Consider the following 71,626-nt stretch of genomic DNA (forward strand, 5'->3'; position numbering starts at 1 on the left):
TGTCTAACTTTACATTTTTGCTGCTTTGTTCCTTTACTTCTGCTTGCTAAGTTTTTAATTAAACTCATTCATTCAAAACTTAAAAAAAGAGTTTCTTAATAATCAAAATGCCATGTTAGATGGCCAAAAGAATGACAATGATGATCAGTACCTCAAGTCTGTAGATGTCAAGGTAGAATGGGCACATGCTAAGAAAAGCTGGCAACAATTGAGTATGAACTGGCAGAGAAAGGGAGAGAGTTACAAGACCTTTTGAAAACTCTGGAGAGGCGGCAGAATGAGGGAATGATGGTGTCTAGGCACAGGCCCAGCATCACAGAGGAAACTTCTGCAGAATGGCTGAAGAAAATGTTTTGCACCCAAATAGGGAAAATGCAAACCCTTTCCCTGGAACCCTACATGCCAAACTCTACCACCAACATGCCTTTAATAATTCCTGGATTTCAGAGGTTCTATTAGAAAACTGCAGATTAAGAACTGAGCTAGACTGATTGATTTCTGAGAGAAATAAAATGCGGATATAATCTGAAACTTCAAAACAGCATTTTTTAAACTCCATGAAATGGATATTTTCATGTATGTAGTGGCATTTTAACAATTATGTCTTTCCTAAGGTTCAGGAAAGGGAAACATACACTGATACCAGCAACTGTCAGAAAAAAGATAACACTGTCAGCACAGCTTTTGAAAAATAAGGAACCACAACACATCCATATGTACACACTAACAATGGTCTTCAAAAGATATTACAAGACAAACATAAAGTAAGAAATTTCATGACCAGGAAGACAGAATTGCATAAGATACTATAAAATAACTAGGCACATAGAAATAGCAGAAAGTGTTTCAATAATAGAAGCACAGGAAAAATGTTACTGTCATGAAGAATAGATGACATTGATAATCAGGAAGGCAATCTAGTCATGTGCCTAACACTGTAAGCCAGAAAACAACAATGGAGTTGAGGAGTAGGGAAAAATAAAACAAACAAAATAATATACCAAGAAACACAAACAGAATTATTGAAATTGATAAAACATTTCTTAATAACATTATCTTAGCACAATTCAGTAATAAAAATAAAAATATTATTAGACTAGATTTAATAACTATATACAATTCTCTGTTCTATCCATGAAACATACCTAACTGGTACTGAGAGTACACCTAACATGTGTTGAGAGTCAAGTAATGGAATGAAATCTACCTAGACAATTGGCGTACAAGCACAGTTATACTCCTGTCTGGTACAATAGAATAATACAAAGCTAAATCAAAAAGATAAGTAAAGCAAAACAGAAAATCATTCAAAAAATGTATACTCAAATTTTGGGACTCAAATTTTATGAAAAAAGGCCAAGATACAATGGACATAGGATATCAGATATGCTCTGATAGAACAGAAGATGGTATTCTCAATATAACACACTTCATTTTAGATTCAAACTGAAGACCACCAGAGAAACATTAGAATTGAACTGCATGATAAACAACAGATGCAACATACATGGAAAATATATCTCATTTATCATGTACATATGTATATAAAATTAACCTAAGGCCCACCAAACTTCCAATTCTTGCAAATGAAACCTAGGATCGAATCGAGAGGAGTGTACACTATAACCACATCAGTTTCAATTTATGGATGAAAGGTTGGCCCCCTTTCATTCAAAATCTCTAGCTACAAATCAAAATGAAGTGCTTAAGCAGTAGAAATGCTATCTTCCTTTCCATCAGTTCAGAAGACACACCTAAACTCATAATAAAATCTGTGAAGGGATTAAGAATAGATGGGTCCTTTATGAGTATAAAAACAAATATATGGTACTGTCATAGGCATCTGCAGCCATGTTTGTAGCTTTTGCTGGAACACTCGACTAACATAACTGGTAACAAGAAAGACAAAGTCAACTGTTCATCTGCTTTCAATACTGGAGTTTGTCTTCATAGGAATAGATGTTTTTAGTTGCACAAAAACTGATTCTTTGTCACACTGTCTTCATTGAAAACATTAAAAAAATTCTGCAAACAGTGCACAGACAGATGATGGCTCACATGGTTCTACAAATGACTTGGGGACAAAGGAGCATCCCCACACAGAATGATGAGGGGAAACTGTGATAGTTTCTTGGCAAAAGTCTTTACTAAGGTAGAAAAAAAGGTTTGGAAGATTGAGTAGGTGAATGTCTGCAACAATATAGGATCCCACCTTATGGGGAATGTATAATGCATATTTTTCCTTGAAGAGAATGCTGAGAATGATGGGAAGGAGGTGAATAACCTTGGGTCAATGAGCAGCTGATCTGCACACAGTCGTCCCAGCATTAATGACTGCAGAAATGCCTGCTGCCTTCAGTACAAAATGGGAGAATGTACAAGAGATGCTTCTGGAGCATCTTGAGAGAACCACTAAAAGAGAGGTGTGGGAGTGAGCTCAAAAAACAGACATATATCCTCATCCCTGGCACTTCATTGCTGATCTAGAGATGAGGGGGCAGCAGAGGTGGTGGAGCACAAGAGAGTCTCAGATATTGGCAGTTCTGAACTAAACCATTTTTACTGTGTCTCTTAGTTGATAGACAAGTCAGTTTACAATGGTTTTTAAAAAGATAATCAAAGAAACTGGGTGGTGGTGGCACATACCTTTAATCCCAGCACTCAGAAGCCAGAGGCAGGTGGATCTCTGTGAATTCTAGGCCAGCCTAGTCTACAAGATCTAGTTACAGCATAGGCTCTAAAACTACAGCAAAACCATGTCCTGAAAAAACATAAAAAACAACAACAACAAAAAGACAAAAACAAATATGGGATTCTGAGTTAAATTTGAGTGACATAGTAAAACAAAATAAAATAAAAATAAAGACTATAAATAATTAAAAAGATCATTGCAATTATACTAAGTGGAAAACTTAGTTTAAACCAGAAAACTGCTTCCCAAATCTGAAATGAGAAAAAGGTATGTGCTCACTCTCTTCCTCTTACTCAATGAAATTATCAAATTTAAAAAACAGAATTAAAAGACAAGAAGCAAAAATAAAAGAGATATAAATAGTAAATGAAGAAATTTAGTTGCAATCTTTTATACATAACGTGTTCTTATAATTAAAAGACTCCCAAAAATCCACCAGAAAACTTTTAGAACTGAAAATACTTTCAGAAAAGAGTAGGATACATAGTCAACATGTAATAATCAATACCTTTTCTGTGTAATCATTATAAATTTACTAAGAAAGAAATCAAGGTAATTCCATTCACAACATCAAAAGAAAATACCTAGGAACCAGATTAAGCAAGAAAGTTAAAGATGCCTACAGTGGAGTCACTTGGAAAATGAATAAGAAATAAGAAATAAGTTGAAGAAGAAAGAGGACGGAAAGAATTCCTACACTCATTAATAGATCAAGTAATATAGGCTGTGGTACCAGTGTGATAGAAGAATGCAATCCACATCAATATTCCCAGAGACAATGCTGAAAGAATTGAAAACACAAATGAAAATAATTCACTAGCATCAACTGATGCATGTGTTTCACAATACTCCATGGTGCAAACGTTTAAGCATCTCCTGCTCTGAATTTTTTCATTGCATTGAAAGAATGAAGCACCGTCTGTATACCACTACAAGAAACTGACATGACATGCTTAACTTATGCTCTGTTGTGGAGGTTCTTCTCTGTCCGAGTAAGGCCTTGTGTGTGTCTGTAGTGTGGCTGCATATTAGGACAGGGGTGTGAGGAGCAAAACTGAGAATCATAAGAAGAGGAAAGAGGAAGAGATCACAAACCCACAGTTCTCCCCATGAGAATAGTGTTAGTGACCTCAAACCATCCCATTGTCCCTGTATTCTTAAACAGTTCACCACTGAAATAACAACCTGGAGACAAAGGCTTACCACATGGGCACTGTGGGAAAATTTATGTTGGAATATACTTCAGTGCTTGATTGGGAAACACTGAGCTTCACTCCATTCCTTAAATTAAAATGACACTATGTGAGGATATCTTCTTAAGCCTGAATTTTTCCCTTGGTCAGATATATCATAATGGAGCTGGAGAGATGGCTCAGTGGTTAAAAGCCCTGCCTAGTTTTGCAAAGGACATAGGTTTACTGTCTTCTCAACATTCATATGAGAGTTCATAACTACATGTCACACTAGTTTCAGGGTATGCAGTTTTTTTATTCTGGAATTCAAGAACAATAGGCACATACATGATTCACAGATAAACATGCAGAGAAAAGACATATATACATAAGCTTCAAATAAAAACATCCCTTTGAAAAGTTTAATTGTGAGAAATCACAGTGCGCCTACAACCAATGCTGTTTAGAGCAAGCAGAGTAGTGGTAGTGCACTGCCTCGAGGGAATTGCAAAATAAAAGTACCTGTTAATTCCACAGGACCCACCACAAAATCACCTGTAATACACTAAAATTCTCTCAGGGATTCTTTGCTAATCATAACTGCTATAGAAAGACATAAAAGTAGATGTCCTTTGAGCACCAATTTAAGGCTTTATGCACTGATTGGTATATTGAGGCATTAGCCACAGTGCCAATTGATCAGAACATCAGTAAAGGCAGCTTGTTAGTCCCCAAGAAGCAACCTCTCTACTCCAGGTCTCAGAGATGGGTCACCTGCTCTCCAACTCTGCCTACTGTTGCTTTGGGTTCCAGGGAGAGGGTACAGTGTTGGAAACATCTTTTAGAGCCCTTGTAGTTCTCCATTATTTAGTGTGCTGATGATCAAAATTATGACATTTAATTAGTGTTAAGTTTCCATTTTATTTTATGGCTTCTTGGAGTATAGCTCATGACTGCTTTTACCCATTCTACATACGTGATGGTTTTACAGTTGGATGCTCTCAGTGTATCTATGACATCAAGGTGTGTTTATCATTCCAGGCTCAGCTGGTGATGTTGTGCTGACCCAATTTTCCTCTTTGTTGCTTGTGTCTCTATGGCACAGGGTCACCATCTCCTGAATGTCCATCAAGAGTGTCATTTAATCTGGAGATAGTTACATGTACTGGTATCAACAGGAGTCAGAACATTACCCAAACTCTTTGTCTTTTTAGCATCTAATCTTGAAGCTAGTGTGCTTGCTGTGTTTGGAGGCGGTGGGTCTGGGACAGATTTCAACCTTTCCATCTATCACTTTGGAAGTACTGCTACTGCAAGCTATTACTGTCAGCAGACTAGGGAATTTCTTCCCACAGGGCTCAACAAAAACTTCCTGTCATTACTATGCACTGAGTATCAGTCATTGATCTGTTTTGTTACTCACTCATGTAAAACATGGGATTTTTAGAAAACTTTGTTGTAAAAATGGTGAAAGTGTAAAAAAGAGATTTCTTAAACTAATGTGTGTGTTTGTTCCACCATATATGCTTGACAAGTTTTCAAATTTCTTCCTTAATAAAGATCCATATGTTACTATCTTCAGTGCATGGTTTTATATTTAATAGATTGAATAGACAATTATTCAAAATTTATGGGATGTTTTATCAATTGTTTAAAATAAGTGTTTGAATATTGAAAATTGCTAGTTGTCTTGAAGACACAAATTGACATCCTCAACCTAATATCACCCTTAATCTTGTATTTGTTGGAGATTACAAAAGTCCCTCTTCAGTGGATTACAAACAGACCTCCTGAAGTTGATTTATTGTGAAGTTGTTTAATTTCGATGTTCCACAGATCCTTGAATTAGTTGAAGATTACCTATCTAGACAGAATACAATCTCTATGTATCTAAAGAACCTAATTGACCTAACTGTATGTACAACACATAAACTATTGATCTATACTAATTAATACCTGTATAACTTAAAGACTAAAACTTCATATCAGAATACTAAATAACCTGTAAACAAATATGCAACAAATGAGGACAATGACCTCAAAATGTAAACAATATATAAGTATCTTGATCAGAGGTAAAAATAATATATAATTAAATATGAAAATATATCCTAAAAGTTTTATCAATATACAAAATGTCCTACACAGAGATAATAACAAACATATATACAATCTGACGAAATAAATTTGTATAGGTGTACTAAGAAACAAAAGTAACCAATAGTTTGAACTTATATCAATATGCAAAAAGTATACCAATGTAAATTATCCATGAATAATAGCTCACAAGTATTCACTCTATTACCCACTATTACTATCCCCCAGTTTTTTAAAACAAACATAGTTTTCACCCCAACCCTCTATCTAATACAAGTAATATTCAACAACCCCTAAACAGTGTTCCTAACCCTATGGACAAACATTTTTAACACCAAAGATGTAGGATGTGACCTAGCCCACTGAAAAAGGTACTGAGCCATGTGACTAACATATACTAGAATAATGGGTTAATGTAAGTTGTAAGAGTTAACAAGAAGCCTGAGCTAATGGGACAATCAGATTATAACTTATGGAGACCTCTGTGTGATTTTCTTTGAAGCTTACTGGCTGTGGGATTTAGGCAGGACAGAAACCACAACAAGCAGGTCCTTGTGTTTCAAATGGTGCCCAAACGTGTTGATAACTGCAGCCACATAAAACCTGAGACAGCTTGGGAAGTAATTCTTGAAAAAAATAAAAGCACTACACATGGTTTCTTGCTAGCAGCAATTTTTCTGGTCTGCTTTGCTTGCTAGAAGCAAGCAAGCAACCTCATCTAAGAGAGGCTTCCAACTCAGTTTTAGCTATAAAGCCTTGTAGCTCTTTTAAGAGGTCCTGCCAAGAAAACTTAAATAGTGTTGATAAAAAGATGACTGTATGCTTTTCGGTTTTCAGCCTTGGCAGGAAAAAAGCTGTGCCATTTTAAAACAGTGGCTTTCTGGGCCAACCTGCCAGAGTGAACTCTGACTCTTTTAGACAATTGGTCCGAATATGATGCTTATGAATGTTGGGAACACACTGTTGTGGCTGGCTTGCTGGTAAGGACCTTGAAACACCATTGAGTTGTGGCAATAAACATGGCTCTGACTGGTACCTCCTCCATGAGGCTGAAATCTCAGAAAGCTAAGAAATGAGCTGGATCCAGCCATACTTTACACATAATACTGGGTTTGTCATTTCCTTCTTATATATGCTGTCAGAGTTCAACAACCTAAAGTACAGGTAGGTTCTGTGATTTCTATTATTGCTTCTGATTTTCATTCATACTTAAACATTTTTTTTCTTAGGATGGCAACATTTTCTGGTGCTGTGGTCTATTGGTTTCAATAAAATAAGTACTTGATATAGGTTTGCTGGAACTCCTTCTGGAGAGGATTTTATATGTTCACTATGTCAACAGGACCATTTTCACCTACTTTTTTTTATTCATTTTAATTAAAATTTCCACCTGCTCCCTGTTTCCCTTTTCCCTCCCCCTCCTCCCCCTCCCCTCCCCCTATTCCCACTCCTCTTCTCCTCCCCCCACTCCATTCCCCCTCCCTCTATATACTGAAGAGCAGTCCAAATTCCCTGCCATGCGGGAAGACCAAGGTCCTCCCACTTCTGTCTAGGTCCAGGAAGGTGAGCGTCCAAACAGGTTAAGCTCCCACAAAGCCAGTTCATGTATTAGGCTCGAAACCTAGTGCCATTGTCCTTGGCTTCTCATCAGCCTTCATTGTCCGCCTTGCTCAGAGAGTCCAGTTTCAACCAATGCTTATTCAGTCCCAGACCAGCTGGTCTTGGTGGGCTCCTAATAGATCAGTTCCACTGTCACAGTGGGTGGGTGCACCCCTCATGGTCCTGACTTCCTTGCTCATGTTCTCCCTCCTTCTGCTCCTCATTTGGACCTTAAGAGCTCAGACCGTTGCTCCAAATTGGGTCTCTGTCTCTATCTCGATCCATCGCCAGATGAAGGTTCTAAGGTGATATGCAAGATATTCATCAGTATAGGATAGGGTCATTTCAGGTTCCCTCCCCTCAGTTGCCCAAGGTACCAGCTGGGGACATCTCCCTGGACACCTGTGAGCCCCTCTAGAGGATTAAGGGAGGTAATGAGTCAAATGGACTTAACAGACATCTATAGAACATTCCACCCAAATAGGAAAGAATATACCTTCTTCTCTGCAGCTCATGGAACCTTCTCAAAAATAGACCACATACTTGGTAACAAAGCAAACTTACACAGTTACAAAAAAATATTAGTAACCTCCTGTGTCTTATCAGATCACCATGGATTAAAGTTAGAATTCAACAACAATGCTACCCCCAGAAAGTCTACGAACTCATGGAGCTGGACAGTCAACTACTGAACCACACCTGGATCAAGGAAGAAATTAAGAAAGAAATTAAAGTCTTTCTTGAATTCAATGAAAACGAAGACTCAACATACTCAAACCTATTGGACACTATGATGATAGCAGTGCTAAGAGGAAAGTTCATAGCATTAAGTGCCCACTTAAAGAAAAGGGAGAAAGCACGCATTGGAGACTTAATAGCCAGCCCACCTGAAAGCTCTAGAAAAAAAAGAAGCAGACTCACCTAGGAGAAGTAGAAGACTGGAAATAATCAAACTGAGGGCTGAAATCAACAAAATAGAAACACAGAAAACAATACAAAGAATCAATGAAACAAAAAGCTGGTTCTTGGAGAAAATCAACAAGATTGACAAACCCCTATCCAAACTAATCAAACGGCTGAGAGAATACGCAAATTAACAAGATCAGAAACGAAAAGGGAGACATAACCACAGACACAGAGGAAATTCAGAGAATCATTAGATCTTACTACAAAAGCCTGTATGCCACAAAATTGGAAAATGTAAAAGAAACGGACACTTTTTTAGATAAGTACCATATACCAAAGTTAAACCAGGACCAGGTGAACAATCTAAATAGACCTGTTAGTCGCGAAGAATTAGAAGTTGTTATAAAAAACCTCCCTACCAAAAAAAAAAAACCAGGTCCAGACGGCTTCAATGCAGAATTCTACCAGAACTTCCAAGAAGACCTAATACCTATACTCCTTAATGTATTTCACAACATTTTCACCTACTTTAAACATGGTTGACTTCTAGATTATTCTAGAATATGCATTTCTAAAATAAACACTCTTGACAGTGTTGTACTACAGCCATGACTACTTGAAGAAATTCAGTTCAATATATTTCCATATCTTCCCAAATTTAAAGTCTTGTTTCATTTTCCCGATGTTGTATGGAGGATATTTCTTTGATCTGCTGTGTTTACCATTGCTTTGATATGAAAGCTTCTCTCATCTCAAACTTAATTTTTCCCCATGATTTACAGAGTGAATTCTTGGCTGATCTTTGTTTATGTTTCATTTTGAGTCTGGAATCTGGAGCTCAATGTTCACTCAGCATGAATGACTTTACACATAAATGATAATAAACCCAATTAGCCTCAATTTTCTTTCTCATATCTTCTTTTCTTCACTCCACCGATCATTTCTTTGACCAAATGTTTTCTTACTCTAAGTTTCTTTGCTGTTGTAAATTTTTAAACATATTTTACCATTTTCCTAGTACCATTAAACTGAGATAGCTTTCCTAACACTTCTACAAAAGCAAACTGGTTTAAAATGTCTTGGATTTTACCACAAAGTAGTTATTAGAGTACCTATTAGATTTCTGTTGGAGAGGTATAAGCTGATGTCTTTCAGTGATCATTCATTCTGCCCATAGTGCTATTTTTGTCTGTTGATTGTCACTAGCCACTCACACACACTGCTCAGACATTTCCTTATGTATTTGCTGACTGCTTTGCATGGCCCCTCCAGGCCAGACCAGCTGTTCAAAATGTATAAACCAGACTTTTACAGTGTGATCTGAGCTGCTTCAGATAGGCAGGGGGAGCAAGATGGAGTCACAGACACAGGTTCTCATGTTCCTGCTGCTCTGGGTGTCTGGTGAGAAATTTAAAAGCAGTATAATCTTTTTTAGAGTCAATTATTTGTATATAAAAATTTAAAGTATGTGTTAGTATTTCTTATAATATTTTGTGAGATATACACTGACAAGGTGACACTGTAAGTTTATTACATGATAAACTTCAGCTGTTACTATATTTTGTGTTTGCATATTACAAATCTTCATGTTGTATTCCTTATTAAAGGTGCCTGTGCGGGTATTGTGATGACCCAGTCTCCATCCTTCATTGCTGTGTCATTAGGAGAGAAGGTCACCATCAGCTGCAAGTCCAGTCAGAGTCTTTTTGACAGTGAAGATGACAAAAACTACTTGTTCTGGTACCAGCAGAAACCAGGGCAGTCTCCTAAACTGCTAATCTCCTGGGCATCCAATCGGTACACTGGGGTCCCTGATCGTTTCACAGGCAGTGGATCTGAGACAGATTTCACTCTCACCATCAGTAGTGTCCAGGCTGAAGATTTGGCAGATTATTACTGTATGCAAGCTAATGAGGATCCTACCACAGTGCTTCAGCCTCCAACAAAAACTTCTGAGAATCTCAACAGCTGCCTGTACCACAGGCTGCCCTGCACCTGTAAACTTCTCCTTTCTGACTAGGAGACAGTGAGCTTGAAACTATGATTCAGTGTCTCTTCGTCTTTTGGTATGAAAATCCTTATGTGAAAATGCAGAGAAGAACTCAGTATTGTCTTTCTTTTCCTTCTGTAATAAAATACCACAAACTCTGCTACTTGGATATGAAAGACTTATCTTTCTATAGTTCAGTTCTGGTGTCCTTCATAAGACTCTTTGGAATGTAGTGATGACGACAAACTGTATTTTTTTTTTTTTTTTTTGGCAGCTGTGAGAAAGTATGTTTCCTACTTATCCAGATTCTAGAGTAGTTTCTTACTTCCTTACTGGTGTCTGTTTCTTCTGTTTTTTTCTTTTCATTTTTTACTAAATTTTAGTTGATTAAGCTTTTCTGTGTCAATGTGAATGTGCATTTGTGTGTTGTGTTTAAATGTTTGCATATTTCTAGGTGCACATGACATGGCCTAGTTGTGAAGTTTAGAGAACAACTTAGATTTGTTTGTCATTTTTTTTCATTCAAGTTCTGGGAATAAAACAGGTTTGACATCAGGATTTGTGTCAAGTTTCTTTGAAATGTGAACCATTATGCTGTCCATTAAAATCTTTTTTTAATTGATTTTTCTTGATCGCTACAGTTTTCTCTGCTTCCCACCCTGCCTCTTCCCTGCCCTTCAACCCTCCCCCAAGTTTCTTATGATCCAAATTTACTCAGAAGATCTTGTATTTTTCTATTTCCCATATAGATTAGATCCATGCATCAATCTAAATTCATTATAAACAGTTTTCTTAAGAGAAGTTTTTTCCAGTATATCATATATTTGACAATATGTGCTAAACTTCCCCATTTCTCATTACCTTTATTGCTGTATTTTCTTCTCCTGTCTACTTTATGCTTTTATCTCTGTCTCTCATACTTTTACACACCCATTCCCACTTATACCTTCATACACATACACTATCAAAATACTATGCACACAAAAAGGAAAGATCATCTCAATCATGAGAGCACAGACAAAATGTTAGTGGAAAGAGAAGAGTAGATGAATAATGATTACCAGGAAAAAGATATGAGTATTCCAGTGCTGCAAGTCAATAACTCCAATACATTTGAAGAGCAGGTGCAAAGGAAAAGAAACTAACAAAAATCTAGCACACCAAGAAACTGCAGAAAAGGATAGAAAGTAATAAGCATCTATTAATAATCATATGTGACCACAATTAAGCAAAAATGATACACATATTTTTGACCTAGGTTAAAAACTGTTTCCAACTGTCTGTTTTCCCCAGAAAACACATCTAACTGATAACAATATACATGTTCTGAGAGTCAAAATATGAAAGCAAATCTAGCAAGGAAACGGGGGCCCAAAACCAAGCTGGCACAGCTCTGTTGATATCTCTTACATTAGAATCTGAACAAATCTGAATCAAACAGATAAAACCAGTCATAAGGTAAATGATTCACTAATAACAATTGCAAATGCATACACATCAAACTTTGGGGCTCAAGTTTCATATAACAATGTGGATAGATATTGGGAGGCCCTCCTGGTTGAAGCTTTCAGTCTTCCATAGCCTGGCATTACTCTGTGAGCTTGGCAAAATGGAGACGTCCCTCCACCCCAACTACCTCCCTAGTGGAGGGCACCCTGTTCTCTGCCTGACCTAATTTGGAACTGTCTCTTGTCCCAAATGCCTGATTTATCTCTCGTATGACCATTAAAATAGATCTCTGCAAAAGATTTGCCTGTGTTGACCAAGGTTATTTGATATTGTGCTTGGACCTTTTTGATAGGACTGTTCTTCCACCTATGATAACTAAGACTTGTACTAGGTGCTTTATGATAGAATTGTGCTGTATAGTGCAAATTATGTGATGAGTCACGTAATTTCCCCTCTCTGTAAGCCAAAGAGGACTCCCAGAAACTACCACCCATAAGTCTATTTCTGTGGTGTTCACAGACAATCCAAAGTTCCAAAGTTTCAAGTCAATACTTCTGCCATTTTGTCATTTTGGACAGGTGATAAGGAAAAGGGGGACCCCATAGTTAGAATGGATATGGAAGTTCAGATTTATTTTGATAAAATAGCAGAGGGTAATTTCTGCACACTGTTCTCTTCCTTAGATTCAAACTAAAAACTACCAGGAAAATTTAAGCTATACTGAAGGAGAAATGAATAGCCACCATGACATCTAAAATAAATCCCATTAATTTATCTATCTATCATGTATACATCTGTATTATATATCTTTCATAGTATCACATCAACCTTCTATGAAAAAAAAACAGATTTCATTTTAAGCCACAATGTAAGTCTTAAATCAAATAAGAGAATCTAAACTGAAACTAGAATCACAGAAAAAAAATATAAGAACTAAATAATTAATTGGATATTTCACAGTAGCCTCTAAAATTATCATTGATTTATTGAAGAAATCAAAGAGAAAAACAGCCAATACCTAGAATCAAATGAAAATGAGAGCACAACTTCCCTGAATCTTTGGGTGGCAGCTATGTGATACTGAGAAGAAAGTTTATGGCTTTGAATGGCTACATTAAAAACCAGAAAGACCTCAAGTAAATGACCAAATTCAGAGATCTCAAATAAGCACTTATAGATGAGCCTCAATATCTAATGAAGTAATCAAATCAAACCAGAGTCAGTCAATCATAGGAGGTGATAAATATTAATACAGAAATTAATGATATGGAGATTAAAATAGCAATATGTAAAAGTATTCATTGAGTTTGTTTTTGAATAAACAGATGTACAACAGCATGCAAACTGACCTAGAGAAAAAGAAGATAACATAAATTAATAAAATCAGAGACAGAAGGCATAAGCTTATAACAGATGGAAATGAAATTCTGATGATCACTAAGTAGTGTATAGAAATCTTATACTTGTCCCCCAAACTGAAAAACATAGAATAGGTATGTTTTAACACACAAATTATATATTAAATAAAAAGTAACAACAACTTCAACAGAAACATAACAAACAACACTGTTGAAGTGGAAATAAAATGTCTATCAAAATTTTTCAAGCAGAACTTGGAAACATAATGGAAATCCATCATATAACTTTTTTAAAAACTGGAAACTGAAATAAATATTCTTAAACATCAAAATGCTAAGTTAGCAGACAAGAAGAATGACAAAGACGGTCAGAACCTCCAGTATATAGACTTCCAGGTAGAGAAGACAAATGCCAAAGCAAAGTTGGCGAGAATTGAGTAAAAACTGGCAGAAAAAGGGAGAGAGTTACAAGACATCTTGAAAACTCTGGAGAGCCTTCAAGGAGAGAAGAATGATGTTGTCTAGGCAGATTTCCCGAACCTGAGATGAGACTTCTGCCAAAAGCCTGAAACGAAGAATTGCACCCAAATAGGGGATGTGTAAACTTTTAACCAGGAAACATGCATGGCAAATTGTACCATAAACATTCCTTTAGTGGTTCCCATATTTGAAAGGTTCAAAGAGTAAACTGTAGAATGAGAAGTGAGCTAGACCGATTTGTATCATAGAAAAATAAACTGAGGATGGAATCTGAATCATCAATAGAGCAGCTTGAAAACTCCATTAAAAGGGTCAAAGATGGCACTGCTGGATACATTGGTATCCTCAACATATCTCATCACAGAGAAAATACATTAGAAAGTTCCTCTCCCAAAGTTGCCAAACTAAATCACAAATTCAAAACTGAAGAGGTACTTATAAAACATTTCCAAAGTCAAGTGAATGATTTTGGGGGTAAATAAGAAACTTTGTCTTTCTCAAGATTCAAAAGAAATCCTACAGAACAGTTTTTTTTTTTTTAATCTCTTTGGAGTATTTGAAAGAAGTCAATGAAGCCCATACACCAGGGATGAAACATTTCATGGGCTTATAGAGGATGAATAGGAAGATGGAAATAGAGCATTGAGAACAAGGAGTACAGAAACTAATACAGAAAACACACCCCGTAGTAGAAACTGAGCACAACGCGGAAGTTAAAAATTGAAGAAACTTGCACAGCTAAAGTAGCGGCAGCTACACAAATTCCACATAGTAACAGACTATGTACTAGATGTTGTGTGGGAGCTGCAGTGTTTTAGGTGTGCCAGTTGCACTTGTAGATGAAGTAATTGCATCAAGAGTTTTAGTTGGAACTTGGAATCGTGTGATCTTTTTGGATGTCAGATGAAAATGTGCCACTGTTGGAACAGCTTTTGAAAAATAAGGATTCATATACAGGGATATGGGAACACCACCAGTGAAACATGTCAGAATACACTGAGCCTACAGGACACTTAGTAAACCTTAGCAAGGATTACTCCAAAAGGGCTTTCTCCTAGGCTACAGAGGAAAAGAGAAGAATTCTTCTTTACTCACATTTGGTATATTAGTTGTACACATAACATTTTCTGTACAAGAGAAAATCAGTTCTTTCTTATGAAATGGGTGGAGGAATGTGGGCCTCCTAATGTGAACAATCTCAGAAACTATTAACTGAGCTTTAGACATCCTCAATAATTTAGATGACAGTTGTAATTCTTTACAGGGAAACAGCATGTTCTCTTGGGCTTTTTGGACCTAATATAAAGCGACAAGTAATGGTGTAGATTAATGTATCCCTTAATGTAGGCCAGGTCTAGTAAGTGGCAGTAATAATTTTAGGCAAGTCCAAAGTTATAAGTAATATAAGCTTTGTCATTTCTGTTGAAAAAGGGATATTAGGACCAACAAAAATAAATAAAAATAAGCATTCAATAGCTAGTTTATTTTATAATCAAAATTTTAAAAATAAATCTCAAAAAAGTGAGAAAGTGGTTCATCAATGCTGCAGCCTGTTTGTTTTCAAGCATCTCTGCCAGTCTGTCTTGTGCCCCCTTGCTGGAGAGGGAGCAGCCCAGGTAGGCACACTGGTGTCTGCACTGGGTGCTGCTACTCATGAATATAAAAGATGCAGGCGACATAAGGACACCTGGTTCCTCTTAGCACCAGGCAGCATGGTAAGAGCTACATAGTAAATTTTAATTTTTAGACATGTTAAAATGTAAAAAAAAAGTGTAAGTCTTTAGAATGTATTTTAAATTAATAGCACATTTTGATTGGTACTATATTCTCACTGCACTTGAAAGTAAATGTAATTCAAATGTAATCCTAGCAAAGTAAGATTATTCATAAAGAACAGGTGAACAAGTCTTTGATAACACATGGGCAAAAGCCCTGACATATAGCACCTTTTAAATAAAAAGAATTAACTATAGTCTCAGTGCCAATATTTTGTAACGTAGTCTCTTTTTGGTAGTGGAATAAAAAAAAACATTATTTTCATTTTTTTCTTGTGTAAAATTTTAAAATTGTATTACAAATTGTACTTTAAAAAAAAGAGTGATATACAAGACCTATGGATGCTTTTCAGAATTTAGACAGACCTTTAATGAAGAGTTAACATTAACATTAGTGGAACTCTTCCATGCCACTGAAAAGTAAGGAATAACACCATACTCATTGTGTGGAAGAAGCATTACCAAGATGACAAAATGAAGATTAAAAGGGGAAAAAAGTCAGAAAGGAGAGACCAATTTAACTGATTAACACAAGGATGTCCTAATTCTTGTAATGGAAATCTTAAAAAAAAAAATGAGTCTTCTACACTTTAACCAAGTTATTTTCATTTCAGATATGAAAGGTTGCTACAAAAACAAAAATATTAATTTCAGTCTAACGCTAAGTTCTTTTGAAACAGAAATCCTGCCATTATCTTAGTCAATGCAGAACAATCATTTAAATTCATTATAAAATCCTTGAATGGACCAGGAATAGAAGGCTTTCCTTAAATATAACTAAGAATAGAGGTCACAAGTACTGGCATGTGCAACCCTGTCTGCAGCTTCTGCTGGAAAAAGACAGAATACTTGGTTTCTATTGTGAACACCATGAGAGACAAAGTCAACTGTTCATTTTCTTACAAAATTGGAGATTGTCATCGTGGAGACAGATGTTTTCAGTTGCACAATAAACTGACACATAGCCAGACCATATTGATTGAAAATAACAAACAAATCCACAAACAGTGCCCAGAAAAATTATGGTTCACAATGTTCTATGAATGACATGTAAACACAGGAGCACTGTGATGGATTATTCATGAAGCCATCACTGATGTAGATACAAAGTAGTGATTCACATAAACGTCTGCAACTCCCCGGGAGCCTACCTTGTTGGAACATACGTGTCAAACTTCTCCTTGAAGAGGACGCAGAGAATGTTGTGAAGAATTTGAATAACCCTGGTTTAATAAGCAGGAGACCCACATACAACTGTCCTGTTTATCTAATTTCAGAAAAGTCTGCTACCTCCAGTTTGAAATAGGAGAGTTCACAAAAGAGGCTCTTTCGATTTCATGTATCTGGAACATCTCGAGAGCAGCTAAGTGATATGTGTGGATGCCAGCTAAAAAAGCCTAGATCTAGGTCTCCATCACTGAAGCTACATTAATGATCCAGAGACCAAGGACCTTATAGCAACAGATGTGGTAGAAGATGAGAGAATGAAAAATCTGGGCAATTCTAAGCCAAGCTGTTTTTATTGTGTGTCTGCTAGACAGTGTTGAGTTGATTGACAAGCCATTTAACAATGAAATTATATAATAATAATAACAACAATAAAACAGATATTTTTCTGTAAGAAATTTGTAATCATGCAGTATGACAAGATAAAACAAAAACAAAGATTATGAATGCAGCAATATCATTATAGTTACAGTAGGTAGTGACAAAGAACAACTGCTTCACAAGTCTGAGATGAGAACAGGGTGCATTCCCACTCTCTTCATCTTATTCAATGTAATCCTCAAACCTCAGTCATAGAAAAGAGGAAGGAGGGAGAAATAAAAGGGATAGAAATAGCAAATGATGTAGTGAAATTTCCACAGCAAGTTTTTTGTTTTTTACTTAAAATACCATCAAAGCTCAACCAGAAAACTCTTAGACCTGAAAATACTATCAGCAAAGAGCAGAATATAAACAAAAGTCAGCATTCAAGAATCAGTAGGTTTTCTGTAAAATAGAAATAAACTTCCTAAGAAAAAAGTCAGGGTAAATTCCATTAACAATTAATTTCAAAACACAATATCTAGAAACCAGTTTAAACAAGAAAGTTAAAGATCCCTACAATGAAATCATTTAGACATGGAATAATGAAGTTGAAGAAAATAGAGGGTGAGAAAATCTTTGACATTCCATAGTAGACATAACCATGCAGACTTTGGTAACAGTGTGATTGATACAAGAATGATATATATATATATCAATATCCCAGAAACTTCGGTCAGAGAGATGGAAAAATAGTGATGAAAATAATCTCATGCCCATCTAATGAAGTGAGTATGACAGTGTTAATTTATGCAATAACTTAAGAATCTTAATTTGAATTACATTGAAAGGCTAAAACTCTGTTTGTGAAATCAAGAAGAAAAGGAGATAATGAGTTTAATGTTGGCTTAGTTTTGGAAGCTGTGCTCCATGGGAGAAATATGTGAGATTGTTGTGAGGTAGTTTATTAGGACAGGAGTGTTTGGATCAAAGCTGAACATCTTGTGGAAAGGAAAGAGGAGGATATCACAGACACATTGTCTACATGAGCACATGATTAGAGAGATCAAACTTTCTCAGTGTCCCTATGTCCATCCATGTTTCTTCACCAAACAAAATAACAGCCTGAAGACCAATGCTTTACTTAACGACCTTATGAGGACAATCAAGTTGCAATGAATTGCAGTCCTTGATTAGGGAGCACTGAGCTTCAATCAGTTTCTTGAGTTATAATGGTATTATGTGAGGATGTGAGGGTCTGAGACATTTCTATCTGTCAAATACCTGGAAATAGAAATGACCAACTTGCCCTCACATTGTCACTACCTCCAGTTCAGGTGCCATAGAGAAGGGAAATGCTGATTATGAAAGAGTGCCAATTCCTAGCTAATCTGATGTTTTTATTAAAAGCTGTAGTTGTATGTGGAACTGATAGTATGCTGAGTGTCCAAAGGGTCACAAAGCCCAGCATCATTATCTTCCATGGGTTTTATAGTAGGGACATTATCAGAATGTCCATCATTCTGTCCACAGAATGTCCACCATTTTGTCAACAGAACAACGTGGGCTCCTAAGCTGTTAGCTGATTGACGGGAACTATGCTTGTGAGGCTATGTTTGTTTTACACGGTAAAAGCTTCCTCCACTTGTGAAGGCTTTTTGTGGACTTAGTATTGACTTTGGAATGAGAAGATGGAGAGATCTGTCTCACTCTCAGTGATACTTGTTCATTACAAATTAACATTTCCATCCCCATTTTTCATTTTAGTCTCACAGCTCATTGCTTGTTTGGTTCCTTAAGACATTTATTTAAAGCTTCTTAGTGAAGCCAATTTCCTCTTCTAATCTGAACACAGAACATGTTCATTTTTCTCAATCTTATTGAATCCAATTATATTCTCTTTTTGAGAAGTATCTACTCAAATGCAATGTATATTGTTGTTATAAGATACAAAAATTAGTTTAGGATAAAGATATGGATCAGTGGAGAAGAGTCCTTCCTGGACTTTTAGTAAAAATAGGCTCAGTTCCTAGCATCCATATGCTAGCATCCATATTCACAGCCATCTGCCAAAATAGGTTCAAGGGGTACAATGACCTCTTTTAGAATTCAAATGCAAAAACCACAGATGTGATACATGCAGAAAAATGTTCAAATACACATAAAATAAATGATCTGGGCAGTGGTGGCACAATCTTTAATTCCAGCACTCAGGAGGCAAAAGTAGGTGGATTTCTGTGAGATTGAGGCCAGCCTGGTCTAAAAGATCTAGTTCCAGAACAGGCTACACAGCTACAGAAAAACGTTGTCTCAGAGAAACAAAAAGAATAAATATAAAGTTATCTCAATAGTTTAATTCTGAGGGATCACCATGCTTCTGCAACCTATATCCATTAGTGCAGTCAGAGTAATTGCATTTGACTACTCACCTGTACCCCAGAATAACAGAAAATGACAATCACAAAAGGCCAGCCAAAATATCGTCTGGGATACAGTACTGACAACATTCTAGAGAATTCTTTGTTATTCCTAACTGCCATAGGGTGACACAAGAGCAGGTGTCCTTTGAGCACCAAGTCAAGTTTTTTCTGAGCTGATTTGCATATTGAGACTTTAGCTAGGCACAGATTACTGAGTGACTTTAAAGACAGCTTGTCAGTGACTAAGAAACAGCCTCTAGTCAAGCTCGCATGGGTTCAGGTGCTCTCGCTTTGGGTACTGAGACTCTGGGTTCCGGGTGAGAGCCTGAAGTGCTAGGAGCAGCCACTATGGCTATCATTGCTTTTCATGCTTTGATGTTTTGTCGATTGAAATTAAGGCATCTAAATAGTATTAAATTTCCATTTTCCTTTATGGTTTCTCAGAGTATAGCTCATAACTGCTGTTATAGATTCCACATACATGATAACATCATATTGAGTGAGGTAACCCAGACCCAGAAAGACATAAATCACATGTACTCACTCAAAAGTGATTTTTAAATATAAACCAAAGTAAAACAGTCGACAAATAACAATCCCAGAGAACCTAGACAGCAATGGGGACCTTAAGAGAGACATTTATGGATCTAATCTACATGGGAAATAAAAAAAAAAGACAAGATCTCCTGAGTAAATTGAGAGCATGGAGACTAATGGAGATGGTTGAAGGGAAGGAGAGGGTAAGAGAAGGGAACAGAGAAAAATGTATACCTCAATAAAATCAATAAAATTAAGAACCACATACATGATGGTTTTACACTTGGGTGCTTTTAGTAAATGTGATAACAAGGTGTTTATCATTTTAGGTTCCCCTGGGGACGTTGTTCTGCCCCCGTCTCCCACTTCAATACCTGTTTCTCTAGAGTAGAGGGCCATTATCTCCTTTAGGGCCAGTAAGAGTGTCACTGAATATGACATTAGTTATATGCATTGGAACTAACAGAGAAATCAGGACAGCTTCCCAAGGTTCTCATCTCTTCTGCATCTAACCTAGCTTCTGTGTACCCTGCCAGGTTCAGTGGCAGTGGGTATGAAACAGACATCACCCTCACCCTCCATCCTGTGGAATCTGAAGACACTACAAACTATTTCTGTCAACAGAAAATGAGCTTCATTCCACAGTGCTCCAGGGCTAAATAAACTTCTATAAAGTTCCAGAGCACAGCAGAACTTGTTAGAACTTGTTAGACACCGACTGGAGCAGATTTATTCATCTGTCATATTTTTTACCTTGAGATTGGCAACTTCCTTAATCTACATTCTGCTTAACTCTTTCTTATGATGGTGTTAAAAGTTGACAAAGGAGATCAGAATACGCCTATCAGAAATAAATTAACACTTTTACCTGAAAGGTAAATGTATAAAATTATATAATTAATGCAAAAAATGGGAAATTCATGCTACATAAATGCATATTAAATTTCCAATAATCATCTTTGCTTAATGCTAAAATATTAATGTCAGATAACTACAATGATTCCAATATCAAATGTCGAGGCTATCTTGCAAGTACTTGATTAATAACATATATTTTGAAAGATTGTCACCATCCACAAATTAGTTTGGCCTAGAACTTGGACCCCAAGCTGTCCTCAAATGTATAATTCTTATGTTTATGCCTCTCCAGTTCTGGGATTAAAGATGTTAATCTTAACTTTTTGCCTTTATGTTTTATTTGTTTATTTTTTTGTCCCTTGTACTTTACATATAGTACTAGCTTTATAATTTACTTTTTACATATTCTTTCAAAGTTCACCAACCTAAATTCCAGGTGTATTCTGTGATTTCCATTATTGCTTCTAATTTTCATTCATACTCAAACTTTTTTTTGTATAACATCAGTCTATTGTACTGTGGTTTATTGATCTCTGTAAAATGATTACCCAATTTAAAATTGTTGGGGACCCTTCCCCAACTACCTCAGTTATCAATGGCCCTGGGTAGTGCTGCAGAAATCAGGACCCAGTAGGAGATACAACTGCATACTTTATTGCAACGTCAATGCTCTTTTTATAATACTCAAATTATGATTCAGACTAGGTTCCCATGAAAATAGTTTTATAAACTAGTAAATTGGTTGCAAATAATTTCAAGAGCTTCGTGCACTAGTTAATCTAAACAAAAAAGTCTTGTGTTATGGGACTAACTCTTGCTGTAATATACTATGTAAAAACACCTCATCAGAAGACAAACCACAACCTAATTGGAAACATTGAACTATATTGTACATCTGTGTTTTCAAGGACTGACTATTGTCAAGGCACTTTACTGATGGGAGAGGCTTGCTCCTTCCAACTTGGTTCGTCAAACCTATCAGATAGAATGCTACCTCCTGTCACCCCTGCACAGAGTTTCTATGCAATTCAAAACCAGCCCTCTACATAAGATGACTCTGTTCCCTTCTGAAGAGATATTTTTAATGTTCACTATATCAGGAAGACCTTTTTCACCCAGTTTCAATATGGCTAAGTTGTAAATTATCATAGAATATTCATTTTTCAAATAACCACTCTTGGTAAATATTACACTACAGCAAAGACTTTTTGAAAAAATATCGTTTGTTTTCTTCTTCTTCTATTTCCAGAAATTTATATTCTTCTTTCAGTTCCCTTAGTTGTGCATGTGATACTTGTTTGTTTCTGCAGCGTGTACCATTGATTTGGGATTTAAGATTTTCTCATCTCAATGTTAATGTTCTCCAGGATTTACATATAATGAATTCTGAGCTGCTCTGTGTTTAGTCTGGAAACTGGAACACACATCTGTGGCACTGTTCATTGTCCTCTGTATAAGAGTGGTTTTAAAAGTAGAAAAAAATAAGCAAATTTAACCTTAATTTATATTCTCTCTCTCTCTCTCTCTCCCTTTTTCCTCCTTCACCTTTTTTCTTTTATTGCATGTTTTTTACTCTAAGATTCTTTTATTGTGATATTTTGAACATATTTTATCATTTCTTTGGTAAACATTGTTATTCTTAGATAGCTTTCCTGATGTTTCTTCAAAACAAACAGATTTAAAAATATGGATTTTAAACCAAAGTTGTTATTAGAGTACCTAATTGATTTATGTTTGAGTGCTGTAAAATATTAGAATTCAGTGATTACTCACACTCCTCATGATGTTATTTTTCCCTGTTGATTGACACCAACTACTCACACACACTGCCCTTGCATTTCCTTATGTATTTGCTGACTGCTTTGCATGTTGTTCTCCAGCTCAATCCAACTTCCTAAAATTTATAAACTAAATAAGCCCTTTCAGTGAGAGCTGAGATACATCAGAGAGACAGAGAAAGCAAGATGGTGTCACAAATCCAGGTTATCATATCTCTGCTGCTCTGGGTGTCTGGTGAGAAATTCACAAGTACTATCATCTTTATAGAGTCACTTTTTAGTATATAAGAAATTTACAATGTGTGCTATGACAGAATATATCTTACACAATAATACTATGACAAAATGACATTACAAGAATATCAAATGACAAATTTCAACTGGTACTATATCTGTTTCTTCATATTATTTATCATCATTGTCTATTGCTGATGGCAGGTGGCGGTGCTGATATTGTGATGACCCAGTCTCCATCCTCACTGGCTGTGTCAGCAGGGGAGAAGGTCACCATAAGCTGCACGTCCAGTCAGAGTCTTTTAGACGATGACACTAACTACTTGGCTTGGTACCAGCAGAAACCAGGACAGGCTCCTAAACTACTGATCTATGGGGCATCCGATCGGTACCTTGGGGTCCTTGATCGTTTCACAGGCAATGGATCTAAGACAGATTTCACTCTCACCATTAACAGTGTCCAGGAGGAAGACCTGGCAGATTACTACTGTAAGCAGCACTATGATGCTCCTCCCACAGTGCTTCAGCCTCTAACAAAAACCTCAAATATTCTCAACAGCTGCCTGCACCACACAGCCCTAGACCTACATACTTCCCCTTGAGGCCTGAGGCTGGTGTGTTCAAACAGTAGTGTAAAAGTTTGAAGAGCCCAGCATAACATGAAGGGATCAATGTCTCGTATGTCATTAGGTATGAAAACACCTTTAAATGAAAATATTGCAAAGAACTCAATACTATCTTTCCATTCCACAAACTCTGCTGCTTGAATAGGAGGGATTTATCTTTTATATTTCTGGACTTCAGTGTCAAAAACAAGATGCTGTGGGCAGAAACAGTGAAGATGGCAAAGGTTTCAAAGTGTAGAAAAAATGTTTTTGCTCTTTTAATGGATTCTGTGGTGATTATATATATATATATATATATAATTTTATTTTTATTGCATTTTAGTTAATTAAGTAGTCTTTTCTGGTCTATGAGAGTGTACATTTGTCTGTGTATATGTGTGGGCCTGTTTCTAAGTACATATTTGACATGGCATAGTTGTGGATGTCAGAGGACACTTGGCCATGATTGTGTCTTTGTCCTTTGTGTTTTGGGATCAAAGTCAAGTTTGAAATTAGGTTTGGTGGCAAGTGTCTTTGCCATCCAATGCATCTTGCTGCCCCTTAAAATCTTAATTTAAAATTAAGTCATTGTACTCAGTTGCTTTTTTGTCTTTTAGCTTATTTATTTAAATGTTCTTTTCATATTTTACATATCTATCCCGTTTCTGACTCCCTCTCTTTCTCCTGCTACACCCACAATCCTTCTATTCTACCTACCATCCATTCCTCAGAGAAGGTAAGGCTTTCCACTAGGAGTCAACATAGGTTGACACACCACTTTGAGGCAGGACCAAGGCCTTCTCCCTATATATAGGCTGAGGAAGACATCTCTTAAAAAAGAATTGGCTCGAAAAAGACAATTCAAGCACTAGGATCCTCATTCCACAGCCAGTGTCCCCACAATCTGTCCAACACATAAAGGTCATCACCATTAGGAGGACCTAGTTTGGTTTTATGTATGTCTCCCTGCCATCAGTCCAGAGTCAATGAGCTCCCACTAGCTCAGGTTAGCTGTTTTTTGGGGTATTCCCATTATGGTTGCATCCCCTTCACTAAAATTATTTTCTCTCTCTCATTTTTTTGAAATTTAAAGAAAAAATTTATTGAAGATCTGAAAAAGAACTCCTGCAAGATTGACTTTTTCATAAAACTGTAGCTACACGATGCATTGCGTCTATCATGTTAAAATGTGCATTAGACACAAATACAAAAACCATGAAACAAGCCACCATTCTTTAACAATTAAGCAAAGATAAAATGCCTAAGGAACAACATGGATGACTTGCAAAAGATGGGCTCTTTAAGCACCATTGAAAAAAAAGAGCACAGATGGATGAGTGTTCACTTATATACACTTTGACTGGTCTCTGGAAACTTGGCCTAGTACTTAGCTGTGAATATTGCTAAGAAGTATTGCTTCTATCTGTTGCTGGGTGATACTATTTTCAAAGAGCAACTTTTGCTCAATAGATTGACTTAGATAGAAAATCATATAATATATACAGGAAACTTTCATCAGTCACTGAAAATAAGAGTCTTGAATATTGAAGACTGTTAGTTGTCTTCAAGATACAAGTGGACATCCTCACCCTAAAGCTACATTTCCCCTACGTATTTGCCTAAAATTTCAAAATTCTCTTCAGAATATCACACAAAATAAGCCTCCTACAGCTGATTTAATGCCTAGTTTCTGATCTGCTTCTCTGTGTCCCTCACAGAAGCTCATTCCTGGACATAGACTAATTAGTTGTTTTTTCTAATTGTCCAATACAACATCTTTTTTTGCTATAACATCTTCCACAATATGGCCACAAACTCTTGCTAGCTTTTTTCACTTTTTGGTATCTTCTTAGGTGGGGGAGTATAAAACCTCAATACATACCTTGAGGTGACCTGGAAATAGTTATCTAGCACACAGTGACCATGAATCTGCAATCCAGCAGGCTCTTAACCCTAGCTGCTAAATTTCATGACACCACACCCAGCTCCTTTTTATATTCTAGTTGTTCTTCCATTACAGGTGCATAAAATCCAGAGGCCCAATAGTGCAAGCCATGATCATAGAAGCTTTATTTTATAGAAACTCTCCCCTTTTCATGAACTGTCTTTGGTTTTTGTCATTACCATGTGGAGTGACATAGTTCAATAAAGCTATCCTTCGTATCACTTTCTGATGTACATCTTTGTGTTTTTCATGTTTATGATCCTAGTTCAGGAGAGTGAAACTGTACTTTAGGACTTTCCTCATGGTGTACAAGAAGTTATCAAAAATTCAGTGACTCATCACCTATAATCTGAGCACAAAATGTCTGGGTCAATTCCTCAGGCTCATGCAGGTTATAGTCAAGGTGTTGTCAAGGCTGAATTTTCATCCAGGCACTCAAAACATCACATTATAAGACCAGTACAGTCCCTTTTTTATTTATATATACTGAGCCACAGGGAAAATGTTAACACACTTATGTGATTTCCATTTTCATTATAGTTCAATAAATTTCTTTGCACATATTCCCTTTTTGCTATTCATTCATCTGTTGATAGATACTGGGTTGATTTAAATTTGGACTATTGTGAATAGTGCAGCAATAAACATGTGTGTCCAAACATATCTCTTTTAAGCTGATTTACTTTTGTTCTGGAAAATGCAAAGTACAGAAGGAGTTAAATCATATGGTGATTTAATATTTCCATGAGAAGCTTCTATAGTGAAGTTCACAGTATTTGTCCCAGTTTTCATTCCCTACAACACTATATATTGCTTGCTATTTTGGCTAAGTATTGCCATCATTTACTGTCACTTTCATGATTTCCTTTTAATTTACCATTAAAATGAAGTGATTTTATGTTTTTGCTTTGGTTTCTATCTCACTGACAAGAATGAGAAGACTCCACAAACCACAAAATCATGTAGACGACACTGACCAACTTCAGAAGAACCCAGGATTTTGATACTTGGAACTTCCTTTACCTTCAATCATATCTATTTATTTAGCGGAGCTTGGATAATGCTTATTATTCTGTTCCATATTTCTCTTTTCTTTTTTTATTGATTTTATTGAGGCATGCACTTTTCTCTGCTACCTTCCCTTCTTCTCCTCTCCCCTTCAACCCTCACCCATAATCTCTATGCTCCAAATTTACTCAGGGGATCTTGTCTTTTTCTACTTTCCATGTAGATTAGATGGATGTATGTCTCCCTTAGGGTCTTCCTTGTTGTCTACATTCCCTGGGATTATGATTTGAAGGCTGGTTTCCTTTTGTAATATTTAAAAACCACTTATGGGTGAGTTTGCATGATATTTGTCTTTCTGTGTCTTGGTTACCTCATTCAATATAATGTTTTCTAAATCCATCCATTTGCCTGCAAATTTCAAGATTTCATTATTTTTTCTGCTGTGTAGTATTCCATTGTGTTATAAGGAAAATATGGTACAATGGAGTGACCCATATTTCTTTACTGAGGATGGTGGAATGAAAGCACAATTAAGGTTTTGCCTAGGTGAAGCCTTTCTTCTGGTGGTATAAAAAATTCAACTGTAATATGTTGGTTCATTGTTTTTCCTCTCATACAATTTCAGCCCATTTTTCTATAATGTTCCAAAGTAAAGTAACATATAATAGCAGTTACTAAGTAGGGAGGTTTGCACTTTAGGCTATTGTGCTATAGGTAGAGATTGTATGGATTTTACATCATAATAAATGACAACATCCTTAGTTCCCTTTATGCTATTTTTACGATAAAATATGTCTTCCCTGGACCTTCATTAACAGTGGTGTCCATGGAAGAGGGTGCTGTGTCCCATGAGTAAAACATCATCAGCATTAGAATTTTTGACTCCAAAGCTTCAAACCAATTAATCAGTGTTGTTTCAGTCAGTAGGTTTGGAATTAGGTCACTTTTATCACAGCTCAAAGAATCCAATGCACCAGGGTGGGAAGGAAAAGTAGTAACAAAGGACCGTCAGACTTTTTCTATCACACAAAAGAGAACATGGGAATTTTGTTCTTTTGGACTCCATGCTTACCTCTTTCATATCGTAAAAATGCATAATTAACCATAGGAACCTTTGGTTTTGTAAGTTTCAGTCTCCATGTGTCCAATCTTAATGAGCAGCAGTAAATGATATGAAAGCACAAGCTGCGCTCACTGCAGCTGTCACAATGCAAAGATCAAGGTTTAGCAAAGAAGGAGAGCACATGACGACTTGTCAGACACTGACTGGAGAAGTTACTTCTCTGTCACATTCTTTTTTTTTTATTAATTAATTTATTTAATTATTAAAGATTTCTGCCTCTTCCCCGCCACCACCTCCCATTCCCTCCCCCTCCCCCAATCAAGTCTTCCTTCCTCCTCAGCCCAAAGAGCAAGCAGGTTTCTCTGCCCTGTGGGAGGTCCAAGGACCACCCACCTCCATCCAGGTCTATTAAGGTGAGCATCCAAACTACCTGGGCTCCCACAAAGCCATTACGTGCAATAGGATCAAGAACCCATTGCCATTGTTCTTCAGTTCTCAGTAGTCCTCATTGTCCATTATGTTCAGCGAGACCGGTTTTGTCCCATGCTTTTTCAGACCCCGGCCAGCTGGCCTTGGTGAGTTCCTGATAGAACATCCCCATTGCCTCAGTGTGTGGGTGCACCCCTCGCAGTCCTGAGTTCCTTGCTCGTGCTCACTCTCCTTCTGCTCCTCCTTTGGATCATGAGACTTCAGTCCAGTGCTCCATTGTTGGTCTCTGTCTCTGTCTTCTTTCATCGCCTGATGAAGGTTAATATTCAGGAGGATGCTTAAATGTTTTTCTTTGGGTTCACCTTCTTATTTAGCTTCTCTAGAATCACGAATTATAGTCTCAATGTCCTTTATTTATGGCTAGAAACCAAATATGAGTGAGTACATCCCATGTTCCTCTTTTTGGGTCTGGCTTACCTCACTCAGGATAGTGTTTTCTATTTCCGTCCATTTGTATGCAAAATTCAAGAAGTCATTGTTTTTTATTGCTGAGTAGTACTCTAATATGTATATATTCCATATTTCCTTCATCCATTCTTCCATTGAAGGACATCTAGGTTGTTTCCAGGTTCTGGCTATTACAAACAATGCTGCTATGAACATAGTTGATCATATACTTTTGTTGTATGACAGGACATCTCTTGGGTATATTCCCAATAGTGGTATTGCTGGGTCGAGAGGTAGGTTGAACCCGACTTTCCTGAGAAACCGCCACACTGCTTTCCAAAGTGGTTGCACAAGTTTGCATTCCCACCAGCAATGGATGAGAGTGCCCCTTTCTCCACAACCTCTCCAGCAAAGGCTATCATTGGTGTTTTTGATTTTAGCCATTCTGACCGGTGTAAGATGGTATCTTAATGTTGTCTTGATTTGCATTTCCCTGATTGCTAAGGAAGTTGAGCACGATCTTAAGTGTCTTTTGGCCATTTGAACTTCTTCTGTTGAAAAGTCTCTGTTCAGCTCAGTGCCCCATTTTATAATTGGATTGATTAACCTTTTACGGTCTAATTTCTTGAGTTCTTTGTATATTTTGGATATCAGACCTTTGTCAGTTGCGGGGTTGGTGAAGATCTTCTCCCAGTCAGTGGGTTGCCTTTCTGTCTTAGTGACAGTGTCCTTTGCTTTACAGAAGCTTCTCAGTCTCAGGAGGTCCCATTTATTCAATGATGTCCTTAGTGTTTGTGCTGCTGGGGTTATACGTAGGAAGTGTTCTCCTGTGCCCATGTGTTGTAGAGTACTTCCCACTTTCTCTTCTATCAGGTTGAGTGTGTTTGGACTGATATTGAGGTCTTTAATCCATTTGGACTTGAGAATTGAAAACTGAAATGGAAGCAAGGAAGAAAACACAAACTGAGGACCAGCTGGATATGGCAAATATAGGTCAACAAGCAGAGACTACAGAAACAAGCATAATCAATAGAATACAAGAGATAGAAGAAAGAATCTCAGATTCTGAAGACAACATAGAGAAAATAAACGGACTGATCAAAGAAAACACCAAAACCAACAAATTCTCATCACAAAACATTCAGGAAATATGGGACACAATAAAAAGACCAAACCTAAGAATAATAGGGATAGAAGAAGGAGAAGAGGCACAGCTCAAAGGTCCAGAAAACATTTTTAACATAATTATGGAAGAAAACTTCCCCAACATAAAGAAAGATATTCCTTTGAATATTCAAGAAGCATACAGAACACCAAACAGACTGGATCAAAAAAAAAAACGTCCCCTCGCCATATAATAATCAAAACACAAAATATACAGATTAAAGAAAAAATATTAAGAGCTGCAAAGGAAAAAGGCCAAGTAACTTATAAAGGTAAACCGATCAGACTTACACCTGACTTTTCTATGGAAACCATGAAAGCCAGAAGGTCCTGGATAGAGGTACTACAGAAACTAAGAGACCACGGATGCAAACCCAAACTACTATACCCAGCCAAGCTATCATTCACTATCAATGGAGAAAACAAGACATTCCAGGATAAGAACAAATTTAAACAATATGTTGCCACAAATCCAGCCCTACAGAAAGTAATAGAAGGAAAATCACAACCCAAGGAATCCAACATTGCCAACACTGCCTACAATAACCCAGGCATCTAGCGACCCTTCAACAGCACAACTCAAAGAAGGGAGACACACAAACTCTTCTACCAAAAGCAGTAAGAATAACCGGAGTTAACAACCACTGGTCATTAATATCACTTAATATTAATGGTCTCAATTCACCAATAAAAAGGCACAGGCTAAGAGATTGGATACGAAAACAGGATCTGTCACATTCTTGAACTTGAGATTTGAAACTTTTTTAAATCCATGTGCCATTTTCCTGTCAATTTTAATGGTTTTCTAGCCATTGGCAAGGGAGATATGAATGTGCTTATCAGAAATAACTTAACATTTTGTACATGAATATTGGATGTATAAAATTATAGAATTAATGCAAAATAAAGGGGAAATGCCTGTTACATAAATAGATATTTAATTTTCAATGAAATTCTTGATTTAACATTAAAATGCTAATATCAGATAACTACTTCATCATGAATATCATATGACATGAGATGCCTTATAACCACTTGATTAATAACACATCTTTTGAAAGATTGTGTCTGTGCATGGATTATGACTAGCCAAGAATTTACACCCTAGGCTGACCTCAAATGAATAATCCTTCTGCTTCTTTCTCTCCAGTTCTCAGAATAGAGATGTGATCCTCTACTTCTTACCATGATATTTTATGTATTTATTTTTCTGTTTCTTGTACTTTACGCATGATACTGGGTTTACAATTAAGTTCTTTTGTACACTTTCAGAGTTCACTATAGTTCACGCATGTTATATGATTACTGTTATTGCTATTAATTTTCATTTTATTTAAACATTCTTTTCCCTTTGAAAGTTAACCATCTCCAATATTGTCTGTTGGTGTTTATAAAATAGTTTGATTTAAGATGACTGTACTCCTCTCTGGAGAGATTTTTACCTTTTTACTCTCTCAGCAAGACTATCTTAACCCAGTGTAGTGGGAGCGGCGGGCTGCGTTCCTGTCACCTGGCTCCCGGTCACCTGGCTAGTTTATGCCCCAAAATAATTACACGGAAACTGTATTCTTTTAAACACTGCTTAGCCCATTAGTTCTACCCTCTTAATGGCTAATTCTCACATCTTGCCTTAACCCATATTTAGTAATCTTTGCAGCACCAGTCTTACCGGGAAAGATTCAGCATGTCTGACCTGGAGGCTTGCTTCATTGTGTCTGCCCTGGAGAGGTGAGGCATGGTGTCTGTCTGAGGCATGTTACCTCACTTCCTCTTGCTCCCAGCATTCTGTTCTGTTTACTCTACCCACCTATGTTCTAACCTATCAGGCCAAGAAATTTCTTTATTAATCAATCAATGACCTTCCTCTATCATTTTCCCTTTGTCTGTTTAAACAAAAAAAAGGCTTTAACTTTAACATAGCAAAATTACATATAACAAAACAGTTATCAAGCAAGAACTACAGTTACAATATTTACATCTATTTTATCTTTTATCATAACAATGGAAAACTATAACTAACCATTCTTCAACTCCATCAAAGACTCCAGAAGGATATAATATTACCTAGGTAAACAAGAACTAAGAAACTTCCAAAACTCTAGAAGTGACAGAGACATCTCGCTACCTGGACAGTCACCCAAAGTTCCTCTGTACCGTTGGAGCATCCATCTTCGGCCTTCAGGCCCATAGTATCCAGAGACATTTTCATGAAGCAGGAAATTTCAAAGGCAGTTCAGTCACTATCTGCTGTGTCCTGCAGAATGTCTCACAGACTCTTTCATGAATCAGGAACCCCGAAAGATCATCTCACCTTTAGGCAAGTTTAGTAGTCTTCTCTCTGTGGGTTCTCTGTATCCAGTTTATGCAATAGTCCAGGCAAGAGCAGTTTCTTGCCCAAATGGCTATCAAACTCCATAAGGATCCTCTTCGATGCCCATCTTCTTCTTGAAGTAGATTGGTGCTGTCAGGAGCAGAGTGTCTCATTGTCATGAAAAGTCCTAAGCTATTAAAACATTAAATGTCGTATACTGTAGTCTTCGAAAGATATGAAGAATGTCTATCTAAAATATATCTATGCACATCTAGAAAATCTAACTAACATGACTACAAGCTTGATTATTATTAATGATTATCCATTAACAACCTATATACATTACATTTTTACATGAATTACACAATCACAATACCTTAGTCAAGGTCAGAAATACATATACATATGACAAAATTGACCTTAAATTTATATCAATAAAGTCAAATCCATACCAATGCAAATTATTCATATCCATATCATATCCCCCTTTCAATGTAAAAGAACATTTATAAACAATATTTGGCAACGTGGGAACAGTTATTTCTCTCCAAACTACTTCCTGTTGTATGGGGGCGCTGTTATTCAGGTCTTTCATGGTATAACTTGTGTGCTAGATTCACCTCAGTCAGCAGTCGAGTGAAGTAATTTTTTGAAGGTGTTCACAGCAACCCTTCAGGAGGGCATGGTCCATCATACCATACTGGGATAGAAACTATCCACAGGGTCTCATCGTCTGTGAAAACAAAGGAAGAAACTCTTTTCCAAAGTATCATATCCTTAGATCCAAATTCTGAAGTCAAGGTATTTTCAAAATATCTATGTTGGATTATTTCAATAGCATTTATAAACAAATATCTTTTAGCAGCTGTTACTCCTTCCTCAGCATTCAAACAATTCAAATGGAGCATAATAACATACAGTATAAAGATTCTCTGTGTATTTTCCATCTTTGTGCGGCTTTATTATAACCTCTATTTCTTTTATTTTACTTTTATTTATATTTTTTTTTGAGAAAGGTTCTCTGTATATCTTTGTCCTGGAATAACTCTGTAAACCAGGCTGTCCTTGAACTCTCAGAGATCCGCACCTCTGCCTCCCAGGCATTGGGATTAAAGTTGTGTGCTACCACACCTTCAAACAAGCATTCAGTTGGCTTTTATCAACACCATTTAAGTGTTTTGTGGCAGGACCTCTTAAGAGAGCTGCAGGGTTTTGCAGCTAAAGCTGAGTCAGGAAGCCTCTCTTAAATGAGAGCACTTGCTTGCCTCTGGCAAGCAGAGCAGACCATAGAAATTGTTGTTACCAAGAAAACATGCTTTAGTCTATTCTTTCCCAAGCTTTCTCAGGCTTTCTGTGGATGCAGTTATTCACATGAGAGTGTCATATATCCGTTGCTTTCATTGGTTAATAAATAAAGAAAACTGCTTGGCCTGATTGGTTAGAACATAGGTGGGTGGAGTAAACAGGACAGAATGCTGGGAGGAAGAGGAAGTGAGGCAGACTCCATGGCTCCCCTCTCCAGGGCAGATGTGATGAAGCAAACCACCAGGTCAGACATGCTGAATCTTTCCCAGTAAGACTGGTGCTACACAGACTACTAAATATGGGTTAGACAAGATAAGTCACTACCTAGTGGTGCTACACACATTAATAGAAATGGGCCAAGCAGTGTTTATATGAATACAGTTTGTGTGTTGTTATTTTGAGTAAAGCTAACCGATGGTTGGGAGCCAGGCAGCAGGAACGCAGCAGCAGCTCCTTCAACAACCCAGTTTCAATACATTTGTAAATTACCCTAGGTATGCATTTCTGGAATAGATATTGTTGTCAGTGTTGGACTACAGCCATGACTTCTTGTGTAAATCCAGTTTTTTATTCCCATTCTGTTTCCCTAAATGTTGAGTCCTGTTTCAGTTCCCTAATGTTGTAGGGTGATACTTCTTAGTTTCATTGGAGCCTACCTTTACTTTGAAATTAAAGCTTCTGTTGTCCCAGGATAAAATTAATGCTCCCCAGGAATTCCACAGAGAGAATTCTCAACTTCTCTTCATACTTATGCCTAATTTTTATCATGAAATCAGGAACCCAAATATCTGTGCAACTGTTCACTTTCCTCAGTGAAAGAGTGGCTTTGAAAATGGGAGATAATGAACCAATTTTTACCCAGATCTCTCTCTTTCTCTCTCTGCCTTTCCTCTTTTCCCCTCCAACTTTGTTTTCTTTTATTGCATGTTTTCTTACTTCTATTGTTGTGATTTTGTGATCATATTTTATCTTTTTCCCAAGATATCTCTCCTAAGATTTCTGAAAAAGATACCTGATTTGAATATGTCTTGAATTTTAACAAAAGTAGCTATTAGAGTATATAGGAGATTTTGGTTGGAGAGCTGCTAGCCATTCTCAGTCAGTGATTCCTCATTCTTTCTTTGATGGTATCTCTGCTTATTGATTGACACCAACCACTCTTCCACAATTGCCCAGGAATCTGCTTTTGTATTCACTGACTGCTTTGCATAGGCCCCTCCAGCCTAGCCAAACTGCTCAGAATTTATAAACCAGAATTTTGAAGTGAGAATAGAGCAGCATCAGACAGTCAGGAGAATAGGACCAAGTTGCAGACCCAGGTCTTCATGTCCTTGCTGCTCTGGGTGTCTGGTGGGAAATTTCAAATTATTATAATCTTCTTACAGTTGCTTCTTTATATATAAACGTTTGCAATGTGTACCAGGGTGCAATATTTTTCTATACAATAATGCTATGTCAATATTGCATTAAAAGGACACTAAATGACAAATTCATAAGTTTTGAATTCTGTGCTTTTATTATTATACATGATCATTGGAATTCCTGATTGCAGGTGTCTGTGCAGATTTTGTGCTGACCCAATCCCAATCCTTTCTGGCTGTGTCATCAAGAAAGAAATTTCTTTAATCCATTGCTGGTGGGAATGCAAACTTGTGCGATGTCTGGGAGGAGGGGGAAGGAAATGGGAAATGGGGATGAGGCAGAAATTTTAATTAAAAAGAATAAAAAAAAAGAGAGAGAGAGAGAGAGAGAGAGAGAGAGAGAGAGAGAGAAAGCGACCATTAGATGCAAGTCCAATCAGAGTTCATGGGGAGATATGTACTCAACAGTAACTGGGAATGATGGTATCAGGTTGCCTTGTCTGTCAAGGCGAAGGTGTAAGTCACAAACAATCCCACGCTAGTTTGGAATTATGATTAATATAATGGTTATTTATTTAAAGGGGAAAAAACTTACAGATCACCGTCCCAGACAACAGCCCTCTGCATAATCAGGAAGGGAGTCTAGTCGCCGGAAGCGGAGCAGGAAGTAAGAGAGAGCGAGGAGGGAAGTGGCTGCTTTTTTAAAGGGAGAGAGACCACGCCCCAATGGGCTGGTATCTCAGCGGCTATTGGCTGGAGGAGCAGAAGGACCTCCCGCAACACCTCCCCCTTTTGTTTAAGTAAGAGAGTTCTAAACCTACTATGAAATTGTATACAATAAGTACAAATATCCTATTCTAACTAGCTTAGGTCTTGTATAATAAATAGCTTGGCCAAGTCATGAGTAGAAAGTAACTACATTTATATAGTCTTCAACCCCATCGAAGATCTGAGAAGGGAAATAATGTTACCTGAGTAATTAGGAAGTGCAATCAAACAACTTCCAAAACATGCAACAAATCACAGAGACAACTAGCTACCTGGGCAATCACCCAAGGTCACGTTTGCAGTGTTGAAGCAACCAACTTTGGCTAAGGCCTAACATAACTGACATACCATTTTCAAAGGCAAGAAACTTGTCAAAACTATCTTACCCTTTCTTGGCAGGATATGAAAGTCCTGTTTTTTCCATTCACGGATACTCTGTATTTCTGTCAGTGGTTGAGGTATGGGCATTTCTTTGCCCAAAGGCCAGTTCAGCCAAGAAGAAAGGCTCCAGGTGGAGTATCTTTGGTGCTCAACATTCTCTCGGGAATAGAGCAGTGTTGGCAGGAGCAATTGTGTCTCACTACCACAAAACTCTGAGTTAGATTAAAGGCCATTTTCTACAGCTCGTTGAAGAAGTTGAAGATTATCTATCTATACTGAGTATAATCTCTATGTATCTAAAGAACCTGATTAGTCTAATTATAAATGACAAACTTAGAATACTATTGATCTATATAATTCTCAATACTTATCTATCTTAAAGACTAAGACAATAAACAACTGTGAAACAAATGAGGACAATGACCTCTAAATATAAACAATGTACAAATATACATTGCAGTACGGTAAATATATATCAATACACAAACAATATGTAAGTATCTTAATCAGAGGTAGAAATGTACACTGCAATATGGTAAATATATATAATATATATATCAATACAATATATGTCAATACATAAAAAATGTTTTTAAACAGAGGTAGAAACATGCAGGCATACAATAGTCAATATAATTTCACATTGTATCAATATATAAGAATTGATACCAATATATTTGTCTCAAAACAAAAACTCACAAGTACCAACAAGTACTAATCTATTATCCCATCTTCCCATTATCCCTTTTTTTTTTTTCAAATGATCCCCGGGCTTATAAAATTCCTTCCCCAACCCTGTAAAAGATATACACTCTGACAATACGACATTATGAGGCTATAAAATGACAAATTTCATCTGTATTAAATTCTGTGGGGTTTTTTAATTACTTATGACCATTTTTTTCCTGATTGCAGGTGCCTGTGCAGATATCACAATGACCCAGTCTCCATCTTCCTTGGTTGTGTCAGTAGGAGAGAAGAGCACTGTCAGCTGCAGGGCCAGTCAGAGTCTTTACAACAGTAACATCAAGAAGAACTACTTGAACTGGTACCAGAAGAAACCAGGGCAGTCTCCTATGTTGTAATAGGAGTGGCGGGGCTGTGTCCCCGGCACCCGGCCGCCCGCATGGCTTTACCCGAAATAATTACACAGAAACTGTATTATTTTAAACACTGCCTGGTCCATTAGTTTTAGCCTCTTATTGGCTAGCTCTTACATTTTGATCTAACCCATTTTTAATATTCTGTGTAGCACCACAAGCTGGCTTACCAGGAAAGATCTTAACCTGTGTCTGTCTGGAGTGAGAGAATCATGGTGACTGCCTGACTTGGCTTCTTTCTCCCAGCATTCTGTTCTGTCTACTCCGCCTGCCTAATTTTCTGTCCTATTAAAGGGGCCAAGGCAGTTTCTTTATTAACCAATGACCTTCCTCCATCATTTCCCCTTTTTCTGTTTAAACAACAACAACAACAAAAGGCTTTCACTTTAACATAACCAGTGAAAGTAACAGATAGAAAGATGACCCTCCTCCATTACTCTTAAACTACTAACCTACTGGGCATCCACTCAGGAAACCGGGGTTCCTGATCGCTTCATAGGCAGTGGATCTGGGACAGATTTTGCTCTCATCATCAACAGTGTCCAGGCTGAAGACTTGGCAGATTATTACTGCCAACAGTGGTATAGCCATCCTCCCAAAGTGCTTCAGCCTCCAACAATAAACTATTCTGAGAGTCTCACCATCTGCCTTCATCCTGCACAACCCTGGTCCTTTACACTTTCCCCTTCTGCCTTAGAGTCAGTGTTCCTGAAACTCTGATGAAAAAGTTTGCAGAGCTCAACAAACTGTAATGGGTTCAATGTTTCTTTTGTTTTTGGTATGAAAGTTTTATACAAAACTGCAAAGGAGAACTAAATTACCACAAGCTCTGTTTCTTCAATATATGAGGTGTTTAGCTTTTTATACTTCTGGACTTCTGGTGTCAATCAGAAGACTCTATGGGCTGAAGTGATGATGACTACAAGCTGTATTTCATTTTGGAAGCTCTAGGGAAAAGTGTTCCCTGCATTTATTGATTTTAGAAGGCTTCTTACTTCCTTACTGGTGTCCATTTCTTCTGTTTTTTTTTCTTTAACTTTTTATTGTGTTCTAGTCAGTTAAGTACCTTTCTCTGTGACCATGAGATTGTACATTTGTGTGTCTGTCTGTATGTGTGTGTATATTTCTAGGTGTACATCTGACATGGTATAGATATGGAAGTTAGAGGACAGCCTGGACTTGATCTTATCTTTGTCATTTGGGTTCTGGGACTCAAATTGAGGTTTGATATCAGGCATGCTGTCAAGTGTCTTTGACATGTGAGTCACCTTGTTGCCCCTTAAAATTTTTTATTGATTTAAATTTACTTTACATAATTTTCTTAAATGCAAGATTTTTCTGTTATGTCATACATTTGGAACATATGTACTTAACCTTCCTCATTTCTCCTTCCCTTTCCTGCAATCTTTTCTTACAGAGTATCTTCTAATTTTCTCTCTGTCATATTTTATGCACTCCCATGCCCACACACCCATGCTCATACACCCACGCCCACACCCTCATACACACGTATGTATATTTATACACAGAGATACACATATATCCACATACACACACACACACATATATATATATACATACATATATATACATACATTCATACATACATTCACACACAGGAACACACGCAAACTCATACAGAAATATACACACACACACACATAGCCTTTGCAGATTCTAAATATGTGGATTCTAAGTATGTAAAGGAAGGAAATTGTGGAATTTTTTTGTCTTTGTTTTGGGGATCACATCTCCTCCTGAAGACTCTGTATCTGACTCCCAATTGTGGAGACAAAGGCACCTTCCTGCACTCTAATGTTGATATAATATTGTATCAATAAATCCTGCCTTCAAGTATTTATATGTCACATCAATTAATAAGGCTCAATTTTAAGGGGTATATATTGTTATCCCATGTATGAAATATTCTAACTATGTCCACATCCTGATTAAGAAACTTGTCCTATTTTGAAGATATGTCATGGAACAAGTTTGTTACAAATTGCATAAAATTAATGGAGATTTCCAAATACCTTAAAGCAGACTGATTCTGGTCAGTGAGACCTTGAATATAGTTTGCTACATTTAGAAAAGCCTCAAATAAATGAAAAGGGGTACTTAAACCCACAGATACGAATTATAATACACAAACATAAGATCATGAAAAATCAAACAAAATTATACACCAAAGGGTTCAATCTTAATTCACTCAAGGATTCAACTTAAAGATCAGAAATGGGTAAAATATTGAGTGATGATTTTAAAATATATTCATAAAGTAGTTAATTACCACAACAGATACAAAGAAAATATTTATTCAGCCAAGGATGTACTGAGAAAGGCTAGTAAAATATAGGAAAACACAAACAAGATGGATAAAATAATCAGCAACATGGCAGAATAAGTGAACAAGGGAAAATCACAATTAAAATGTTAGTAAAATTTCAGTGTATCAAATACAGCACATAGTGAAGGGACACCTATAAGTGCAAACATGTGGCTCTGGTAAGCCTTGCCCTTTCTCCCCATTTGCCTCTACCTCTGCTAAAACTATTAGATTACATTCCTGAAGCAAGACACAAGGTCTATTTGCTTATATTGACAATCCTTCATTCAGAGGCTATCAAAGTTCAACTCTTAAAGCACCAAAATCCAGCAATCAAAGTCCTCATTGGCTCACCTAATTAACATATACACTAAAATTAAACATCTCATCCTATCACTGGGTTTCTGTCTTCATAAAACTACCATTTTCCTATGTGCTATATCTGTCTCTCTTTATTTACATGCAGTCCTTTTTAAACCATTAAAAATACTCCTACCCCCTTTCCAGGGTTACAATCTCATTCTCACTCTTCCTCTATATTCTGCCTTTTCTCTTATTCCTTGCCTTCTGCTCATCCGGGTAAAACAAACATATGCTTTGTGCTGAGAACTAACCTTTTGGGTCCTGAGCCTATACTTTTCCTTTCACACAGAACAAAAAAAAAATCTCCATAAGACTCAATAAAATGGAGGAAAGTATATCCTGTATGAAGACTGAAATTGAAAAAAAACATAGCTTTGAAACATCATTGGTTAAAAATTATATGATGATTATAATGTCAAAGAATTCTAGCATATGATGAAGACACAAATACTAAGAAGCATAAGATATAGGAGAGCTGGAAAAAAACTAAAGACATAGAGTATATTGAATAAAGAAAGAATAGGAAAACATCATATTTAGAAAAAAAAGTAAATGAAAAAAGGCATTTAGCTACCCAGATAGCAATCACTGGAGAGTTATCTCTTCATGTCATAGATTGTGCTTATTCTGTAAAAAAAATGCAAAATACAGAATAAATATCAAAATATGCAATGGTAAGGTGCTAAGTCAACTACAAAGACAAACAAATGAAAATGACTCCTGAACTCTCATTCAAATCCTTAAAGACTGAAAAAACATGGAACAGTCTATTTCAGAAATATGCAGGAATAATTGAGCTAAGTTCAGCCAAATTGTATTTTAAATTGAGGGAGAAATAAAGACATTACAAGAAAATCACAAGGTATGACAGTTCATGACGATGAAAATAGCACTTTAGAGAATACAACAGTAATACTATGTACATAGAAAAATAAAGATCATCTCAATCAGGAGAGCACAGAAAAATCATACTTTCAACAGAGAACTAGATGAATAATTATTATCAGGAAAGGAGATATCAGCATGTCCAACACCATAAGCCAGGAACTCCAATGTAGTTGAGCATTAGGGCAGAGGAAGATAAATCAACAATCTATTACATTAAGAATCCTCAACAAAATTATAGAAATTAATAAACATTTATTAATAACCTTATGTGATCCCATTTTTCAAGAATGACACACATATTTTTAGACTAGACTGAAAATATATTCAACTGTTTCTTTTATTCAACCACAAGTACCTGTTAACTATACACATGTGCTGAAAGTCAAATGTTGAAAGTAAATCTTCCGAGAGAATGGGGGTCCAAAACCAAGCTGGCAGAATTATGCTTGTAGCACAAACTCCAAATGGTCTTAATTAATAAAACCTTGGAGTCAGCTATCAGGCATGAAATGTGAAGGAATAGAGAAGCAGAATGGTCAGCCATTAGAGTTCTTACCTCTACCAATACTCAGATCAAAAGGGTGATCTTGTCTTCAGACTGCCTCTTCAGATTGTATTCTCAGACTGACTGCTCAGATGGGCTGCTTAGATTGAATTCCTGAGCTCCTGTGTCCTCTTTTTTGTACTCCTCTCTGTGCCAAGGCATATCACTCCTGTCTCCATCTCCCTAGTGTTGAGGTTAAAGGCATGTGATGCCAAGTGCTGGCATCACTTTTGTGTGAGCTGTTTTTCTTTTAGACTGAATCAATTTTGTGTAGCCCTGGGTGACCTTGTATTAACAGAGATCTGTCTGCCTCTGTGTTCTTGAAAGCTGGAATTAAAGGTGTGTGCCACCATGCCACCAATGCCTAGCCTCTGTGGTTAACAATTGTGGCTAATTCTGCACTCTGATATTCAGGCAAGCTTTATTTGTTAATGCACAAAAAAAATCACCACATATGGTAAAAAAGTATTACATTAGAATCTGAACAGTGCTGAATTAATGGGCCAAGGCAGCCATAAAGAAAATGAGTCACCAAAAGTATCTAACAGTTCCAAATGCATACACATTGACTTTGGACTATAGTGTTATAAGACAAACCTAGATAGATGCTGGGAGGCCCTCTTGGTCAGATGTTGCAATCTACCATGCTCTGACAGATCTCTTGAAGCTTGGAAACATGGAGGATCCCTCCCCCAACAACCGTCCCTGGTGGAAGACACTCTGTTCTCTACTTGACTTTATTTGGAAACTGTCTCTAGGCCTGAATGCCTTCATTAATCTTAATTTTCTTTCTGGAATGGGAGTAAAAAAATATTTTCAGTTTTTTATTGTACATTTCAAAATTATAATACAAATAGTTTTTAAAAAGTGCAGCACAAGGTATTTGGCAGAATTATGGTGACCCTTTAATGAAGAAATAACATTAACACCCCTGGAACTGTTCCATGCCAAAGAAAAGAAAGGAATACAACCAGACTTCATTTGGGGAGACAGGATTATCCAGATATCAAAATAAAGATTCAAAAGGAAAAAAAAATTACAGAGATAAGAGATGAATTTTCTTGATTAACACAAGGACCTCCTAATTCTTGCAAATGAAATCTAAGATTACATTAACAGGAGGGTAAAGTGTAACCAAATTGCTTTCTATGCGGCAATGAAAGCATGGCTCAAACCCAAAAATATTAACTCCAACTCAGTACAAAGTACTTCAGAAACAGAAATCCTGTCATCATCTTGGTAAGTATAGAACACTCATTTAAACTCAGGATAAATCCCAGAATGAGCCTACAGTAGAAGGATGTTTTCTGAATATAGTTACGAATGTAGGACACATTAACTGGCATGTGCAGCCCTGTATGCAGGTTCTGCTGGAAAAAGGAAGAATACTTGGTTTCTGTTGTCAGCACCCAAAGAGACAATGTCAACTATTCATTTTCTTTCAAAATTGGAGCATGCCATCAAGGAGACAGATGTTTTTTGATTACACAGTATGCTGACCCTTAGCAAGACCATCTTGATTGAAAACATCAAATAAATCTCCAAACAGTGAACAGACAGCTGATGGCTCACACTGTTCTGGAATGAGATGGAGGCACAGGAGCAATGTGATGGGTTCTTTGAGGAAGTCTTCACTGATGTGAAACCCAAGTACTGGCTGAGATGAATGTCTTCAACAACCTGAGAGTTCACTTGGTGGGTTGGATTATGTCGACTTTCTCCTTGATGATGGATGAGGATGTTAAGAAGGTTGTGAAGGGGTTAAATAAACCTTGGATTAAAAGGCAGCCTATACACATACAAAGGTCCTGGGTGGCTAATTTCAGAAAGGTCTGCTGACTTCAATTTGAAATGAGAGAGTACACAAGAGTGTAGGGATATAGCCCCACCCATTGGGGGCGTGTTCGCCTTGGGCTAATGTTTACTGATAAATCTGCTGGGCGGGCGTGATCCCAGCAGCCTCTCTTTTGGCTCTGCCTTTCCTGTTCTCCACGGGAACCTGTGGTCCTGTAAGTCTATTTCCTTATTAAAACTGTATATATTTTTATAATCTTTCTGCATTCATTTACGGCGTAACATTTTGGCGCCCAACGTGGGGCTATTTTGCCCCCACCCCGGCACAGGGGGAGTGCAAGCTCTATCTTTCCCAGCCTTTGCGAGCAAGTTAGTACCGGAGCTCAGGAAGTGTAAAACCTGTTAGCTTTTACAGCGCGCTCCCTGCTCGCTTTCCCTTCCCCCACTCCAGGCCACGATATAGTCGCAGAGCAGCGACCCCCACAGAGCAAACCCTCACTGCCTGATTTAACAGAAGCACCTGTGGTTTTGAAGCAAAAGCTGCCAACCCCTTCCCTCATCAGGCAGTACAATAATTTTTGTTTTGGGTTAATTGTTTCAGACCGGCTCTGATTTAGACCACGTGGACTCAGGTGCATTTCTTTCGCCACCACTGGCAGGAAAACGTCATTACAGGTACATAATTTTCTTTTATAAATAAGAAAAATGTTTAAAAACATTACCATTCAAGACTTTAACAGCCTTTTCAATTGTACCATGTGGGAGATTTTACAAGAAGTGTCTGTCAGCCCACAGATATGGATCTTTCTGGGATTCGTAGTTTTCCTTGGTACTATATGGTTTGATAATAGAAATATGATAAAGTCTTTACGAGACGAGGTTGAACGCTTAAAAACAATTGAGAATGACAACAATCTTCTCAAAAATCAGTTTGAAGTTCTCCAGGCAGAGAACAGATCTTTGTTTAACGCAACTCGACAAACTGAACAAAATTTAGAAGAGGTACAGGCTGATGTTAAGGAGAAATTCATTACTATGGAAGAGGGAACAGCTGATTTGGATCATAAGCTTCAGTCCCTTTCAGTAGGAACTGAAACATTAACTGAGAGAATCAAAACTGCTGAATGTGACAATCGGATTTTGTCTAAAGCTTATGACAGATTGGTGGAAAGATTGTCAATACAAGAAGGCACGGTGTATGCTATAAAAATTATGTCCAAAGATGAGATGTTATCTCTAATGGACAAACTTCATACTTTAGAATCCTCAATGAAGGCTTTAGAACATAATTCTGGACAGGAGATTCAGACATTAAAAAGGCAATGGTGAATAGAATTGAAAAGATTGAGGAATTTCTAAATTCTGGGGAAGAAGAGCAAGAGGTAGAAAGGCAAATTTTAACTAAATCTGTGGGTAAATCTCTCCGGGACAATTCCCACAAAGCTCTACCTACAGTTCTACCTGCCTTTCCAGTTGTAACAACAGAGAAAGTAGTTGGTTCCAGAAACCCTAGGGTCATCAAGGAAGATACATGGGAACCTGTCCGTATGAATGATCTCAAAGAAATTAAACAGGCTGTAATGACTTTTGGAATGAATGCCTCTTTTGTTAAAGAGATGCTAAGATCTTGGGCCACAGCAAATAAAGTCACACCCTCTGACTGGTTTCAACTGAGCTCTGCTGTCCTTGAGAGTGGATCGCAATTAAAATGGAAATACTTATTCAGGCAAGAGGCTAGACTTTTAGAACAGCAGGAAAGAGCAAAGGGAATTGAGATTTCCATAGATCAAATTCTAGGAGAGGGGAAATTTTCTGACCCTCAGGAACAAGCTAATTTGGATGAAAACACACTCTCCATGTGTACTACAGCAGCCTTAAGGGCTTGGGACAGGGTGCAAGACCCAGGACAGAGGATGGAATCATTTGTCAGAGTTAAACAGGGTCATAGAGAACCCTTTACTGACTTTTTACAAAGAATAACTAAAGCTGTACAAATTGGGATATCTGACCCAGAAGCAAGACGTATAATGATCGAGACTTTGGCTTATGAAAATGCAAATGTGGAATGCAAAAGGATTTTGGGACCTTTAAAGCTCAGATCAGCGCCATTGGAAGAATGGGTCTTGCATACACTAGATGTTGATACATTTGACTATGGCACGGAAGCATGGGTAGAAGAAGCAATTTCCAATGGTAAAAGGAGACATCAGAATACCAAATGTTTTAATTGTGGCAAAATGGGTCATATGAAAAGGAATTGTAGACAACGGATTTTCAGAAATAATAATAATATAACTAAAAAATAAAAAATAAAAAAAAAGAAGAAGAGGAGGAAGAAGGGGGATTAACTGGTTTTATGGGATGATTGGTTTTTGTGAATTACTGTTTATAGAAAATTGTATTGGTACTGTTTCTTGTATATTGATATATTGAATATTGAATGTGAGTGTTACTACCTCTATTTTTGTATGAGTATGCTTATAACTTTGTCTATATTGTATTGATACATCTACCATATTACAATGTACATTTCTACCTCTGATACTATGACATTGTTTACAATTGAAGATCATTGTCTTCATATATTGCACAGTTGTTTATTCTTTTAGTCTTCAAGTTAGATAGGTATTGAGAATTATATGTTTGTCGTATTTATTTTTAAGTTAATCAGGTCTTTTAGTTACATAAAGATTATATTTAGTATAGATAGTATGATCTTCAGCCTCTTCGAAGAGCTGTAGAAAATGGCCTTTAATCTAACCTAAAATTTCTGTGCCAACGAGACACAATTACTCCTGGCAACGCCACTCTACTCCCGAGAGAACGTTGAGCACCAAAGACACTCCACTGGGAGCTTGTCTTCTTGGCAGAACTGGCCTTTGGGTTAAGAAAAGCCCATACCTCAACTTCTGACAAAGATACAGAATATCTCTAAGTGGATGAAACAGGATTGTCTTATCCTGCCAAGACAGGGTAGGATAGTTCTAAGAATGGTATGCCAGTTATGTTAGGCCTTAGCCAAAGTTGGTTGACTCAACATTGCAAACGAGACTTTGGGTGATTGCCCAGGTAGTCAGTTGTCTCTGTCAATTGTTGCACATTTTGGATATCTCTCGATTGTTAAGTAATATTTATTCCCTTCTCAGATCTTTGATGGAGTTGAAGATTATATAGTTGTAGTTACTCTCTATGTTATTTAGACTCCTTGAGATAGAATGTTTAGCAAAACTTTTGTTCTCAATATTGTTTGTTATATTTATTATTTGTTATTATTGTATATAGTTGTATTTGGTTTAGTTCTATCTTATTTAGACAAAAGGGGGAGATGTAGGGATATAGCCCCACCCATTGGGGGCATGTTCGCCTTGGGCTAATGTTTACTGATAAATCTGCCGGGTGTGATCCCAGCAGCCTCTCTTTTGGCTCTGCCTTTCCTGTTCTCTGCGGGAACCTGTGGTCCTGTAAGTCTATTTCCTTATTAAAGCTGTATATATTTTTATAATCTTTCTGCATTCATTTACGCCGTCACACAAGAGAGGCTTGCACAACTTCATGTCCCTGAAGCATTTCCAAAGGTTATGGAAGCTATGTGGGTGTCAGCTCAGAACCAAAGATCTAGGGCCCTATCCATGGAACTTCATTACTGATCCAGAGTCCAAGGGTCTTTTAGCAACAGAGGTTGTGGAGAATAAGAGGATGATAGATCTGGACAATTCTCATACTGGCTGTTTTTATTGTTTGTCTCTTGGACAGTGTTGTAATTGATTGACAAGACAGTTAAAATGGGATTAAAAAAACAACAATGAAACAAATATGGGTTTCTGAAAGAAATTTTTAATAATACTGCAAAATAATTTAAAGCAAAAACCAAAATTATAAATGAGAGAAACATTCTTATAATTATACTAAATAGGAAAAAACAGAGCAGTGCTTCACAATTCTGAAATGAGAGAAGGGCACAAGTGCAATCTCTCTCTTATTCAGAGAAATGTACAAACATGACTGAGAAAAAATGCAAAAAGTCAAATGAGCACAATACATTCTTAATCTTAAAGACTCTCAGAATTCAATCAGAATTTTTAAACCTAAAAATTCTATCACCAAAGGCACTATATAAAGTCAACAGACAAAAGTCAGTAGATTTTCTGTGTAAAAGTAACAAACTTCCTAAGAAAGAAGTCAAGAGTGAATTCCATTCACAACTTCTAAACAAAATGCCTAGAAACCAATTTAAAAAAAAAAAACAAGTTAAAGATCCATTCATGAAATCATTGAGATGTTAAATAATGAAGTTATAGAAGACAGAGGATGGAAAAATCTTTAACATTCACTAATAGAGAATTCCTGCAGGATGTGATAGCAGTGTGACACAAGAATTCAATCCACATTATTATTCCAGGGACACTGGATAAAAACAATAATGAAAATCATCCCATTACCACCCATGAAAGTGAGTGTTACAGTGCTCTGCTGCGCAATAACTTAAGCATCTCTTGCTTTGAATTACAATGAAAGTGTGAAGCCTGGTATACCTCCCTATTTCAATCACTAGATAATGAGTTTAATATTTGCTCATTAGGATGTTCTGATCAGTGGGAGTAAGGCCCTCTCTGTGTGCGGTTGTGTTGAGGCATTGGGACACGAGTATTTGAAGTAAAGCTAAGATCTTTGTGGAGAGGAAAGAGGGGGAGATCACAGTCACACAGTTCTCCCAAGAACACAGAGTTAGGGACCTCAAACTTTCCTAGCGGACCTTTAATTACACATATTTCACCACCAAAAATAAAAACAACATCCTGGAGACTAAGGCTTTACCAAATGGGCCTTCTGGGTACAGTCAAGCTGCAGTGTACTTATGTCCTTGATTGGAGAATACTGAGCTCCACTCAGTCCCTTCAAGTATAAGAAAAATATTCAAGGATACAGGGTCTGAGACATTTCAGACTGTCAAATACCTGGAAACAGAAATGTCTGCCTTCTCCTTACATTGTCAGTACACGCAGGTGCCACAGAGAAAGGAAATGTTGGTTATGTAAAAGCCTCACTTTCTAGCTGACATGAGGTTTTACTTAAACGCTATAGTCCTAGGTGGAATTCTGAGTATACTGAGTATCCAAAGGGACACAAGCCTAGCAGCATTATCTGCTTTGTGTTTCACAGTAGGGGAATTGTCAGGGTATTTGTCACTGTCCGCAGACCAATGGGAGGTCTAAACTGGATGCTGATGGACAGGAACTGTGGATTATGAGGATGGGTTTCTGGTTACAGGGTAAAATGTTCCCCTGCTTGTGAAGCCTTCATGTGGATTCAGCATTTTCTTTGGAGTGAAGAATAGAAAGATCAGGCTTGTTCTCAGTGATGTCTGTTTATTCTAAATTTAGGTTTCTATTGTCCTTCTTTATTTCATGATGACATCTCACTGCTTCTTCTGCTCCTGATGACATTTAGTTTAAAGCTTCTTAATGGAGCCAACATCCCCTCTCATTGGAACCATGATATTCTTTTTTCTCAGTCATATTAAATCTAATTGTTTTCTATTGTTGCGAAGTCTCACAAAATAAAAGATGTTTTTGTTGTTGTTGTTATGAGATACAAAAAAAAAACTAATTTAGTCTAGAGAGATGGAGCAGTGGATAAGAGCCCTTGCTTGTCTTACAGAGGACATAGGTTCAATTCTCCACATCCATACAGCAGTTCAAAGCCATCTGTCACAATATTTGCAGGTGACCCAATGCCCTTTTTGGAAACCTAGTGCAACAGTCACAAATGTGGTACATAGACATACATGCAGACAAAACGCATATATACATAGAATAAAAACAAATGCATCTTTTTAAAAAGTTTAATTCTTTTGATTACCTGATGTATAATGTCAAGGTTTAAGGGCTAGAGGAAATATTTGTGTGACATGAAATAAGGATTGTTCTTGGTGTAATTTTTGTATCTCTTCATTAAAACAGCTTTCTTAACTTATGACCTTGTTTTTTGTATCCATGTTTCAGAATAATCATTAGAGAGTTCAAGAGTTAAGAAAGTTTAATTCTTTTCCAATATGAATCCCCTCGATCTTCTTTTGTTGTATTATTACTCTATCCAGAATTTAAGAACTATGTTGAATAAATATGGAGAGAGTGTACAGACTTGTCTTGTTCTTGATTTTAGTGGGATTGCTTTAAGTTTCTCTCCATTTAATTGGATGTTGGCTGTCAGCTTGCTTTATATTGCTTTTATTATGTTTAGAAATGTTCCTTGTATTCCTGATCTCTCCATGAGCTTTATCATAAAGGGGTGTTGGATTTTGTCAAACGTTTTTGTTGACATCTAATTAGATGATTATATTTTTTTTCTTTCAGTTTATTTATATGGTGATGGCATAGACAGATTTTAATATGTTGAACCATTCCTGCATTTTTGGGATGAAGTTAAACTTTTGTTATTTGCAGTTTATATGGCAAAAACTCAACAAGGGAAGTTCGACAATGATAAATCACTTCAGTGATGTGGCAGGATACAATATCAATTAAAAAAATCAGTAGCAATTCCAAATAAAATTGATAAGGAAACTGAGAAATAAATCAGAGAAACATCACCATTCACAACAGCCATATCACATAAATTATCTTGAGGTAACCCTAACCAAAGAAGTTAAAGAACTGTTTAACAGATACTTTAATCTTTGAAGAAAAAAATTGAAGAAGACACTAGAAAATGAAAAGATCACTCATATTCTCATATAAGTAGGATCAACCTGCAAACAACTCTCATGCCCCTCATCCCAAGACTGGATAAAGAAAATGTTGCACATTTACACATTAGGATTTTACTCAGAGGTTAAAAAAAGACCTCTTGAAATTTGCAAGTAAATGGATGGAAATACAAAAAAAAAATATTGAGTCTGGTAACCCAGATGCAAAAAGATCAACGTGGTATGTACTCACTCGTAAGTGGATAATAGCAGTAAAGCAAAGGATATTGAAGCTATAGTTCATGTCCTAGAGAAGATAAGTAACAAGGTGAACCCTAAGAAAAACATACATAAATCCGCCTGGAAAGCGGAATTAGACAAGTTCGACTGACAAAACTGGGAACATGGGTCTGGGGTTAGCATGGGGGACAGAAGGGGAAGATAAGGGGAGAAGGGGAGGCAGGAGGGGAACTTGAGGTAATGGGATATTCGAGGTGGAGGAAGGACAGAGATGAGAACAAGTAAACAGATATTTTGATTGAGGGAGCCATTATGGGGTTAGCAAGAAAACTGGAGGTAGAAATTCCCAAGAATTCACAAGGATGACCCCAGCTAAAACACTAAGCAATAGAAGAGATGGTGCCTGAACTGGCCTTGCTCTGTAGTCAGACTAAACAATATCTTTCTTCTTCTTCTTCTTCTTCTTCTTCTTCTTCTTCTTCTTCTTCTTCTTCTTCTTCTTCTTCTTCTTCTTCTTCTATAAAATATTTATTTATTTCTGACATAATTGATTGTTTTTTTTTTCCACTCAAAAATTTACACTTTCTCCCCTCCTCCCATTCCCCTCCTGCTCCCCCACTTACCCTACTCCCTAGCCCTCCCTCCTGGTTCTTTGAGAAAATCAACAAGATTGACAAGCCCCTATCCAAACTAATCAAAAGGAAGAGAGAGAATATGCAAATTAACAAGATCAGAAAAAAATGAAAAGGGGGACATAAGAACAGACACTAAGAAAATTCAGGGAATCATTAGATCTTACTACAAAGGCCTATATGCCACAAAGTTGGAAAATGTAAAAGAAATGGACTTATTTTTAGATAAATACCATATACCAAAATTGAATCAAGACCAGGTGAACAATTTAAATAGAACTATAAGTCATGAGGAAATAGAAGCTGTCATAAAAAACCTCACAACCAAATAAATAAATAAATAAATAAATAAATAAATAAATAAATAGCCTGGGACCAGATCGTTTTAATGTAGAATTTTGCCAGAACTTCCAAGAAGAGCTGATACTTATACTCCTTAAGGTGTTTCACATAATAGAAACAGAAGAGTCATTGCCAAACTCTTTTTATGAAGCTACAGTTACCCTGATACCAAAACCACACAAAAACTTAACCAAGAGAATTACAGATCAATCTCGCTCATGAACACTGATTCAAAAATTCTCAATAAAATACTGGCAAACCGAATCCAAGAACAAATCAGTATCTTAAATATCACCATAGATTCTTCATCCAGTAATTGATGGAAACAGAGGCAGAGACCTGCATCAGAGCACTGGACTGAGCTCCCAAAGTCCTGTTGAAGAATGGGAGGAGTGAGAATATGAGCAAAGATGTCAAAGCCATGATGAATACACTCACTGAAACAGTTTACCTGAACTAATGGGAGCTCACCAACTCCAGCTGGACAGGGAAGGAAACAGCAAAGGTCCAAACTAGTCCCTCTGAATGTGCGTGACAGTTGTATGACTGTGGCAGGCTGTGGGACCACTGGCAGTGTTACCAGAATTTACTTCTACGGCTTGTACTGGTTTTCTTTGGAACCTATTATTGTTAAATGGATACCTTACTCAGGCTAGATATGGTAGGGAGGACCTTGAACCTTATCCAAATCAATGTGCCTTACCATATCTGAGTAGTGTATAGATGCTGGGGTGGGGGTGTTAGGTGGATGGATGGGGAGAAGGGGATGGAGTGGGAACTGGAACTGGTGTGTAAAATGAAAAAAAAAAGTTTTTTTTTCTCTTTAAAATAAATAGAAAAGTTTAATTCTTAGTGATCACAGTGCTTCTGTAACCCACATCCTTTACTGCAGTGCAGTGGCAGTGCTAATAGAACCTCAGAATAACAGAATCTAACAATTACAAAAGGCCAGTAAAAGAAACTAGATGGGATACACCACTTAGAATACTCTAGGGAATTCTTTGCTAATCCTGACTGCCAAAGGGTGACCCAAGAGCAGGTGTCCTTTGAGCACCAGGTCAAATTTTCTGAGCTTATTTGCACATTAATACATTAGCTGCAGTGAAAATCGCTCAAAGCACCTTTAAAAGAAGTTTGCCAGTGCCCAGAAAGCAGCCTCTATTCCAGGTCTCAAGGATGGGGTCAACTTCTCTCCTGTTGTAGGTTTTGGGTTCCAGATGAGAGGGTACATTGTTGGGGAAAAGTCTTGTAAACCTTGTTGTTTTTCATACCTTGATGTCCTGGACATTGAAATTATGGCATCTAAGTAGTGCTAAGTTCCATTTTATTTTATGGCTTCTCAGAGTATAACTTATGACTGTTGTAAATGTTTCTACATTAATGATGCATTTACAACAGAATGCTTTCAATCCTAGAGAAGCTAAATAAGAAAGTGAACCCAAAGAAAATCGTATAGTCATCCGCCTGGAGAGGGGAAGTAGACAAGATTGCAGGGCAAAAACTGGGAACTTGCGGGTGAGGTGGCATGGGGCAAAGGGGAAACGGGATGAGAAACATGAGAAGGGGAGGATGGGAGGAGCTCGGGGTATTGGGATGGTTGGGATATAGGAAGGGTGGATACGGGAGCAGCGAAGTATATATCCTAACTAAGGGAGCCATCTTAGGGTTGGCAAGAGACATGACTCTAGAGGGGTTCGCAGGTGTCCAGGGAGATGTCCCCAGCTGGTACCTTGGGCAACTAAGGAGAGGGAACCTGAAATGATCCTATCCTATACTGATGAATATCTTACATATCACCTTAGAACCTTCATCTGGCGATGGATCGAGGTAGAGACAGAGACTCAATTTGGAGCAACGGTCTGAGCTCTTAAGGCCCAATTGAGGAGCAGAAGGAGGGAGAACATGAGCAAGGAAATCAGGACCACGAGGGATGCACCCACCCACTGTGACAGTGGAACTGATTTATTGGGAGCCCACCAAGACCAGCTGGTCTGGGACTGAATAAGCATGGGTTGAAACTGGACTCTCTGAGCATGGCGGACAATGAAGGCAGATGAGAAGCCAAGGACAATGGCACTAGGTTTCGAGCCTAATACATGAACTGACTTTGTGGGAGCTTAGCCTGTTTAGATGCTCACCTTCCTGGACGTAGATAGAAGACCTTCGTCTTCCGGCAGGGCAGAGAATTTGGACTATTTTTCAGTATCCAGAGAGAGGGGGAATGGTGTGGGGGCAGGAGAAGAGGAGTGGGGATAGGGAGAGGGGAGTGGGGGGAGGGGGCAATATTTGGGAGGAGGGGAGGGAAATGGGAAACGGGGAGCAGGTGGAAATTTTAATTAAAAAAGAATAAAAAAAAAGTTAAAAAAATATTACTGTGCCAGCACGGTGTGTTTTCATTCCAGCCTCCACTATTGACATTATGCTTACCTGGTCTCCAGCTTTGATGTCTGTGTCTCTAAGACAAAGGGCTACTATCTCCTCCGGGACCAGAAAGAGTGTCACTGAAAATGGCATTAGTTACATGCACTGGTACCAACAGAAACCAGGACAGCACCCCAAACTCCTCATGTATGGTGTATCTAACCTAGAATCTGGGGTTCCTGGCCAGGTTCAGTGGAAGTGGTTCTGGGACAGACCTCACCCTCTCCATCTGTACTATAAGACTGCTGCTGATGCAGCCTATTATTGTAAGCAGAGTTATAAGACCCTCCCACAGTGCTCCAGGGCTAAACAAAAACCTCCTTAGACTGCTGCTCACTGAAGTGCAGTCTCTGAGCTGGGACTTTACCCACACATCTCCACTCTGTGATTTTAGAAAGATTATTCATAAAAAGTGTAAAGATGTGAAACAGATTTCTTAAACTAATATGTGTGTTTGTCTGACCATGGGTCCTTCTCAATTTTTTTTCAATCTTCTTTCTTAATAAAGACCCCACTGCTACTATTTCTAAAGCACAATTTTTAGGTTCAATAGATTGACTAAATGATTATTTAAAATATACAGGAAAAATTCCTCAGTCGCTCAAAATAAGATACTGAATATTGAAGACTGTTAGTTGTCTTGCAGACACAAGTTGACATCTCCATCCTAATGTCAAATTTCCACTTCTATTTGCTTAAGATTTCAAAAGTACCTCTTCAACAGACCACACAAGCAAACCTCCTGCAACTGATTTACTGCTTAGCTTCTGATCAGTATTTCTGTGTCCATCACAGATGCTTATCTACAGGCTTAGACTTCTTAGCTCTTCGTTACTCTTATCCATTCCTCACACCTTTCTTTTTATATCTTCTAAAATGTGGTCACATTTTCTTTCTACCTTCCTTTAATTTTTACTATCTTCTTAGGGGGAGTAATATAATGTCTTATTATATATCCTAGCTGAACTGGATACTACTTCGTGTATCGTCACACTGAAATTGTAACCCATCAGACTCTTCACCATGACTGACAAATTACATGACACCACACCTAGGATCTATTTTATATTCTAGTTATTCTCCCATTACAGGTACAGAAACTCTAAAGATCTAGGAGTGCAAGCTACTATAGTGGAGACTTTATTTCAAAGAAACTTCTACCTACTGATGAGATGCTTTCCATGCATAGTGAAAAAGCTCAACAAAATGATCCTTAGCAACATCTTCTGATGAACATCTTTGAGTTTTTCCAAGATTACATTCCTAACTGAGGATAGTGAAACTGCATTTTATGACTTTCCTTGTGTTGCACAAGAAGTAGTCACAAAGTCACATATGAGCTCAACACCTAAAATCTGAGCATGGTGTGTCTGGTTATTCCTCTCAGTCCCTCACAGGTTATTCAGGATGTTGGCAAGTCTGCATTCTGTTCTGGATACTCAAAAGCATCTCACTGTATGACCAGCAAAGTTGTTGGTACAACCATTTTTTAAAATATTTATCTCAAATGTTTGCATGATTACAGTGACTTTGCAAATGTCCTGACTCAATTATTCATGTGTCAGGATTAGAAGCCTGATCTACCTTGTCCCATGGCTGTCACATTTACTGATGGACATGTAGTAAGGAAATCCTCAAGGGTATAGATGATCTCAAGATTACTGCTATTCAGTCTGGACCACAAGAAGTTGGTTGAAGTCTATCCCCAAACTTAGAAAAACAAGTATTATATTCAAAAACACAGTAAGTCTTTTCTGAAACAAATTTATATATTGAGGCACAGAGAAAAAATTAGCACATTAACATGATTTTTATTTTCATTATAACTGAATAAATTTCTTCGCACATATGTATCTTTTTGCTATCCATTCATCTGTTTGACAGACACTACATTGATTAAATTTTTTTTTCTATTGTGAATAGAGCAGCAACAAACATGGCTGTAGAAGTATATCTCTTTTAAGTTTAATTACCTCTGTTCTAAAAAGTGCATAATGCAGGAGTAACTAAAGTATATGGTAATTTCATGTTTTCTTGAAGCATCTCCATTCTGAAGTGCACAGTGACTGAGTTTGCAGTCCCTCCAGCTGCAGTTACTGCTTGCTCTTCCTGTCGTGTTTTATTATCATTTGTAGTCACTTTCTTGATTTCCTTTTAATTCATCATTGAAATGAAGTGATTTTTATGTGTTTGCTTTGGTGGCTATCTCAATGCAAAAATGGGAAGAAACTACAAACCACAAAAGATCATCTAGAAGTCACTAACCAACTTCAGTAGAGCATAAGCTATTGATATTCAGGAGCTTTCTTTACCTCCAGTCTTATCTATCTATTTAAAAGAGATTGGATAATGTTTCATTCTTTTTCTTCTTATTGCCGTGATGAGGATGGTAGAGCTGAAAGTACTATTAAGTCTTTACCTTGGCGAAGCTGTGTTTCCCAAGGGGCACAGAACTCAGCTGTAACTTGTTGTATTGTTCTTCTTTTCACACAATTTCAGGCAATTTTCTGTGATATCTGAACATGCGTTACATGTGATAACATTTGGACCATCTAAGTAGGGAGGTTTTCATTTTAGGCTATAGCTCTCTTTGTCAATATTGCATGACTTTTACAATATAATAAATAACAACATCCTCAGCCCCCAATATGACAATTTTGGAGAGTGAAATATGACTTCCTTAGGCCTTCATACTTAGTGGGGTCCACGGAAGAGTATTCTGTGTCTCATGAGATCAAGGTCATCAATATCAGACTTTCTGGCTCCAAAGCTGGGAGCACAATAATCTTTGTTGTTGTCAGCCAGTAGATTTGTAGTTAGTTCACTTTTAATCACAGCCCAAGAAATCCAGTGCACAAGAGTGGAAACTGGATTTGTGGGAAAAGCAGTAACTAAAGATTTTCTGGATTTTTCTACTATGCATAAAAGAACATGAAACTTTTGTCCTTTTGTTCTCCATGATCTCCCCTTACATACTGTGAAAATACATGTTTAACTGCAATAGCCTTAGGATTTGTATGGCCTGTCTCCATGTGTTCTATTTGAATAATCAGCAGTAATGACATGAATTCACAATGTGATCTGATTGCAGCTGTCAAAAATCATTGTACAGTGTTCTACAAAAATCTAGAGCACAGCACAATTTGTTAAATATTGATTGGGACATTTACTCATCTGTCATATTCTTAGACACAGACTGGAGCAGAGTTACTCATCTCTCATGTTTTTTATGTTGAGATTGGGAATTTCATTAATTCACATGCTGCTTATCTCTGTTTTATCATGGTGTTACAAGTTGACAAAGAGATCTGAATATGGTTATCAGAAATAGTTTAATATTTTGTATATAAAAATTAGATGTATAAAATTATATACTTAATGCAAGTAAATGAAAAATGCATGTTACTTAAATGTATATTTAATCTTAAATAATACTGTTGGCTTAATGACAAAATATTAATGTCAGATATCTATTTTGTTTAGAAAGTAAATGCCTGAACTGCCTTGTAAACACATAATTATTAACACATATTTTGATAGGTCGTCTCCATGCACAGATTAGAGTGGCCTAAAACTTGTACCACAGGCTACCCTCTAATATATAATCCCCTGTGTATGTCTCTCCAGTTCTGAGATTAAAGATGTGAACCTAAACTTCTTGCCATGATGCTTTATTTATTCATTTTTTCTATTTCTTGTATTTTACACATGATACTAGGTTTATAATTTACTTCTTATATATTATTTCAGAGTTCACTAACTGGAAGTCCTCGTATGTTCTGTGATTTCTGTTAATTACTTCTGATTTTCATTCATACTCATACATACTTTGTGTATAGCATTGATCTCTGGTACTGTGATCTATAGATCTTTATAAAATTATTGCTTGATTTATGATGACAGTGTTCCCTTCTGTGGTATTTTTTTTAGTGTGCACTATGTCAGCAAGAACATTTTCAGCCACTTTCAATACTCTAACTTGTAAATTATCTTATAAAATGCATTATAGAATAAACACTCTTGGTAAGTATTGGTCTACATCAATGACTTTTCGAAAAAAATTAAGTTTGTTTTCTTCCTCTTTATTTACCACAATTTATCATCTTGTTTCAGTTCCCTTAATTGTGCAGATGACACTTGTTTGTTTCTGCAGGTTGTACCCTTGCCTTTTGAGATTTAATATTCCCTCATCTCAATCTTAATGTTCTTCAGGATTTACACAGAGTGAAATTTGGGCTGTTTTTTGTTTAGTAAAGAAATTAGACTACAATGTCGGTGGCATTCTTCATTGTTCGCTATTTAAGTGTGGTTATATATAGAAAGAAATGAACAAAATTAACCTCAATTGTCTATCTATCTTTCTTATTTTCCTCTTTCCACCATTTCTCTTTTATTGCATTTCTTACTATAAGTTTATCTTGTGATATTTTGAACATATTTTAACATTTCTATTGTAATGTTAATTTTAGACAGCTTTCCTCTAACATTTCTGCAAAACATACTTATTTTAAAATGCTGTGGATTTTGACACAAAGCTGGTACTAGAGTGTCTAGTTGATTTCTGTTTGAGAACTGTAAGATGATAGCATTCAGTGATTGCTCACACTGCCAATGATGTTATTTTTGCCTGTTGATGGACACCTGGTATTCACACACACTGCACATTCATTTCCTTATGAATTTGCTAACTGCTTTGCATGGGCCCCACCAGCTCAGACCAACCACCTAAAATTTAAAATCAAGCCTTTTCAGAAAGAACACCGGACAGACAGAGGGAACAACATGGTGTCTCAAACCCAGGTTCTCATGGCCCTGTTGTTCTGGGTTTCTGGTGAGAAATTCTAAAGTATTATCATCTATTAGAGTCACTTCTTCTATATAAGAAATTCATAATGTGTGCTATGAGACAATACATCTTACTCAATGCTTCTCTGACAATACTGTATTACAAGGATATAAAATGACAAGTTTCAACTGCTACTATATTGTTTTTTTATATTATGCATCATCATTTTCTATTGCTGATTGCAGGTGCCTGTGCAGATATTGTGATGACCCAATCTCCATCCTCCCTGGCTGTGTCAGCAGGAGAGAAGGTCACCATCAGCTGCAGGTCCAGTCAGAGTCTTTTATCTGGTAGCTACAACTACTTGGCTTGGTACCAGCAGAAACCAGGACAGGCTCCTAAACTATTGATCTATGGGGCATCCAATCGGTACACTGGGGTCCCTGATCGTTTCACAGGCAGTGGATCTGGAACAGATTTTACTCTCACCATCAGCAGTGTTCAGGCTGAAGACCTGGCAGATTATTACTGTCAGCAAACTCGCAGTACTCCTCCCACAGTGCTTCAGCCTTGAACAAAAACCTCTCTGAGATTCTCAACAGCTGCCTATAGTACACAGCCTTGGACCTGCACACTTCCCCCTGCTTCTTGAGGCTGGTGTGTTCAAACAGGGGTGAAAAAGTTTGAGGATCCCAGAAAAAATAATGGGTTCAATGTCTCTTATGTCTTTCGTAATGAAAAAGCCTTTAAATGAAAATGTAAAAAAGAACTCAGTATTGTCTTTATATTCCTTCTGTAACACTTTAACAGAAGTACTGTTGTTTGAATATGAGGAAATTTTTTTATACTTCTGGAATTTTATTGTCTATCATAAGACTCTATGGACAGAAGTAAAGGTGATGGCAATGCTTGGAAGCTCTAGGAAAAAATGTTATTTCTCTTTTACTGAATTCTGTGGTGCTTTCTTATTTCCTTACTACAAATTGGAACTCCAGAATGTCCTAGCTAAATCCACATAAAACCTGATAGGGCTTGGAAAGGAATTCTAGAAACTAAAAAGCATAGTTTAGTTACATTTCTTTTTTCAGATGGGCTCTGTTTGTTGGCAGCATGCTGCAGCTCCATTAAGATAGTTCTTTCTAGTTCAAAGCTGGAAGGAAAAAACAAAAATAAAACCAAAATGCCATAGTTCTTCAAAATGGCAGCTTCCTGGGCCATTCAGTAACTCTGACTCTTTCAGGACACCAAGCATTTAAATGGGCTCTATGAGCAACATGTTGCAAACTGCATAATAGTGTGACATAGACCTACTGCATACTTGGAACTGGGACAGGTTAAAAGGCTTGCAGAGGCAATGAACTTGCCTTGGTCATGCTCACTGGGCAGAACCAAAAGGCAAAGTAGCTGTAGTACTAGTCAGGCTGCAGGTTTGCATTTTAAAAGCTCCCTAGAACAGACAGGATTTCAGAAACACAATAGGACAGATTTAGACATAGAAGATCTGTAAACAAGAATCAGTATATTTAAAAAATGTATGTAGACTTGGGAGAAAAAAAAGAAAGAGTAACTAGAAAGTAAATGTAATATAATAGAATACAGACGGTCATAGATTAAAGGAGTAAAGATAATAAAATAAATATTAAACTCATAGAAAAAGTAATAGACTAAGAAAATAAGCCACATATAGATGTAATACCTACAGGAACTCTAGATTATGTCGATTATTGTGTTTTCATTGAACTTTTTGACTGTAATGACTAAGTACAGAGAGATATTTCATTGTATGGGCTCTAAGCTAAACCAGCGTAGATATTTTATTTTTTTTTAATTTTTTTTATTATTTAATTAAAAATTTCCACCTCCTCCTCTCCTCCCATTTCCCTCCTGCTCCCCCCAACTCCCTTCCCCTCCCTCTCAAGTCAAAAGTTCAGGGTTCCCTGCCCTGTGGGAAGTCCAACGACCTCCCCACTCCATCCAGGTCTAGGAAGGTGAGCATCCAAACAGACGAGGCTCCCATAAAGTCATTACATGCAGTAGGTTCAAAACCTAGTGCCATTGTCCTTGGCTTCTCAGTCAGCCCTCCTTGTCAGCCACATTCAGGGAATCCAGTTTGATCATATGCTCCATCATCCAGCTGGCCTTGGTGAGCTCCCATTGATCAGCCCCAACCGTCTCTGTGGGTGGGCGCACCCCTCAGGGTTCTAACTTCCTTGCTCATGTTCTCCCTCCTTCTGCTCCTCCTTTGGACCTTAGGAGCTCAGTCCAGTGTTCCAATGTGGGTCTCTGTCTCTAGCTTCATCCATCGCCAGATGAAGTATGGTGATATGCAAGATATTCATCAGTATGGCTATAGGATAGGGCCATTTCAGGCTGCCTCTCCTCAGCTGCCAAAGAATCTAGCTGCAGACATCTCCCTGAACACCCGGGAACCCCTCTAGAGTCAAGTCTCCTGCCAACCCTAAAATGGCTCCCTTAATTAAGATATTTACTTCTCTACACCCATATCTACCCTGCCTCCATCCCAACCGTCCCATTCCCCCAAGCTCTCCCCATCCTCCTCTTCTCACTTTTTTCTCCCCATTTTCCCTTACCCCAATCCCATCCCCACCCCCAAGTTTCCAATTTTTGCCTGGCAATCTTTTCTCCTTCCAATATCAGGAGAGTAACTATATGTTTTTCTTTGGGTTCACCTTCTTATTTAGCTTCTCTAGGATCTCATATTATAGGCTCAATGTCCTTTATTTATGGCTACAATCTACTTATGAGTGAGTACATACCATATTCATCTTTTTGGGTCTCGGTTACTTCACTCAGGATAGTGTTTTCTATTTCCATCCATTTACCTGCAAAATTCAAGATGTCATTGTTTTTTACCACTGAGTAGTACTCTAATGCGTACATATTTCACACTTTCTTAATCCATTCTTCCATTGAAGGGCATCTAGTTTGTTTCCAGGTTCTGGCTATTACAAATAATGCTGCTATGAACATAGTTGAAAAAATGCTTTTGTAGCACCATTGGGCATCTCTTGGGTATATTCCCAAGAGTGGTATTGCTGGATCCTGGGGTAGGTTGATCCCGAATTTCCTGAGAAACCGCCACACTGATTTCCAAAGTGGTTACACAAGTTTGCCTTCCCACCAGCAATGGATGAGTGTTCCTCTTACTCCACATTCTCTAGAGCAAAGGCTATCATTGATGTTTTTGATTTTAGCCATTCTGACAGGTATAAGATGGTATCTCAAAGTTGTTTTGATATGCATTTCCCTGATTGCTAAGGAGGTTGAACATGACCTTAAGTGTCTTTTGGCCATTTGAATTTCTTCTGTTGAGAATTCTCTGTTCAGTTCAGTGCCCCATTTTTAATTGGGTTAATTAGCATTTTAAAGACTAGTTTCTTGAGTTCTTTATATATTTTGGAAATCAGACCTTTGTCTGATGTGGGGTTGGTGAAGATCTTTTCCCAGTCAGTGGGTTGTCTTTTTCTCCTAATGACAGTCTCCTTTGCTTTACAAAAGCTTCTCAGTTTTAGGAGGTCTAATTTATTCAATGATGTCCTTATTGTCTGTGCTGCTGGGGTTATATGTAGGAAGTGGTCTCCTGTACCCATGTGTTGTAGAGTACTTCCCACTTTCTCTTTTATCAGATTCAGTGTGCTTAGATTGATATTGAGGTCTTTAATCCATTTGGACTTGAGTTTTGTGCATGGTGATAGGTATGGATCTATTCTTCTACAGGCTGACATCCAGTTATGCCAGCACCATTTGTTGAAGATGCTTTCTTTCTTCTATTGTATACTTTTAGCTCCTTTGTCAAAAATCGGGTGTTAATAGGTTTGTGGGTTAAAATTTGGGTCTTCTACTCGATTCCATTGGTCAACATCTCTGTTTTTGTGCCAATATCAAGCTGTTTTCATTACTGTAGCTCTGTAATAGAGTCTGAAGTCAGGGATGGTAATGCCACTTGAAGTATCTTTATTGTACAGGATTGTTTTGGCTATTCTGGGTTTTTTTGTTTTTTTGTTTTTCCATATAATGTTCATTATTGTTCTCTCAAGTTCTGTAAAAAATTTTGTTGGGATATTGATGGGGATTGCATTGATTCTATAGATTTCTTTTGGTAGAAAGGCCATTTTTACTATGCTGATCCTCCCAATCCAAGAGCAAGGGAGATCCTTCCATTTTCTGGTATCCTCTTCAATTTCTTTCTTCAAAGACTAGATAATTTAAAGGTATCATGTCTTCAAAATTTGAGTCAAAGAATATATTGCTTTGGAAAAATAGGTTCTTCTTTTGTATCCACAGAGTTTGAGAACCTGTGGAATCTTTCCAGACTAATGTGGTTTGATGGACCATGAAAAGTCGACATAAATAACCCCCAAAATTACTTTGCCCAACAGAAGAATGAGGCAGTTTGGAGAGAACTATGTCCGAATTCCCTAAATGAGTTTGCTTACATTTAAAGGAGTATATGCTACAGAGAGTTGCATTGGTATGGATCTTGGTTTACTGATACAAGTTTAAGATCAAATTTGTTATATGTATATTTCTGCTCTTGATTAATATATTGTGTTTGTACAGATAATTTAAAAATGTAATATATAATTAAGAAATATAGTTTAATAGATAATCATCTATAATAGTCAAGCTTGTAGTCTTGTTAGTTAGGATGTGTGTGTGTGTGTGTGTGTGTGTGTGTGTGTATCAGTTAGATAGGTATTCTTCAAACCTTTCAGAGAACTTTAGAATATGGCATTCAAAATGCTTTAAGAGCTTAAGACTTTCCATGACAATGAGACACATCTGCTGCATTCAGCACCAATCTACTTCAAGAGGATGATAGGCAACAATGATGCTCTTTATGGTGTTGGCTAGCCATATGGTCAGGAAACTGCTTTGGCCTGGACTGCTTGAGGAACTGTACATGCAATAACCACAAAGAAATGACTGGTGAACTTGCCCAAAGGTGAAGCAATTCTTTGGGCTTCCTGCTTCATGAAAGAGTCTGCCAGAGTTTCGGCAGACCACAGAAGAAATTGACTGACAAACTGCCAATACAAGCAGGAGTATCTTTGAAATTTCCTGTTTCATGGAAAAGTATGCTGGATAATATAGGCCTGTAGGCTGAATATGGATGCCTCCAAATTAAAGAAAAACTTTGGGTGATTGTACAGGCAGCGAGATGTCTCTGTCAAGAGTTTTGGAAGTTGTTTACAATGCACTTCCTGTTTACTTAGGTAATATTCTATACTTCTGGTGTCTTTGATGGAATTGAAGAATATATGTAGTCATAGTTTTCCTTAGTTATGATAGAAGATAAAGTAGATATAAATATTATAACTGTAATTCTTGCTTGATACCTATTTTATTATATGTAATTTTACTGTGTTAAAGTTAAAACCTTCCTTTTCACTTAGACTAAAAAAAAGAGATGGTGTATGTCTTTCTTTCTATGTGTCGCTTTTATTAGTTAATGAATATAGAAGCTGTTTCAGCCAGTATCTCAGGAGAATAGGACTAGGTGAGAAAAATCTAAACTGAATGCTAGGAGAAAGTATGTGGAATCAGTTAGATGGCATGTAGCCACCAGAAGAGAAAATGCGAGCTGCCAGCTGGAACCTTGCCATGAGCCTCATGCTAAAATATAAAATAATAGAAATGTGTTAATTTAATATGCAAGTGCTTGCTAGGAATATGCTATAGTAATTGGCCAAGCAGTGTTTTAAATAATACAGTTCCTGTGTGGTTATTTCAGAGCTGAGCAGCCAGGTACAAACAAGTGATCTCCATACAACAATGTCCATTGCTTCTGTTTTTTTCTCCAATTTTATAAATTATTTTATTTTATTACATTTTACTTAATTAAGTAGTCTTTTCTGTGTCCTTGTGAGTGTGAATTTGTTTGTGTGTATATGTGAACATTTTTCTAGTTACATATTTTACATGGCTTATTTGTGACATCAGAGGACACTTGCACATGATTGATTCTGTGTCATTGGGTCTGGGAATCAAGGTCAGTTATGACATCAGTCTTTCTTGCAAGGGTCTTTGCCATCTGAAGCATCTTTCTGCCCCTTAAAATCTTTAATTGAAATAAATTCATTGTACTCAATTTTCTTTTTTTAAAAATAAATGACTATCCTAATTTTTTATACCCACCCTAGTTCTCACTGTCTCCCTCCTCCTGCTCCTCAGAAATCCCCACACCTCAACAACCCATCCAATTCTCAGAGAAGATAAGTCTTCTCATGGGGAGTCAACATACTCTGACACATTACTTTGTGACAGAACCAAGGCTTCCCCCCTATATTTAGACTGAGCAAAGAATCCCTCCAAAAAGAATGAGCTCTAAAAGTAGGTTCAAATAATAGGGGTAAATGCTCATTCCACTGATAGTGGCCTCACAGAATGTCCAAGCCACACAAAGGCCACCAATATTTGGAAGGCCTAGTTTGGTACTATGCAGGTTTCACTGCTATCAGCCCAGAGTCAGTGAGCTTTCACTAGCTCTGGATAGTTATTTGTGTGAGTATCCCCATTATGTTCTTGACCCCTTTACTGATATTATTGTTTTTCTCTCTTTGACAAGCGTCTGGAATCTTGATCCAGTACTTAGTTGTGGGTCTCTGCATCTGCTTCTCTCAGTTGCTGGATGGAGGAAATGACAATAGTCATTAATCTGAATTCAGGGGCAGAGCAGTTTAAGCAGTTTCTCAATTCTTGCTTAGGATCTTAACTGGGGTTATCCTTGTGGATTCCTGAGAATTTCCCTACTGCCAGGTTTCATGATAGCCCCCTAATGGCTTCAACAATCAAGATATCTCTTTCCTTGTTCTCCCTCTGTCCTTGCCCCATCTTGACTAACCCATTCCCCATGTTCTCCTCCTACATTCCATTCTCCCCTCCTCCTTGGCCCTCTCTTCACCCATGCCCCATGCTCCCAACTTTTGCAGATCTTCCTATTTTGCCTTTCCATGTAGATCAATGTATATCTCTCTTAGAGTTCTCCTTGTTACCTAGCTTCTCTGCGGTCATGGACTATAGGCTGGTTATCATTTGCCTTACACCTAATGTCCACTTACGAGTGAGTACATACCATGTTTGTCTTTGTCCAGTCATTGGTTGAGGATCTTCTAGGTTGTTTCCAGGCACTGTCTATTATGAATAATGCTGCTATTAAAGCAGTTGAGCAAATGTCCTTGTGATATGATTGTGCATTCTCTGGTTATATACCTAAGAGTGGTATTGCTAGGTCTTAAGGTAGATCAGTTCCCAATTTTCTGAGAAACAGCCATACTGATTTCCAAGGGGCTGCACAAGTTTGTACTCCAACCTGCAATGGAGGAGCGTTCCCCTTACCCTGAATCCTCTCCACAATAAGCGATTATTGGTTTTATTTTATTTATTTATTTATTTATTTATTTATTTATTTATTTTTTTCTCTTAGCGATTCTTACTGGTATAAGAGGTTTTTTTTTAATTGAAAAAAAAATTTCCACCTCCTCCAAGCCTTCTCCCACTCTCTTCCCCTCCCCCCACTTCTCTCCCCCTCCCTGTCCAGTATGAAGAGCAGTCAGTGTTCCTTGCCCTGTAGGAAGTCCAAGGTCCTCCCCCCTCCATCCAGATCTAGGAAGGTGAGCATCCAAACTGGCTAGGCTCCCACAAAGCCAGAACATGAAGTAAGATCAAAACCCAGTGCCATTGTCCTTGGCTTCTCATCAGCCCTCATTGTCTGCCATGTTCAGAGAGTCCGGTTTTATCCCATGCTTTTTCAGTAACAGTCCAGCTGGCCTTGGTGAGCTCCCAATAGATCAGCCCCACCGTCTCAGTGGGTGGGTGCACCCCTCGGAGTCCTGACTTCCTTGCTCATGTTCTCCCTCCTTCAGCTCCTCATTAGGACCTTGGGAGCTCAGTCCAGTGCTCCAATGTGGGTCTCTGTCTCTATTTCCATCAATAGCCAGATGAAGGTTCTATGATGATATGTAAGATATTCATCAGTATGTCTATAGGATAGGGCCATTTCAGGTTCCCTATCCTCAGCTGCCCAATGAACTAACTGGGGACATTGTCCTGGGCACTTGGGAGCCCCTCTAGGTTCAGTTCTCTTGCCAAGCCTAAGATGGCTCCCTTAATTAAGATATTACTTACCTGCTCCTATATCCACCCTTCCCTTATCCCAACCATCCCATTTCCCCAAGTCCCCCCCATCCTCCTCTTCTCACTTTTCTCTCCCCATTTCCCTTTACCCCCATCCCACCCCACCCCCAAGATCCCAATTTTTTGCCCAGCAATCTTGTCTACTTCCTATATCCAGGACGATAACTATATGTTTTTCTTAGGTTCACCTTCTTATTTAGTAAATCTGTAAATGATACCCCAGGAAACCAAGAAAAAACAATCAAACCGGTAATGGAAACAGTTCAAGAATTGAAAACTGAAATGGAGGCAAGGAAGAAAACACCAACAGAGGGCCGGCTAGACTTGGAAAATCTAGGTAAATGAATAGAGACTACAGAAACAAGCATAACCAACCGAATACAAGAGATAGAAGAAAGAATCTCAGATTCTGATGATACCATAGAGAAAATAAATGCACTGATCAAAGAAAACAGCAAATCCAACAAACTCTTATCCCAAAACATTCAGGAAATCTGGGACACAATAAAACGACCAAACCTAAGAATAATAGGAGTAGAAGAAGGAGAAGTGCAGCTCAATGGTCCAGAAAATATATTTAATAAAATTATAGAAGAAAACTTTCCCAACCTAAAGAAAGATATTCCTATGAATATTCAAGAAGCATACAGAATACCTAATCGACTGGATAAAAAAAAATCCCCCCACCATATAATAATCAAAACACAAAACATACAGAATAAAGAAAGAATATTAAGAGCTGCAAAGGAAAAAGGTCAACTTACCTATAAAGGTAAACCTATCAGACATACACCTGACTTCTCTATGGAAACCATGAAAGCCAGAAGGTCCTGGATAGAGGTACTGCAGAAACTAAGAGACCATGGATGCATGCCTAGAGTACTATACCCAGCCAAGCCTTCATTCACTATAAATGGAGAAAACAAAATTTTCCAGGACAAAAACAAATTTAAACAATACGTAGCCACAAACCCAGCCTTACAAAAAGTAATAGAAGGAATATCACAAACCAAGGATTCCAACAATGCCCACAAAAACTCAGACATTTAGAGACCCTTCACCAGCACAACTTGAAGAAGGAAAACACACAAACTCTACTACCAAAAAAAAAATGACCGAAGTTAACAACCACTGGTCATTAATATCACTTAATGTCAATGGACTCAACTCACCTATAAAGGCACAGGCTAAGAGATTGGATACGAAAGAAAACAGGATCCAATATTCTGCTGTTTACAAGAAACACACCTCAACCACAAAGACAGGCATCTACTCAGAGTAAAGGGTTGGGATAAGGCTTATCAAGCAAATAGACCTAAGAAACAAGCAGGTGTGGCCATATTAATATCTAACAAAGTTGACTTCAAACTAAAATCAATCAGAGTTGTTTTGATTTTAGTCTCTCTAATGGCTAAGATTATTAAGCAATTTTTAAGTCTCTTTCTGCCATTGGACATTCTTCTACTGAAAATTTTCTGTTTAGATCTCTACCCTATTTTCTAATTGGATTATTTGCTATTTTGATGTCTAATTTCATGAGCTCTACTTTGGAGATCAGTGCTCTGTCTGATGCATGGTTGGTGAGGATCTTAACCCATTCAGTTGACTGTGATTTTTTCTTAATGATTGTGTCCTTTGCATTATACAAGTTTCTCAGTTTCAGGAAGTACCATTTATTAATTGTTACTCTCTATGTCTGTACTACCGGTATTATATTTATAGAGTGGTTTTATTTGCCCAAGTTTCTAAAACTACTTTCCCCTTTTTCTTTCATGAGTTTCAGTATAGTTTAATAGAAGCTGAGGTCTTTGTACAATTTGAACTTGAGTTTTGTGCATATGCATAGATATGGATATATTTTCTTTTTTTTTTCTTGCTGATTTTTTTATTAATTAATTAATTTAATTATTAAAGATTTCTGCCTCTTCCCCGCCACCACCTCCCATTCCCTCCCTCTCCCCCAATCAAGTCTTCCTTCCTCCTCAGCCCAAAGAGCAAGCAGGTTTCTCTGCCCTGTGGGAGGTCCAAGGACCACCCACCTCCATCCAGGTCTATTAAGGTGAGCATCCAAACTACCTGGGCTCCCACAAAGCCATTACATGCAATAGGATCAAGAACCCATTGCCATTGTTCTTCAGTTCTCAGTAGTCCTCATTGTCCATTATGTTCAGCGAGACCGGTTTTGTCCCATGCTTTTTCAGTCCCCGGCCAGCTGGCCTTGGTGAGTTCCCGATAGATCATCCCCATTGCCTCAGTGTGTGGGTGCACCCCTCGCCGTCCTGAGTTCCTTGCTCGTGCTCACTCTCCTTCTGCTCCTCCTTTGGATCGTGAGACTTCAGTCCAGTGCTCCAATGTTGGTCTCTGTCTCTGTCTTCTTTCATCGCCTGATGAAGGTTAATATTCAGGGGGATGCTTATATGTTTTTCTTTGGGTTCACCTTCTTACTTAGCTTCTCTAGAGTCACGAATTATAGTCTCAATGTCCTTTATTTATGGCTAGAAACCAAATATGAGTGAGTACATCCCATGTTCCTCTTTTTGGGTCTGGCTTACCTCACTCAGGATAGTGTTTTCAATTTCCGTCCATTTGTATGCAAAATTCAAGAAGTCATTGTTTTTTACTGCTGAGTAGTACTCTAATATGTATATATTCCATACTTTCTTCATCCATTCTTCCATTGAAGGACATCTAGGTTGTTTCCAGGTTCTGGCAATTACAAACAATGCTGCTATGAACATAGTTGAGCATATACTTTTGTTGTATGTTTGACATCCAGTTATGCCAGCTTTTTTCTATTGTAATATTTTTGCTTCTTTGTCAAGAATTAGGTGTTCATAAATATGTAGATTAATATCAGGGTCTTCAATTTGATTCCATTGGTCCATCTGTCTGTTTTTATGCCAATACAAAGTTGTTTTATTATATTAGTTCTAAAATAGAACTTGAAGTGAGGAATAATGTTTCCTCTGGAAGTACTCTTATTGTACAGGATTGTTTTACTTAATTTTCTAAAGCAATATATTTTCAGTATATCACATATTTTGACTTTATGCACTAGCCTTCCCCATTTATCCTTCCAGCTCCTGTTATCTCTTTTTCCCTTAGTCTCTCTACTACTTTTATCACTCTGTCTCTCATACATACACATTTACTCATGCCTATACCTCTCACCACATATACCCATCAGCAGCCACACACTTATTCCTCCAGGACAAATACTACTCTCCCTTTCCTTTGTTCCATATCCCTTCTTCCTCTTCCTCTATCTCCTGTCTTTTATCTCATTCCCTGACCTATGTCCTTCTTGGGTGAAGAAAACTCCATTGTGCTGAGAACTTGGTCTTGGGGCTCCTGCACTTATACTTTTCCTTTGACACAAAATAAAGAAATCACCATAAGACTCAATAAAGTAGAACAAAGAATATGCTGAAACATGTTTGAAAATAAAGAATCATAGCAAAGAAATATCATTTGTTAAAAATTTGTCGTCACTACAATGTCAAAGAATTCTAGCATATGATAAATATAAAATACAAAGAAAATTAACATGCAAAAGATCTGATAAAAATAAATGTATACTTTTAGCTCCTTTATCGAAAATCAGGTGTTCATAGGATTTAGGGTTAAAATCCGGGTCTTCTATTCGATTCCATTGGTCGACTTCTCTGTTTTTATGCCAATACCAAGCTGTTTTCAATACTGAAGCTCTGTAATAGAGTTTGAAGTCAGGGATGGTAATATAGCTCCAGAAGTTCCTTTATTGTATAAGATTGTTTTGGCTATCCTGGGTTTTTTTTTTCTATGTAAAGTTGATTATTGTCCTCTCAAGATCTGTGAAGCATTTTGATGGGACCTTGATGGGGATTGCATTGAATCTATAAATTGTCTTTGGTAGAATTGTCATTTTTACTATGTTGATCCTCCCAATCCAAGAGCAAGGGAGATCCTTCCATTTTCTGGTATTTTCTTCAATTTCTTTCTCCAAAGACTTAAAGTTCTTGTCAAGTAGATCTTTCTCTTCCTTGGTTAGAGTTACCCCAAGATATTTTATGCTATTGTTGCTATCGTGAAAGGTGATGCTTCTCTGATTTCCCTCTCTGCTTCCTTATCCTTTGTGTATAGGAGGGCAACTGATTTTTTGGAGTTGATCTTGTATCCTGCCTCATTACTAAAGGTGTTTATCAGCTGTAGGAGTTCTTTGGTAGAGTTTTTAGGGTTGCTTATGTACACTATCATATCATCTGCAAATAACGAAAGTTTAACTTCTTCCTTTCGAATCCCCCTGATCCCCTTATGTTGTCTTATTGCTATTGCTAGAACTTCAAGCACTATATTAAAGAGGTATGGAGCGAGTGGACAGTCGAGTCGTCAATCTGAACACCCTGAACCTGATAGAAGAGAAAGTAGGAAGTACTCTACAACATATGGGCACAGGAGATCACTTCCTATGTATAACCCCAGCAGCACAGACATTAAGGGTAACATTGAATAAATGGGACCTCCTGAAACTGAGAAGCTTCTGTAAAGCAAAGGACACTGTCACTAAGACAAAAAGGCAACCTACTGACTGAGAGAAGATCTTCACCAACCCTGCAACTGACAAAGGTCTGATCTCCAAAATATATAAAAAACTCAAAAAACTAGACTTTAAAATGCTAATTAACTCAATTAAAAAATGGGGCTGGTTCTGGTGGTGCAGACCGGTAGGATTTGCCTAAGGAGGCAGAGGCAGGTGGATCTGGAGTTCGAGGCCAGTCTGGACTACACATTTCCCTGTCTCGAAAAAAAAAAAATGGGGCACTGAACTGAACAGAGAATTCTTAACAGAAGAAGTTCAAATGGCCAAAAGACACTTAAGGTCATGCTCAACCTCCTTAGCAATCAGTGAAATGCAAATCAAAACAACTTTGAGATACCATCTTACACCTGTCAGAATGGCTAAAATCAAAAACACCAATGATAGCCTTTGCTGGAGAGGTTGTGGAGTAAGAGCTACATTCATCCTTTGCTGGTGGGAATGCAAACTTGTGCAACCACTTTGGAAATCAATGTGGTGATTTCTTAGGAAATTCGGGATCAACCTACCCCAGGACTCAGCAATACCACTCTTGAGAGTATACCCAAGAGATGCCCTATCATATTCCAAAAGCATTTTTTCAACTATGTTCATAGCAGCATTATTTGTAATAGCCAGAATCTGGAAACAAACTAGATGCCCTTCTATGGAAGAATGGATGAATAAAGTGTAGAATATATACATATTAGAGTACCACTCAGCAGTAATAAACAATGACTTCTTGAATTTTGCATGCAAATGGACGGAGATAGAAAACACTATCCTGAGTGAGGTAGCCCAGACCCAAAAAGATGAACATGAGATGTACTCACTCATAATTGGTTTTTAGCCATAAATGAAGGACATTGAGCCTGTAATTTGTCATCCTAGAGAAGCTAAATAAGAAGGTGAACTCAAAGAAAACATACAGTCATTCTCCTGGATATGGGAAGTAAACATGATTGCCGGGCAATAATTGGGAACTTGGGGGTGTGGTGGGATAGGGGTAAGGGAAGATGGGGAGAGAAAAGTGAGAAGGGGAGGATGAGGGGAGCTTGGGGGAATGGGATGGTTGGGATACAGGAAGGGTGAATATGGGAGCAGGGAAGTATATATCCTAATTAATGGAGCCAT

The 71,626-nt window shown here is 37.5% G+C and overlaps 1 pseudogene and 3 gene segments (V, D, J or C); all 4 read left to right on the forward strand.

Moving 5' to 3' along the window:
- Positions 1–9,809: 9,809 nt before the first annotated feature.
- Positions 9,810–10,486, forward strand: LOC130876247 (immunoglobulin kappa variable 4-1-like). The segment is given in 2 exon segments: positions 9,810–9,867; positions 10,074–10,486. Coding segments are annotated over 2 exon segments (462 nt in total).
- A 12,338-nt stretch (positions 10,487–22,824) lies between these two features.
- On the forward strand, positions 22,825–23,474 carry LOC130876314 (immunoglobulin kappa variable 4-1-like). The segment is given in 2 exon segments: positions 22,825–22,873; positions 23,077–23,474. Coding segments are annotated over 2 exon segments (447 nt in total).
- Positions 23,475–33,563: 10,089 nt separating this feature from the next.
- Positions 33,564–37,479, forward strand: LOC130876414 (immunoglobulin kappa variable 4-1-like; annotated as a pseudogene).
- Positions 37,480–57,763: 20,284 nt separating this feature from the next.
- LOC130876488 (immunoglobulin kappa variable 4-1-like) lies at positions 57,764–58,354 on the forward strand. The segment is given in 2 exon segments: positions 57,764–57,825; positions 58,026–58,354. Coding segments are annotated over 2 exon segments (378 nt in total).
- Positions 58,355–71,626: the final 13,272 nt, after the last annotated feature.

This window comes from Chionomys nivalis, chromosome 1 (genome assembly GCF_950005125.1).
Source record: "Chionomys nivalis chromosome 1, mChiNiv1.1, whole genome shotgun sequence".
Taxonomy (NCBI): domain Eukaryota; kingdom Metazoa; phylum Chordata; class Mammalia; order Rodentia; family Cricetidae; genus Chionomys; species Chionomys nivalis.